Consider the following 72,089-nt stretch of genomic DNA (forward strand, 5'->3'; position numbering starts at 1 on the left):
TCATTTTGAGCTTCAGGTACTCATCTGTAAAATGGGAGTAATGATATTAAGCTATCTACTAGGAGTGTTGTGAGCTCTAACTGAATAATAGCTGTGAAATGCTATGCAAGAGAAAAGTCCCTCTGAGGCTGATGAATTGCAAAGATGGGATTAAAACTGAGGACATTCTAGGTCTGCCCACTATGTTCATTTCTCTTTGACTTCTAGAGGGCTTTAGAGACACACTTCCTCTTGCAGCTCTGGCAGTGAAAATTTATGAAATGTATGAAATTAATGGCTTTCAGAGTTTTTGCACCCTCTCAGGCTATGAAGTTTGGGGAAAAATAGAAGTCTTTTGTGTTTGTGCAAAACCGAAAAATAAACTGGTGAAAATGTTTCACAAAAACATTTTCACCAGCTTCACCTCTATCAGTTATATTGTGAACTCAACTGGATTTCAAATTGAGAACGATGAAATTGTGATAGTATTTGTCATCCTTTACTGTCATATTTTATACAGCTGTATTATGACATGCTGTAAAGGAAAAAAAAAAAGGAAGCTCATGGTAGGTGGAAATTTTACTATAGTAAGGAAAATGCCAGTATGAAAAAAGAATTTGCTTAATATCTATGTAATGTCTTGGGAGAAAATAACAAGATTTCAAAGATTAAAATAAAAACAGGAAAAGTTTAAAACTTTTGAAGAACTGGAGTTCCAAGGAATAGAACATGTATTTTCCATCGACGGTCATGAAGCTTAACTTGTAGTTGACTTGTCTCAAAGAAATGGAGTGGTGAGATTTAAAGAGTATTGCAGTTGATTAATTTAGTACCCCCAAATCCGTGTACTTAGTGAGGTCCATCTAAAAGGGCACTGGCCTGGGAGACCTGAGCTTTGAATTCTGTTCTCAGATCTGCCACTGACGTGCTGTTTGACTTGAGGTAAGTCAAGTAGACTCAAATGTTCAAAAATATCTACCATTCCCTCATTTTTTTTTGGTGACCAATTTAAGGCACCCAAAGTTAGTGGCCATTTTTTAAAATGTTGGCCATAATCCCTCTCTGCCTCAGTTTCCCCTTCTATAAAATGGGGCTAATAGTTTCCAACCATCTTTGCAATGTACTTTTACATCCTGGAAGAAACACAGTATATAGGTGCTAACAAGTAAGAAATTGCATCAAGGCAATCTTCCCTCCACCCAAGGAGGCCATCAGATCTACTCCTTAGTGTGCTTGCACCAGTGCAGCATAAGACACTCCATTCTAGGGGCTGACTGTTCTCCCCACACAGAACTACCTTCTGGCCTGAGAAAGAAGAGCTCAAACCTGGGTCTTTTGTGTGGTTAGTCAGAGCCTGAACCATTCCCCACAGGGCATCCCAAAATGACATGTTTTAATTTTTAGATCCATACATTATCCATTACAGTAAGACACTGAAGAGAGGATACCTCCGCTTCTGGCCGTGTAATAACTGGGGCTTCAGACTTGCTTCCTTGAGGATATGGGACCTCCTTTAAGTAGCCGAAACTTGTACAAAACTTTTTCTTCTACTTATGTATAAATTACTATGGCTAGCTTTTTCCTCCAGTGATGCTGTGCCTGTTAAAAAAGAAAAATCATTATAATGCTGCAGTTACAGAGAGTCTGCCAGGAAGTGAGGTATGTATGTATGTGTGAGGGGGCTTTGATTTACAACAGGAGGCAACACATGTTCTTATTGCCAGGATAATGCTGATTTTATTGAACATGTCTTACAGTTAGGGACTGTCTGCTTTTTTTTTTCTCTTTCAAATACTAGCTTGTGTATTGCAGTGAGTTGGAGGGAGGGAGAGGGGGTAAAGATGGGTTCATATTTATAATTTAGGTGAATTACCACAATGATTAGATGATTAGACATCCACTTTGGGTTTGGAGAACATGCCTGGCCCTAATCTTATCTGATCTCAAAAGTAGAGTAATAAATTAATATTAATAGTAATATTAATTAATAAGAATAGATTAGTAATATTGTAGTATGATTAATAATCATACTATAAATAATGCTCCACAGTAAACCGTCTACCATCACTCTTTTAAAGCTGAACAGGAAATAATTTCCAAATTCAGGTGTAATATGGGGTTTGGGTAAAATCACACTCATGTATTTAGACCCCATTCAGACCAGTCAACCAAATTGCATTAGGCTATTTTAACTGAAATTGAGTTTAAAGCAAGATTGGATGTGGGTTTCAAACTCGGTTATGGCCCAGAGACACAAAGCCTGAGTTTGTAAACTTTACTCGTGATAAACCCTGATTACATAACTATCCTGCATATGAACAAAGAGATGCTCAGATTCTACTGTCAGCTGTTCCATATTAGATGGAACCATCTCTTTTACAAGTCCAGTATTCTGTTACCAAATGAGCAAGCCTCTAAATCTCTCCATTACAGATTCTTATTTAAAAACTGAAATGCGCACTTTGTTACTGTGCTATAGTATAAAGAAGTAGTGGGCTGCAGTGGCTAGCACACTGGCTGGGAGGCAGGAGACACGAATTCTACTCTCATCCCTTCCGCTGATTTGGTGGTTAATATCATGTAAGTCATTTAGCTTCTTTGTGCCTCAGTTTTCCCAACTGTGAAATGGGGTTGGGCTAGAACCATTTTCCACTGAAGCCAGCAGTAGACTCCCATTGACTTCAGTGCATATTGGTTAAGTGCTTTGAGATCTATGAATGAAAAATGCTAAGTATTATTTATAGTACAACATTTTCCCTGGCTGGCATTTATTATGCTTACCTGGCACAATCAGATTTATTGGAAATCTCTCTCCTCTGCCCATATGTATCACCCCTATTATAGAGCTAACTTGTCTTATCAACTTTCTTCATAATCCTCAATTCTGATCACTCTGTATTTCTTATTTGTGTTTGGGCTGTATACATTTCTTTGTAGTATTATAAAGACATAGTGGTTTCCCCCACATGTAGTATAGTACAAACTGAAAAGAAAAGATTAGATTATAAAAAGTACTCTGCATGTGGTTGATGCACTCCAGAGAGATACAACTGACTGGCAGCATTAAATAAATACATAAATAATAAAATAATAATAATTTATAAAAAAATGTAAAAATAAAAAATCATTTAATTAATGCATACCACATTGGACTATATCTGGAGAACTCCACAGAGATTAATTGTTTCTCATCCCTTTCCTCTAAAAGTATAAATAAAAATGCTAATGCCTTGGACACAGGGAGGAGACCAAGTTTTAAAGGTCTGAGAGATGCATATGCAGGCCATAAACGCATAAGGAATGACAATAGTTAGGGATATTTCCAGCTTTGGTATCAACTAAATTTTACATTTTCTTGGGCTTTCTTTGGTCAGCTAAACACTCTGGGTGAAACTTTCCCAATATAGACAACCTAAATTCTGCCAAGAAAACACACGAGCTTAGCAGTAGGTTAAGGCAGAATCATGGATCTGGGCCTTGGGCTTGGAGGGGGCCACAACACCAGAGAGTTCCGATCCAAGGGTCTCTCCTAGATAGTGGTTTAGCCCACCATAGGGCTGTGGAGACATAGGTAGGAGTGGCAGAGTGTGAGTCAATAGTGTTATGAGAACCTTTCCAGGGTGTGGATGGGCTTGATTAGTTGTTTGAGTCCCTTCGATTTGTAGGAGAGCCGTTGATTGGATTGAATCCAGCCTCCTATTTAGTCATAACCTGCTGACGTTAACTTTTTGTTCTCCAATGATCACCTTTCCATGCAAAGCAAATACTGTATTCACAATGCAAAGTGGAAAACAGGTTGATGGCACATGAACCTCTCCACACTAATGCTTGTATTTATGTGCAACTATTTATTTTGCATGCACAATGTATATTTTGCAAATGCAATTACTTGTTTGCATGTGTATCCACCTAGCTTATCGGCACAATTTAGTTGCCTGTGGTTGAAAATGTGGGCCTGTTTGATTTCAGAGGGACAATAAAGCAGTAAAATGATAAAATATAAAGTGTGTATAGGGCAATTGCTTTGAATACGTTTAGGACATTTCTGATTATAAAGTTGTCCTTTAGGTAGGTCTCTGGCTCTTTGATTTTCACTTACTCTCCCTTGACTTTTCCCTTTCTTAGATAAGGCATTGTGAACAGCATGAGGTTTATTGTCATAATCAGTAACACAGACTTGTCTGGACCTCAGTCGATAGGTCTGCACTAAATCAACCAATAGAGAGCAGACAGCAGCTAAGAATGCATTTCAAATAAAGAAGTTTCTTCTATCCGTCAAATGGAGCTTCCTTCTGTTGTCTTTGCAGGAGGTCACATTACTGGTCAACCTCCTCTAGAGCTGGAGAAATTCCTCAGAAGATCCCTTGAATTGCATTTCTGTTATAGATTAGGCTCCATTGGTAGGGCCATGCTATTTACAAGACACCCTGTGGCTTCTGAGAGGTGACATGGCTTTGGAATTCCCAGGTGAAAAGTAAAGTGCTGTCTTGGCTGGAGAATGCAGTGAGGAAGGCACATCTAATTGATTTAGAGAGGATCAAATGCTCTGTGTAAACAGTGTTTTCACAATGCAGTCCCCTCATTAATTAGGCATCCACAGGAATGTGTTAATCAGCAAACAGTTACAGGGCAACATCAATCTTTTGTGGCCAATAAAAACTGCAGATGACAAGACCCTGAGAATAATTTGATATTTAGAGGGATTTAGGCCTATGTTTTCTCTGTCAAAAATCCATATTTGGGATCCCTAATAAATGGCCTGATTTTCCAAAGTGCTCATGGATGCTAGGAATTTGAAAATCAAGCCACTTATTTGGGGGCCTAAGTAAGAATTTCAGAGCTTAACTAGATGCTCACTTTTTACATTAAGCTTCCAAAGCAGAAACAGACAATATTATAAATACCCTGGTGACTTACCTTGTGAGACACCAAGAATGTTTTTTTCCTGTACCAATTATAGTTCACTTCCTTGCAGTAAATTGAGATTTTTTTTGCTGTCTTTGGTAAAAAGACAGTTACCAGAATCTGTTCTTTGGTGGGGTTGAGAAGAAAACCAACTGTATAAGAAAGAAAGATTCTGTCCCTGAAGACAGCCAAAGATTAAAATAGAAAGAAAGACATGAATGAATGGAGATTTTGATGTGTGTTTTATTATCAAACCAATTAATCTTTGTTAAGAGCAATTAAAACATATGGAAGAATAATATCTTTGGTTTCCCATCACATTTTCCATCTGCTATCTGCAAAGCATTAGAATTTCCACTTCCCATGATGTGCACTTCTGTGACATGGGTGTTCACAGGAAATAATAAGGACTTTATGTGGAGTATATAGATTGTATCTATATAAGCATCTGTAATGTATTTTTGGAGCCAACCTGATATAGTCAAAAGAAGCTGTGCTGATGTAGGCCAGCTGACGATATGATGCTCTATCTTGGAGAAGATCTTCCACCAGTGATGAAAATTACTCTTTACTGGTGCTTTTAATCTGTAGATTGCCAAGCACTTGACAAAGCAGTGGTAAATATCTTTATCCACTTTTTACAGGTTGGAAAGCAGAGGCACAGAGAAGTCAGTCATACAGCAAATGAGTAGCTGAGCTGGTAATACAACCCACTGACATGCTGTCTGAGTCAGGTCTCTTGACTTCAAATCCAATGTGCTATGAACATGCTGCTTTCCAATGTAAATGCTAATGTCCTACATAGAGTGAGTGTAGAATATGGCCCTGCTTTCTGAGGATGTGTATGAGGCTGATTACAATTATGGGCCTTGACACAAAGGGGTCTGTGACAGTACTACTTCACATGGACTACTTCACATGGATCTCATTGCCGGATTGGGGCTCAGGGACTTCTTTCCCAGTGAAGCTTTTAGGGGCAGTTACAGTCATTAATTACATGTTTGTCTATAACCTAGCAAAAAGAGGCTCAAGCTGTTTGAGGCCTGTAGGGTTTACCATAATACAAATGTTAAGTAATAAGGTCCTGGATATCTATACAAGGCCACAGAGAAGTTTTGAAATTTTGTTCCTCAGAACAGAATCCAGCTAGAATCTTAAAATGTTATATTTAGAGACGGGAGCCAAACCACCTCTGTTACGAACACTTCCAAACTTCGAAGGGGCTCAAAATCTAAATCTAGACCCGCATTCAATTTTTTGCTAAGGACCTCTGTCTTAATAAGGTGCTGAACCAAAATTCTGGTTCTCAAACTACTCCGCATTTACATTTGAGGTATGTTTACACAGAAGCTGGAAAGTGTAATTCTCATCTTGGCTAAACTTACATACACTAACTAGTGTGCTAAAATTAGCAGTGTGGCTTAAACCCATCCCCATCAAACTGGAGAATGCTATTTTTGTGTCGCCAGCAAAATTTTTATTTTCCAGCAAAATTCTCAGAAATGCAGACTATAGTAGAAGTGAAGACTCAGACTTTGTTGTATTGCAAAGATGAGTCCACAACGTTTTCCCTTTTTTGTTAGATATAACAAGAACCGTCTTGCAAGAAGAGGCTTACAAATTCTATTTCAATAAACATAACCATGTAAGTCTGGCACTTGAACGGTCTCTATTATTTTTATCTGCTTTTGTGTTAGATCACAAAGAGAACAACTAAGTAAAGAACAGGATGTTTTGAACATTGAACTCTGGTGCATTACCTAATACTGTTGCTGCAGATTTCATGTAATTTATCAGCAGGTGTCAAGAGCATCACAAAGAGCATGTCAGACATCATTTAATCTGTTTAAAACTGACACACACATTCATAACTCATTTGTAAACTGCCATAGCAGTCAAAAATTTTAAACTAATACTGTAACACGCTAATATTTCAATCAAATACAGTCTGAATATCCGAGCAAGCCACTTTAGATTAAAACATTATTGTTCAAACAGCTGGAGAAATGATGCATTGGGAATTTTTACTCCTCCACACTTCTTTGGGGATATCAGGAGTGAGCAGTCCTTGTATTTCTAGGTATCTACTATTGTGTGAGACCTTTGCACAATGGTATTGGGTGGGGAAGGATCCATGTGTCCCTCAGTCTTTTGCAGATCTGTTCTGCAGTTTGGCCCCAAGTTTGCTGGTCTTGTCCTATTCCTGAGTGGAAAGTCATTGGTACAAAAATAATCCTTCCAACTTATATAGGTGTTGGGGTCAGTAGCAAGGAGCTTTAGCAGAATTGTAAGGGGAAATTTTGAACAGCATCTGCCTGCACAATGCTTGGTCAATGCTGTTCTTCCTTTTATTTTCAAGAGCAATGAAATGTACGTAATATAAAAATCAGGTAAATAGTAGGCCCATGTTAGTGATACCTGGTTAAGGGGTTAGGCCTAGATTCACAATGGTACTTAGATGCCTAAATGCCAGGTGCCCAAGTCTGTGTTTAGGTGCCCAAATCCTAGTTTTCGGCTCCACTGTAGTTCACAAAACTCTCGTTGAACAAGGCTCCCTAACTCACTTGTCAAATAAGTTTTTGCAGTAAAATGTTCCCTTGATGCCTACGTTTTTGCCTGTGAGCACGCACACTTCTGCCTCACTAAAGGCATCCAGATGCCTGTCTCTCAACTAAGCCCCAGAGCAATTCATGAACTGGAAACAATACGTGTTCACCTGCCTAACTTGTATGCAGGACCTGATCTGGTGGATGTGTGCCGGGGGGTGGGGGAGGAGTTGGGGGAGGAGAGAGAGAGAGAGAACATGAGAATGACTCTGTAGCCTGGTGGTTAGAACACTCACCCAAGATGTGGGAGATCCAGAGGCCCGTCCCTTCCCCTAATGAATCTTTAATTATTTATCCACAGTGGAACAGCTTCAACAGGAAACACTGAGGGAGCCCCACATCAGACTATCCCACAGCCCAGTGGTTAGAGCTGTTAGATTCCTGAGAAATTGTGGATCCTTGTTCAAATACCTGCTCCTCTTCAGGATGGGAGACTTGAACTGGGGGGCTTCCACAGCTGTGGTGAGTACGTTAAGCACTGGGTTAACAGTTCTGAAGGATGTCCTGGTCCTCCCCCCAGCTTCTTGCAAAACAACCCCCTTAGCACCTATCTACAAAGAGGGTCACAGCTGAGAATCACTAGCAGAGCTAGGTATCCCCCTGCAGCCAGGATTTAGGGGCCTAGCTCTCTGAGAGAGTGTCACAGAGTCACAATCTCCATGCTCTGAATGAAGCTCAACTGGGACTCTGGTGCAGTGCGTCTCCCTTCAGGGCACACTCACTAGGGCAAGAAGCCTGCTTGGCTTTGGCACTTCCTGGGTCCCACTTCGGAGTGTTCAGCACCCCTTTTCACACCATGAGCTCCTCGCAAGTCCGCCTTGTTGGGATACCCGGGGAAGACTTGCACACTCCCAAAGCAGAGACTCTCAGGCAGTGTTTTAAAACAGAAGAGCTTATTAGTCATTTGGGAATACACCATAGAACAGATCTTGTTATCACAGAAACCAGGAACATTCTGTAAAATCCCTCACCGCTGAGTCCCCAGCCAGCACACTGACCAGCTTCCTGCAGCCCAGCATCAGACACACCTGTTGCCCCTCCTCCATCCTTTATCTCATTTCCCAGGCAAAAGGGTCACCTGGTCTCCACCTCTCCCCTTGCTCCCACTTGTCGCAACTGGCTGCTGGCTCCTAGTGAGATGCCCCCGACCACCTATTGCCAGGTTATGGAGAGCTTTGGCCATTCTCTATGTGCAGGCAGCTAGAGGCAGCCACATCTGCCCACTAGGGTCTCAGCAAAACTCACACACCCTTGTCCTACCACCTAGGTATTTGTGTAACATGCAGGGGAAACTGAGGCACACACAGTATTTATGCAAAACATTAAGAAAAAACCTCCCATTTCATCACAGAGGGGCAGGACTTAGCAGACATCATGTGGTTGGCATCTCCCATTGGCTAGTTTAGGCACCTCCCCACCTAGCATGTTGGCTTTTGGGAATCGCAGTTTAAGGCACCTATCTCTCTCCATTCATTTTATAGGGAGCCAAAGTTCCTAACACAGGCTTTGTGAATCCCATTGTTGTTCCTAAAACTTAGAAGTTGTGATGTTGAGCATCACATTCCCTAATTACCTTTGTGAATCTTATTGTTGGAGATGTGAAGTGTCCTGTCCTCTAAAGTCCAGATTCTGATACCCTTACTCAGTCTCAGTAGTACCGTACACCTCGAGTAGTCCCATTACTTTCAATGCAACTACTTGAGGAGTAAGGTACTATCGGATAATATTTTCAGTAAGATCTTCAGTTGATCACTGCCCTCGGGGGTGTGGAGGTTCCAGGTTTGGTGTGCTAATTGTTCTGATTGTGAATGTACACTTGACAGGCTGAAATACACACTTGTGCTAAACATGTACAACAAAGTCTTGATTTTTTATGATGTGTTCCTTTTGATTTAAAAATATGAATAAAACCAAGGTGGAAGAAAACCCTTTGTAGTTAGGTAGGAGTGTAATAATCGGGTGGGATCTTTAACCTCCAAAATGAAAAGTTAGATTATAACCATACCAGACAGAGCAGATGCTGGACCTATTGCTCTTATGCTCAGCTCTGTCTCAATGATTCATTTTCAACACCCTCTTCATGCTTTGCGCTCTCTGTTTCCTGGCTACTAGATACGTTCTTCCACGGTCACTTAGCACTGTCTCCTCTCATCTTACCATCACATAATGTTCTCTGTAGACAGTCATTATCAGCTTTATGCTCACTTATTCTCAAACTGGTGCCATTATTTCCATGGATGGCTTAAGAACATGAAGCTCCCTGTCTCTTCCTACATATCATCTTTCTCCAGAATTGATGATTCATGATCAGGAGGGACAAGACAGATTCCTAAAAGAATTGAGCAACTAAGCTAATGCAATGTGTCTGTGTAGCCTCTCTTCAGATAAATGTTAGTGGGTGAAAACACCTGTTAGGGTACCCAGTTCATGTTCCTGCCAATATAAGATTGATTGTACATTTACTAGTGCTTTGGCCCAGTTTAATTTGAAATTTTACAGACAAAAACAGTCTCGCCGTGGTGATGAGGTATCCCCACTTTGCACTTACATTGCAAATGTAAATAACTAAATGAGGTGTAAAGCAAGGGGCATTGAGATCCTACAGAATCAGCACAGGCAACTTCTCTAACAACTGAGACAAAAAGTGTGCCTCCCTCTGGTCAATAAGTAAAAGTGAGCTGTGCTACACTCTTTCTGCAAATAGCTTTTAATGAGTCATCTCCACCCTTTTGCAGGTACTGTCAAGCTGAGTCTCTATTGCCCAGCACCTTATGTAATCATCTAGGGCCCAGTTTTGCAAGGTTTGAGCACTCTGAGCCTCATTCAAAAAAAGAATGAAGGTTGTGATTAACTTTGAGCACATGAATAGTCTCATTGACTTTAAGCACTTGCTTAAGTGTTTTGCTCTGCAGGGGAATGATAGCTCAGTGGTTTCTGCATAAGCCTGCTTAAACCCAGGGTTGGGAGTTCAGTCTTTGAAGGGGCCATTTGGGGCAAAAATGTCTGGGGATGGGTCCTGCTTTAAGCAGGAGGTTGGACTAGATGATCTCCTAAGGTCCCTTCCAACCCTGATGTTCTATGAAGTTGCAGTGTCAGTAGTTTACTCTCATACAAAGTGAGTTTAAAATGTTACCAATGATGGTGCTGGACAAAGGGTGAATCAGTTCCTGTATCATCATTGGTTGCCAACTCTCCCAATTTTATTGAGAGTCTTGTGATATTTGGTGTTTTTCTTAAAGCCTTAGTTCCAGGAATCATATAATTATGAGAATCTGAGCATTCTTTTTTTTTTTTTAAAGGCAAGTCTCTAGCCCTGGTGATTGTAGAGAAAAGCTTAAAAACATGGACACTAAAAGCTCAGAAACCAAACCCAAACCCTAAATTTATTTTTTTAAAAATCTCTTGATTTTTGAGGCAACCTCTTGATTTTTTTGGAGCCTGATTCATGATCCTTGAATGTTTGGAGTTGGCAATTCTGCAGCTGTGCTGTTCACCAATGATGCTGACATTTCATTTGGTGCACTGAGAATACCCAGAGTGTGAAGTCCTTGGGCAGGGACTGTCTTCTTTGTTACTTGTCTGTACAGTGCCTAGTGCAATTGGCACTAATAAAAATAAATTATGAGAGTGAAATTCTACTCTTAGATACCCAGATATGGCTGCCATTAAAGTTCTTATTTGCAAATAAAAGTGAGTCTTAGTTTACTGTTTCAATTTAACATTTATTTACATTCTTAAAATTGGCACCAGGAGAACACCCCCCCCCAAATGTTTTGGTCATTGGAATTGGTATTAAAAAAAACCCCAAACCCTCAATAAGCAATTAGCTAATGCAGCTTCAGTCAACTTGAGGCTGGGTAGCTCATGTGAACTTATTATAAAAATAAATAAATAAAAAGATCCCTTTCTCCTTTCTTATTCTCTGATAACTCAGTTAGTAATGACTGCGTAGGCGGCAGGAGATCAGAAATAAATCTCCAACTTGGATTTAGCACAACTGGGTTCAGCTCCAAAGCAAACTGCCTGCTCAATGAAGCAATTTGTATTTTACAATGACAGCAAATGGTAAATCTGAAAATCAGGAAATCCTACATGCTTTTGAATCAGAGCGCCGGCTGGGTTGTACGTCATACTTCGATGAGAAGACGTCATGGCCTCTGCTTTTTCACACTCTTATTCCAATGACTCAAACAAGAGGGATTCAATTTTCATAGGGTACTTCTCTCTGGTTTTTGAAATCTATGTGGAATGACTAATTGGCTGTGTTTTCCAGGCAATTTTATGTTGCTTTTGCTCCAGTTACAAGTTGTACTAAACCAGTATATCCTCAGGGACCTATAGACAGTCAGCATTTTTAAGTGATATGCAGCATTCCCCTTTCTTTTAAAGTGTAAAACATTTACAAGTAAATTTACAAATGTATTAAGAACATTTCCCTGGTTGGCTATTAATGTTTCTCCCCCTTTCTTTTGGGAACTAACACCTACTGGCCTCTCACCTTTCACACACTGCTTCCCCGTTTTTCCCTTTCCCCCTCCCCTGTTCTCTCCCTCCCTTTCCAGTTTAGCAGCAGAAATTTCTGTTTGTGCCAGTGGGGCGGCCTGGCGAGACCACAATTGCTCTACCCCACAGATTGACGAGCCCTCAGATGCCGTTTTACTGTACATGGCAGCCACACTGGAGCCGAGGCACATCTGGAGTGGAGTAAGCTTACTAAGAAACAGGGGCCAGCTTTAGCTGGAGCCAGTGGAACTGAGAACAGTCGATGAAAGGCAGCCCTCCCGCCTCCCCCTTCCCCTTCCCCTTCCCCTCAGTCCCTGGGTAGATTTCCTAATGTAAACAGAGTTGGTGGGGGAAGAACACTGTAACTCTTTGCTGAACGTTTGTCATTTAATGTTCTTTATCTACTTAAGGTGAAAATAGTGCCTTAGTAAAACAGAAGCTTTGCTTTTAATCAAAATAGCTAAAAGCCGTACACATTACTGTTCAGAAAAAAAGGCTCACTTTTGTGTTATTTGTTCCACTTTATGGTAATTTGGGGGATAATTTCATTATCTGCAGCCAAATTGGAAACAAGCTGTTGTCTATGCTAATGATACCAATGCATTATTTATGTACAGTAGGCGTGGAGTACTTCAAACCACAAGTGGACTGAATTTCTGGTTACAGCTGTACCACTTTAACTGGATGACTGTTTTTATATTTGCAAAATGTGACTCTTCTTTTATTATCTGGAAATGAAAAAGATTATGGATCACTGACTTGTTTTAAAAAATGGTGAATATTTTTTACAGCCCAGCGCCAACCTGCAGCCAAGTGAATGCTGTGCCTTCATTGCTACAAAGAGAGGACATGCTTATTTTGGTACAGATGAACTGATTTTCTAATCAAGTCAACTGGATCTTTGAATTACATTATTTATAAAGGAATGAGAGACTTTTCTTTTTTTGTCAGTTGTCAAATGTCAGAAATCTTGAAGGGGATTTGATATTTCTTTTTTGTTTAATATCATAGTTATTTTAAAATATTTTATAACAATATTTAAGAAATTAAGTTAATTTTTCAGAAGCAATTAAAATAGAAAACATATGAATAAAAACAGCATTTTCCATTTAAAAATATGTTGGTTTTCAGTGGATAGACAAGAGAAAGCCCAATTACTTTTCTTGGATTTTCTACGTGACCACTGATGATAATTAAAATGTAGTGTAGTTGAATGCGCACAATGTTGATTTAATTCTGCTTTCATTGAAATCAATAGTAACATTTCCATTGACAATAGTGGAAGCAGAGTTAGACCAGTGCTGAGGATATTTGCAAATCCCACTCAATAAATATATAAAACTTGTCTTCATACAAGAGCATATGTCAGCCCCCAAACATTTACATTCACAGACTGAGAAAATCTTCCAGTGGCTGCAAAATCTTTGTTGAATGTCAGAGCTTCATCGACTCTCAAATATCCCCAACTGAGTTGTATGTTTAAATATTTAAATATGCCAAACTGACCTCAGATATGAGCTTGTGGCTCCCATTGCATGCTAATGAAGCCCTATCTATGCATCAGAGGGCAGAATTTGATACGTATAGTAACTCACAAAGCAGGCTAGGCAGCAATTGTTGTATGCTAGTGATGCAACAAATCCATAGGGCAGCCCAAATGGAGTTTCTGTAATTGCTGTTTTTTTATGAGACTGTGCTGATATGAAATAATATTTGTAGAATAGCTATCAGGCTAGACTGCATAGGGGTTCCCCTCGCCCACCCACAGAAAATATTAAGGTGGAGTTTAATAATTTCCTTACAGGAATGGTTTTTGTCTTGCTTTTCTGGGAATTGAAGTCCTAGTAACAGAGGACCACAGTCTGCTTGGCTCTTACATGAGTTGCACAGTGGTGATGGGGGGGTGGGGGACAGTGTATGGAGTTTTCTCTCTTGCTCAGCCCTTGCTCAAGGTAGGATTGCAGTTCCTCCTTGCTTCTTTGGGTTAGTAGGCCCCCAAAGGGGATGAGGAGTGGTGAAAAAGTGACTATCCCACCTACGCATTGGGAGCCGGGGAAGAGAGGAGTAAGCTGCACTCTACAAAGTGGTGTAGTAACATCTGTGCACCTGGAGCTCCTGGAGACAGAATGTCCCCAGGTGCTGCTCCTGGGGAAGGTCACCAGACAGCAAGTGTGAAAAATTGGGACAGGGAGTAGGGGGTAATAGGAGCTTATATAAGACAAAGCTCCAAATATCAGGACTGTCCCTATAAAATTGGGACATCTGGTCACCCTATCCTTGGGTGGTGCATCCTTTACTATGGGCTGTGCCTGCATGGCCCAGTTGAGTTCAGGGATGGTTATGACAGTGGCGAGGGTTTGTTTCTGGTCAAATTCTCTGGAAGGAAAAGTCTTCCCTGTATAGAAAAGCCAGTGGAACCAGTTTCATGAGTTGAACTGGTCAGAAAAATTCAGATGAAACATTTTTGCTGTGGAATTTGCTGATTCATCTAAATCTAAACTTTTCACAGAGAAAGTTTGATTTTGATGGCATTCTGATGGAACTGAGGCAAGGGCCTGGTTTCCTGTCCACTCACCTACTCACCTCTGAGTCAAGGCTTCCAGATTCCAAGGCCACAGGGCAGCCTGCCATGTAGAGTCCCTCTGAGTCAGTGACCTTAAGTCTTCTAGGTTTTGAAACTTGCCTGGCATGCTACTGTAGACATTTTGTTGAAATCGAACCATCTCTGTGAAACATTTAGATTTCAATTATTTGGCAAATTCTGACCAACAAAAAAAGAGTTTTGTTGGAATTTTTTTGATCAGCTCTACTCAGGAGTAAGACAAACTGGATTTGACCCTTAGAGAAACAATGGTTTCTTCAAAAATAACATAAAACAAAAACTGCCTTGAGAGTGAGCATGGTGTCTCCAGTCCCTCTAACTGGTCACTCAAAACAATATGGTTACCTCATGGAAACGTGGGTATATTAGTTTGAGTTGGGGTTATATAGCGCTCATCTTCATTTCTGGCATGATTTCATGGTTTTAATTGCAGCAAAGAATCCTGTGGCACCTTATAGACTAACAGACGTTTTGGAGCATGAGCTTTCGTGGGTGAATACCCACTTCCTCAGATGCATGTAGTGGAAATTTCCAGGGGCAGGTATATATATGTGTGCTAGCAAGCAAGCTAGAGATAACGAGGTCAGTTCAATCAGGGAGGATGAGGCCCTGTTCTAGCAGTTGAGGTGTGAAAACCAAGAGAGGAGAAACTGGTTCTGTAATTGGCAAGCCATTCACAGTCTTTGTTCAATCCTGAGCTGATGGTGTCAAATTTGCAGATGAACTGAAGCTCAGCAGTTTCTCTTTGAAGTCTGGTCCTGAAGTTTTTTTGCTGCAGGATGGCCACCTTAAGGTCTGCTATAGTGTGGCCAGGGAGGTTGAAGTGCTCTCCTACAGGTTTTTGTATATTGCCGTTCCTAATGTCTGATTTGTGTCCATTTATCCTTTTCCGTAGAGACTGTCCAGTTTGGCCGATGTACATAGCAGAGGGGCATTGCTGGCATATGATGGCGTATATTACATTGCTGGATGTGCAGGTGAATGAACCAGTGATGGTGTGGCTGATCTGGTTAGGTCCTGTGATGGTGTCGCTGGTGTAGATATGTGGGCAGAGTTGGCATCGAGGTTTGTTGCATGGATTGGTTCCTGAGCAAGAGTTATTATGGTGTGGTGTGCAGTTACTGGTGAGAATATGTTTCAGGTTGGCAGGTTGTCTGTGGGCAAGGATTGGCCTGCCACCCAAGGCCTGTGAAAGTGTGGGATCATTGTCCAGGATGGGTTGTAGATCCTTGATGATGCGTTGGAGGGGTTTTAGCTGGGGGCTGTATGTGATGGCCAGTGGAGTCCTGTTGGTTTCTCTCTTGGGTTTGTCTTGCAGTAGGAGGCTTCTGGGTACACGTCTGGCTCTGTTGATCTGTTTCTTTATTTCCTCGTGCGGGTATTGTAGTTTTGAGAATGCTTGGTGGAGATTTTGTAGGTGTTGGTCTCTGTCTGAGGGGTTAGAGCAGATGCGGTTGTACCTCAATGCTTGGCTGTAGACAATGGATCGTGTGATGTGCCCGGGATGGAAGCTGGAGGCATGAAGGTAGGCATAGCGGTCGGTGGGTTTTCGATATAGAGTGGTGTTAATGTGACCATCGCTGATTTGCACCGTGGTGTCAAGAAAGTGGACCTCCCGTGTAGATTGGTCCAGGCTGAGGTTGATGGTGGGGTGGAAGCTGTTGAAATCATGGTGGAATTTTTCCAGAGTCTCCTTCCCATGGGTCCAGATGATGAAGATGTCATCAATGTAGCGTAGATAGAGAAGGGGTGTGAGTGGACGAGAGCTGAGGAAGCGTTGTTCCAGGTCGGCCATGAAGATATTGGCATATTGTGGGGCCATGCGGGTGCCCATAGCAGTGCCACTGATCTGGAGATATATATTGTCATCAAATTTGAAATAGTTGTGTGTAAGTATAAAGGCACAGAGCTCGGCAGCCAGTTGTGCTGTGGCATCATCAGGGATAGTGTTCCTGACAGCTTGTATTCCATCTGTGTGTGGGACGTTTGTGTAGAGAGCCTCTACATCCATGGTGGCTAGGATGGTGTTTTCTGGGAGGTCACCAATGCATTGTAGTTTCCTCAGGAAATCAGTGGTGTCGCGGAGATAGCTGGGAGTGCTGGTGGCATAGGGTCTGAGTAGAGAGTCCATATATCCAGATAGTCCTTCAGTGAGAGTGCCAATGCCCGAGATGATGGGGCGTCCAGGATTTCCGGGTTTGTGGATCTTGGGTAGTAGATAGAATAACCCTGGTCGGGGCTCTAGGGGTATGTTGATTTCTTCTGGTGTTAGTGTAGGGAGTGTCCTGAGTAGATGCTGTAGTTTCTTAGTGTATTCCTCAGTGGGATCTGAGGGAAGTGGCCTGTAGAATTTGGTATTGGAGAGTTGTCTGGCTGCCTCCTTTTGATAGTCAGACCTGTTCATGATGACAACGGCACCTCCTTTATCAGCCTCTTTGATGATAATGTCAGGGTGGTTTCTGAGGCTGTGGATGGCATTGCGTTCTGCACGACTTAGGTTGTGAGGCAAGCGATGTTGTTGTTCCACGATTTCTGCCTGTGCACGCCGGCGGAAGCATTCAATGTATAGGTCCAGGTTGTCATTTCGACCCTCAGGAGGAGTCCATGTGGAGTTCTTTTTCTTGTGCTGTTGGTGGGAGGGCACCCGTGTATCAGTGCACTGTCCAGTGTTGTCCTGGAAGTATTCTTTGAGTCGGAGACGGCGAAAGTAGGCTTCCAGATCGCCACAGAACTGTATCATGTTGGTGGGGGTGGCAGGGCAGAAAGAGAGTCCCCGAGATAGGACAGACTTTTCTTCTGGGCTGAGTGTGTAGTTGGATAGATTGACGATATTGCTGGGTGGGCTAGGGGTACTACTGTTGTGGCCCCATGTGGCAGGTAGGAGTTTAGACAGCTTACAGTCCTTTTTCCTTTGAATAGCGGTGAAGTGAGTAATGTAGATCTCCTGTCTTATTCTAGTGAAGTCCGTTTGTATAGAAGTTTGGTTATTAATGAGAGTCTCCAGGAGAGTGACATCTTCATCATCTGGACCCATGGGAAGGAGACTCTGGAAAAATTCCACCATGATTTCAACAGCTTCCACCCCACCATCAACCTCAGCCTGGACCAATCTACACGGGAGGTCCACTTTCTTGACACCACGGTGCAAATCAGTGATGGTCACATTAACACCACTCTATATCGAAAACCCACCGACCGCTATGCCTACCTTCATGCCTCCAGCTTCCATCCCGGGCACATCACACGATCCATTGTCTACAGCCAAGCATTGAGGTACAACCGCATCTGCTCTAACCCCTCAGACAGAGACCAACACCTACAAAATCTCCACCAAGCATTCTCAAAACTACAATACCCGCACGAGGAAATAAAGAAACAGATCAACAGAGCCAGACGTGTACCCAGAAGCCTCCTACTGCAAGACAAACCCAAGAGAGAAACCAACAGGACTCCACTGGCCATCACATACAGCCCCCAGCTAAAACCCCTCCAACGCATCATCAAGGATCTACAACCCATCCTGGACAATGATCCCACACTTTCACAGGCCTTGGGTGGCAGGCCAATCCTTGCCCACAGACAACCTGCCAACCTGAAACATATTCTCACCAGTAACTGCACACCACACCATAATAACTCTTGCTCAGGAACCAATCCATGCAACAAACCTCGATGCCAACTCTGCCCACATATCTACACCAGCGACACCATCACAGGACCTAACCAGATCAGCCACACCATCACTGGTTCATTCACCTGCACATCCAGCAATGTAATATACGCCATCATATGCCAGCAATGCCCCTCTGCTATGTACATCGGCCAAACTGGACAGTCTCTACGGAAAAGGATAAATGGACACAAATCAGACATTAGGAACGGCAATATACAAAAACCTGTAGGAGAGCACTTCAACCTCCCTGGCCACACTATAGCAGACCTTAAGGTGGCCATCCTGCAGCAAAAAAACTTCAGGACCAGACTTCAAAGAGAAACTGCTGAGCTTCAGTTCATCTGCAAATTTGACACCATCAGCTCAGGATTGAACAAAGACTGTGAATGGCTTGCCAATTACAGAACCAGTTTCTCCTCTCTTGGTTTTCACACCTCAACTGCTAGAACAGGGCCTCATCCTCCCTGATTGAACTGACCTCGTTATCTCTAGCTTGCTTGCTAGCACACATATATATACCTGCCCCTGGATATTTCCATTACATGCATCTGAGGAAGTGGGTATTCACCCACGAAAGCTCATGCTCCAAAACGTCTGTTAGTCTATAAGGTGCCACAGGATTCTTTGCTGCTTTTACAGATCCAGACTAACACGGCTACCCTCTGATACATGGTTTTAATTGATTCACAGATTTCATGTTCCTTTTACTTAGTGCCCATGTGGTATGGTTTCAAGTTCAGGCTTCACAGTATGGTTAACACAGTGTTCATGGTGTCTAAACCAAAACAGGAACACACTCTTGGTAAATTACTGCCCATTTAGTCCGTTGCTCTATTAAAGTCATATTAATAACATATCCTCAAACTTGAACAATGAAGGTTTTGCAAAACCACTTTTCAGCAGCCAATAGTTCTTTTACCTGCAATTTCTTGCCAGTAGATTTCCTGTCCATATGGATGATTCTTGTGAAATTTCTGGAGAATGGTTTCTGGAGTTCTGCCATGTGTAGAAACTCTTTATTTCTTGGAGTTTAGAACAGATATGCTACATGTAATACAAAAGAACAATCACGAAAAAAATTGTAGAAAAATATGGCAGAGATATAAGAAAAAAATTATAGTAGAATTTCACTGGAACAATTGTGTCCCCAAAGCACAGAACCATATGTACCAAGAGTTACTTCTCTACCCCATTGGGGAGGCTATAGTTATTTCCTGTTCTAAAGGTAGTGGTATCTCAGATTCTGCAGAGTTGTTGATAATGACCACTTTTTAATAGTGGACATTGTATGGAGTTGGCTTAAGGTCTCAATTCAGCATAGCACTTAAGCATGTGCCTAACTTTAAGTACATGCCTACATTCTTCCCTATTCAGCAAATCAATCTGTAATGATTCTCTTTATTCTAATGCAGCTATTCTGGATTTATACCAGGGTAAAAGACAGTAGAATAAGGTAAATTGGATTTCATTTTTAAAGGAACCTTCACCTGATCTCTCCTTTTGTGCTTGTATGACGTCACAACCAATAATTGTGCACACAAATTATGGAACATACATGCACAAATCACATTTGTGCAAGTAGTTTTATGTGAATAAATTTCATCACCCAGCGGTGCAGAGGTTAGAATTTTCAATTATGAATGCAGATGTTGGTTCTTGAAATGTGTGCATGCAGGTGTTAGTGTGCAAAATGTGTGTGCACAGAATGAGATCACTTAAATCAGGTTAACAAGTTTAATACATTGCTTTAAAAACCTATTAATATTTTTTTTGCATCTAAATGAACTGGAATCTGCCTAAAAATAGAAGGTATTTCAGTGTTCAAATGTGCTTTTCCCTTTCAAAATTTCTATATCAAATATTTCTGTTCTAGATAAAATATACATCAGTGCTATTTGAATGATATTTCAGGGTAAGATTATACCATCTGCAATATGGTTACACATGTACATTTAAAATGTTTTGGACCCCAAGATAAACTGTTACACTTTTCAAATAAATTCTGCTCAGAATCATATTGTATTTCCTTTTTCTGATTATAGCGGGGTTTTTCTTTTTAGCAATGGAAGATTCATTGAACTGGTGTCTGCCGTTTATATATTGGCATTTCTCAGAAGAACAAGAATGGTCATCCATTTTATATATCTCCAACAAAAATGTATACTCATTGTATAAATGTTCAGAATATAATTCTTCCCTAAATATATATGTATCCTAAAAACAAACCACAAAAAATGTTAGAATAAGCAAAAACTAAAGAAAGGCAAAAGAAAGAATCAAGAGGAAAGAAGGATAAAATAAAATATGGGAAAGAAAACCACAAGAATAAAAATGCAGGCATAAAGTAGTGTAACATATTAAAAAAATGTTAAAAAGCACAATTAGAGAAGGACGAACAAAAGAAAAAAAAAAGAAAAACTTACAGCATCATTGGCTGGGAACAGCGAACCATGGCCACTGGGAGCTGTGGGCAGCCATGCAAATGTAAACATACTGTCTTGCAGCCCGCCAGTGGATTACCCAGATGGTCTGGCCGTAGGTTGTCCACCCCTGCTATAGTGCATTGATTTTAATTATTTATAGAAGTGAATTAGGTCAGATATAGCAATGGAAGACCAAATCAATATTTTGCAATTGAAACAAACCAAATAAATGAATAGCCATTGGACTCGGGGTCTGCTCTTAAATATGCAGGCATAGCTCCTATAAATCAGAGTGAGGATGCATGAATGCAACTGAGGACAGAGTTTTACCCATTGTTTCTAGTTAATTTTATTAAAGTCAAACCCAGTTGAAGAAATAATGTGTTTTCCATTAGTAATAACACCAACACATTATTCTTCCAACAATATGTTCAAAATATTACATTACTTTTTGGCCCGGTGAACTGCTGAACTGCCACTTACCACTGCAAAGAGAAGAGAGGTAACTAAATCTATAATAAAAGGGGCAGGAAATTAACTAAAAGGGTAACACAAATTTCACATGCCGTATTGCAGACGTGTTACTTTATATATCCCTTTAAATAAACAATCCAAATCTTCAATAGTTCACTCCCTCCTTTATTGACATGTTGCACTAAATCCAATTAAAGCATTGCTTCATCCTTATGTATGTCAAGTGGAGCAGATAGTAACCATAGTCTTGGTGCATGTGATCAAAAACCACAGCAAGGAGTCTTTAAGTCCTAATCCACAGGATGGAAGGAGCCATGCCACTTAAAAAAAATGCTTGGTGCTAGCGTGATTACAGCATGGTTTCCGTGTGCACTGTAGGCAGGGATATTTTTCCCTATAACTATGTAGTCAAATATTCTTTAGTGGGCAATTTACAGCATGATCTGGCTATACTGCTTGGAAAACCATGCTATGAACAGCATTTTCAAAACATGGTATCAACTAAAGAGTATACAAGGACACTATAAATTGTTATATTTTACATTTTAGACTTTTTAAGCCTCTAGTGCTATTACTACAAATAATTGACAAGAGAAGCCATGAGACACTATAGACTATATGTATACACAATATATTTGTAAGACACAGCAAGAGTGAAGCAACCTTTGCATAAGAAGTATAATTTTTTAATACAGTCCAGCATATACTGCGTTAAAAGAAGGAGTGGTCATATTTTCCCGTTGTTCTTAATTCCATCAATAATTCTGTCTTTAGACTATTTGTCAGCCATTTAATTTATTTTCAAAAACCTTAAAAAAATAAACCACAGATTGGTTTAGAAGAGCTGGATTGAATTAGAAAATTTTTACACAATGAACCCATTTAAGTTTTCTTGCTGTTGCTTGCACCAAAGTAGTAACAAAGGAATAGTTCATGGCACTTACTTAGCTACTGAATTCTGATTATGCTGCTGCCACTTATGGTTTTGGAGCTCAAACCCCAATGCAATAGGAGTGTCTTTTTTTTTGTGGTTCACTAGCAGTTTCCTCCTTAGTACAGTGGTGAGCAGCTGCACCTGGTGTGTTTGAGTAACGTGGGCAGAATGGCTTTATTATAGTAAATAATCCTTCATTGGCAGAGAGAGGGACTGGTTGTTCTAATGGTTCTTTTAACACCCCATACAACATTCTTATACACAGGGTCTTTGTCCTAGTGTCTAGATTTTTGGAGGCTCTTTTATATCACCATAAGATTCCACTCAAAATGCAAAGTTCCTTGTATCCACATCATAAAATCCCCACACTGACATTTGACACAAATTGGCATCCTTGTGCTGCAATGTTAGCTTAGAGTCCAAAGACAGAATGGGCAAGGGTATCACTAAAGGATTTATTTCCTCCTCCATTATTACTATTTCATATTTGTATGACAGGAGTAACCAGGAGCTCTAACAGGATTGGGGGCTCTCTGAACTTGGCTCTGTACAACCATATATGCAGATGCAGCATCTGCCCTGAAGATCTTCAGGTAAAACTACTATGGATGCCAATATGACCTATGCAAGTAGAGCCATAGTGGTAGTCATTATACAGTCAACATTTGCCAATAGCTACCACATAGTTATGGAACAATTGTGTGCTAGTAATTAGAACAGGAAATAAGCATCTGATCAGAGATAAACTTCTCAGGTACCTGTTGGGAAATTTTGCTTTTAATTTGCAACCACTGCACATATGGTCTTATGACTGTATGTGCCGCCAAAAACTGTTGACACTAAGTTATTCTGAATTGGTACTGTTATGAGCTCCGGAACAGCTGTGGCAGTAAGACAGTTGCAAGCTGTTAAAAATACTGTAGTATTCTTCAGTAAGAAACAAAACACTCTAGCTATTGCAATGCAAATTAAAGTGTTTGGATCTATTGCTAAGAGTACTGGTATTTGTATTAGGGTTAAATTTTAGGTTGAATAAAGCACCATTTGGTCTTTATCTTATATATTTTTAATACATATTTTTCAGTTAATATCTAATGACACATACATGCTGGGGTAATTAGTGTTTCATTAGCAAAGAGTGAAGCTGAATGAAAATTAAGCTGAACTAGTGAAACTTTATTAAGCCCTTTGCACTGCTCTGTCCGTGTGGTTGAGCTGCTTCCAGCCTAACTTCACCCATTCCCTGTTCTATTGTTGTCATCTCAATAACAGCCCCTCTAGGGAACATGGTCCCTCTGACTCTAGTTCCAATGACTATGATACAACCAGGACTTCTCGGTCACTTTCCCTCTCTCTTTTACACACATCAGTAAGTTCTATCCATCCTTATGTCATTCACTACAAGCAGGGCCGGTGCTTCCATTGAGGGCACCAGGATTTGAGGGGGCAGCATTTTGCTGCCCTCGGCGGCAATTCGACCGCAGGGGGTCCTTCCACGCTCCGGGTCTTTGGCGGCAATTCTGCGGTGAGTCCTTCACTTGCTTTGGGACCAGTCGCTGAAGTGCCCCGAAGACTGGGAGCACGGAAGGATCCCTCCGCCGCAGAATTGCTGCCGACCGGGAGCGTGGAAGGACCCCCACCTAGGGCGCCAAAAACCCTGGCGCCGCTCCTGACTACAAGACTAAGGCTATACTTTAGTGTCACCAAGTAGGTCCAGAAAATTCTTCAGTTCACTTCCATCTTTTCCATTAATATTTCTTGTTTTACCTACTTTTAATTGATCTCCATGTGGTTATAACTGTAATCTATCTTCCCAGGGCCCCTCAATCCATATTTCATGTGACATGACCAACCTGTTCCATTACCACCTTCTCGGTCTTCAAGATATTCTTCACCTTGGCTTGCAACTGTAGTCCTTTGTTTGTTCTCCTGTCTCTAAAGGAGCAATCAATAGGTAGACAAGGCAGCAGGAAGGCAATCCCAAACTGCTTACAAGTAGAAAGTTCAGCAAGGGACAATCTTTTTTGAATCAGGGTCTTGTTGATTAGTAGAGTATTTAGGACTATATGAATGGAACTGGCTGCCGAAATCAGACATTGTGAAGTAAAGCTAGCTTATCTCATTAGGTCAGTATATCATTGTGTGTTCGTCTATGTGAGTTTGAAATTTGCTTTCTGGGTTAAATAACCCCCCTGTGCAGAAGGCTAGCATAAGGTCTGTATATCTTATGGATCCAGGGGCCTTGGCCTGTTCCTCTTCACAGGGGCAAATATCACCCTATGTGCATGTGATACTAAACCCAATTATCTGAATGTTGGTGCAAAGTGAACTCTACAAGGATATGAAGACAGGTCATGTGATTTAATTTAAAAATTCAAGTGAACATTCTTGGAAATTTTTTGCAGTGTTCTCTCATTTCTAGTTGTTGGCACTCTCTATATCATCAGTTTTGAACAGGAGATGTCTTAAACTGGCATGATAAATAATCTGTTGTCACTGAATTTGGGTTGTCACCATGAACAGCTTACTTGGTGTTTTCAGTATTTGGAAATGGTATTTCTTGCCTCCTCCACACTAGTCTTTTCACCCTCCTGCCAAGTTCTTGAAAGGAAAAATAACTTCATTCTGATTTGAGGTGTTTTAAAAGTTATTTAAGGAGAAGCCTAGCTGGTTTTTTGTAGGAATGTTAGCTCAGCTATGCAGATCATTTCTAAATAAGCTACATCCCAGGAAACATTTATGCTATCTTTCTGGAACAGAAAAGTTATGAAAATACACACTTTACAATGCTCTTGCACGAGGAAATCTCAGTGCCACTGTACTTCACACTGAGTGTTATGTTGGTGAAAAAAAAAATCAAAACTGCTTATATATATCTACATATCACTGCTTGTGCTACAAAGTTTTAGGTTTTGATTCAATTTGTTGTTTGTACATTGGAAAATCAGTGTGCTCTGTGGGCCAACACTTCTAATCCTTAAATATAAACTGCCCTTATTTTCAAAGGGCCCTACCTTGAAGTCCATATAAAGTCCTTATTTGGGCAAAACTCCCACTGGAGTTCCATAAGGAATCCAGGAATGGGCCCAATGAAATTAAGAGTAATACTTGCATGGCTTTATTGACATAAGGTACTTTGTAAAACCAGTCAGTATAAATAATAGTCAGCTAAAATGGCTGCAAGACTAAAGGACCCAGAGTAAATGTATTCTATAATTGTTTGCCTATTCTGTTAGCCAGTGTTAGTAACATCCATGTTAACGTTAAGAACCATTGTAATTTCAGCGTGGAATAATATATTTCAATGTAAAAATAGTAGAATAAGAACTAAAGGAGTTTTAAAAAAGCAGTGGAAATAATTCAGTATTTAGAAACTCTCTGACTGTATATAATTATTACAGTTCTTGTCCTCCTTTTCCCTCTTATTATTGTATTACATTAGTGCCCAGAGTTCCCAATCAGGGTTGGGGCACTATTGTACAAGCAATACAGTAAGAGACACTCCACACTCCAAAGAACTTACCTTTTCAGGTTCCAAAGCTTCCAAACCTTTGGAGATTCTCCAATTACTATAATAAGATAGAGAATCCTAGAATCATAGGACTTGAGAGGTCTTCTAGTCCAGTCCCCAGATGATCTCTATGAGAACCTAATGTTGTGAAAATGCTGAGCATCTGCTTAGAAGGCCCTGAGTGCCCTCATTTCTCTTTGAAGCCAATGCTTAGGACTAGGCCCAATGTAGGGTGACCAGATGTCCCGATTTTATAGGGACAGTCCTGATATTTGGGGCTTTTTTTTATATGGGCTCCTATTACCACTCCCCACACACACACACCTCCATCCCAATTTTTCATACTTGCTATCTGGTCACTCCTAGCCCAATGTTTGGTTAAAGCATTTTAAGATCTTGAGATGTAAGGAACTATAGAAATGCTTAATATATTTTTGCATTTATTTGCAAATGTGGAAGTTTGCAATATAAAAATTTGACACCTTAAGCTAGTCATGAAGTTTTTCCAGGAAAATAAAAACTTGTTAACAATTTGCTGAAATTCACCAAAATCCCTAAACGCTTCCAAATCCGCTTCCAGGTATGCATATGCAAGAATTTGAAGTCTTTTGCATTGCAAATATTAGCAAATGTATTTTAAGTGATGCTCGCTTTTCACACACCATTTATAGAAGAGCTTTCCAAGTAGCTGCAAATTCTAATCCTATTAAATTTCATTTCACCTTCTCTTTAGGTGGTTGTGCCAAAAATGAAATTTATAGCCCAAATCCAACAGTATATTTTACCAGTACTGACTTGAAAACAATAAACGTATGAGTAAGAAAATATATAGTTGATAATTCGTTGGCCAAATCCTGTGTGCCTTACTCATGTGAGTAATATCATTGGTTTCCCTGGGATTTTGCCCTTCCCCTTTAGTTCTGATTACTGTAGAAGTAGCTTTTGAATTTCTGTATTTGCATGTGTGACTCAGAAAATGGAATGACAATAAATTTCCTTTGGGCTCTTGGGTGATTACCAAATATTCTTTTGGATATCATACTGTTTTAGGGCAGCTATTGCATTTTTATGGAGCAATTTTTTTAGATCAGCAGTTTTTACTTCATAAACTTAATCGTTCATTATGGATTTATTTATGGTCTGTTCAGTGTGGGTTAAATTCAGTCCTGTGCAGAGAGAGTTAGCACAAGGGACAAGTGGTGCGCAGAAGTGAATTTTCACACCATCTCCCCCTCCCCAACGTAGTGAGTCTGTAGTATCCATTATGGTTATGTGTGTCTCACAGTTTTATTTACTTGTTCTCATTACTCATCAATTCACTGAAAATGATGAAGTTTCTTGAGCACTTTAACAAGTATTGAAATGGTTTTTCTTGCTATCCTAATTCTAAATTAGAGTGTGGTACTTCCTCATGTAGGACTCACACAGGCTGGGGAGCGGGAACACTACAGATCTGCAGTTAGGTAGTTTCCTACAAATTCTTCAGAGTGACTGATGGGTGGGTTGTTTCTCCTTACCTTCTCCCTGCCCCTGCCCCATGGAAGTAGCAGGGGCTTATGCCCAAATTTCAGACTATCCAGGAGTTTTGGGGCTAATCTTGGGGATCCACTGAAGACAATGGGCAGCCATGTTTTAGCCTGCCTGAAGACCATGACAGCATAGCTGATACAGGACCCATGCTTCTAGGGGCTCCCTGAATCACAACTGTCCCTGGAATTCTTTTCATGGATGGCAAAGTCTGCAATCCAAGAGATGGAGGCTATGTAAGTATTGCATATTCCTCGGGAACTGCTCTAATTTATGGCTGTTGCCCATGGCTGCCTGTGGAATCTTTCCAAAGTCCAAAATAGTCTGAGTGTAAAGGGCCTAGTCACACCATTTCCACCCCTGCTGGGGAATTCACAGCAGAGATGCATGGGGGAATTCTCAGGAGGTGTGCGGTAGGGGGTAGGTAGGTGTGCCTACATTCCAGTCCTCCTCTGCCACTATAGGGGCTGGCCCGAAGCCCAGAATTGGAGCCTCTGTCTGCTTTAGTTTGCAATTTTTTCTCTTCCAGTGAGGGTCAGGTCTGGTAGGACCTAGTACAGTCTTGTGAGAGATGTTTATGTACACATTTTAACCTGTTTTAAAAAAGCTGATCATTTGGAGCAATGCCATTGTGCAAAGCAATTTTCCCAAAATACTCCCCTTGCCCCCCGAATTTCTATAAACAGCTTTAAATTAGAAAAGTGGGTATTCTATGTGGAGATCTGGGAAGAAACACAGGGCTGGAGGAGGTGAAGAACACCAGAAAGTGCAATAGCTTGGGAGGAGAGTGAATGAACTGGAATCTAAGAAAGAATAACCCTGGAAAATTAAAGAGAGCTTTTGGGACCCCTTATATAAAACTTACTGTGGCTGGGAGAGGACATCATTGCTACCAATTATCTTGGTGGCCCAGGCCGCCTTCCTAAATCAGAAGCTCACAGCTGCACTTGGAACACAGTTAAATCAATCTTACTATTTTCTTTACTTATATTAAGTATCATGTTTATTCTTCATATTTCATCATCAAGGAGCTCTTCTACTCATGCACTGAGGTAGGACACCTTAAATAACTACCACAATAATTGAAGGCAATGATACAGTGACGTGCATCACCTTTCATGATCCACTGTTTCTTCAGTGAGGAAGTCACTTGTTTTCTTTCACTGTTCTCTCTCCTCCTCCCTTTGTAGAGGGCTGGTGGTGGTGCTGATAGTAGCTGTGGTGGCTATCGCGAGGAGGGATTGGAGGGAAAGCGGAGGGGAATAAAATAAGTGTCAAGGAATTCATTGTCTGTTCTCCACCTGTTGTTATTCTGGTCCCAATCAACCTGCTAGCCAGGCTGGAGCCAGTGGCCATCTGGAAACACTGCTCTGTTTATAAACTTGGCATGAAGCAGCACTCCCGGGCCCTGACCTCCCACACAAATCTGGAAACAATTAGAGCAAGATGATAGGCAGGCAAGGCGAGAGGAGAGAGAGAGGAAACTGCAGAGGAGGAAAGAACAGATAGACAGAAAGCAGGGGAACTCAGAGAAGATTGCAAATGTTTTTGAGATACAAATATTTATGCACCCTAAAACCACTGCTGTCCTATTAATTAACATTGCTGCCAAAAAGGGACCTTGTGAGTTAAGGATAACACTGCCTCTTCACCTCCTGCTGTAACACAGCTTTTTCAATTGTATTTCATATTTACTGCTACAAAAGTTATCTTTTATTATACCTAAGAAATAAAGATAGGCCCAAACCACAGCACTAGATCCACACACATCCAAGCTTTAGTAGTGTTCAAAGGCTGAATTCAAATACTGCTTCCACCCATCTTTGCTACAAGTAATGTCTTTCTCTGCCACCCACACATCCCAGCACCCAGAGTGTATGGCTTTCAGCTTCTAGTTTTTCCATAGTGTAGGAATCTCCCAGTCCTTCCTTTGCATCTCCCCAGGGCCCACCCCCCCTCCAACTCTCACTGCAACACACCAGCATCTTTACTGTGGAGCCTGTGCCTTTCCCAATCAAACCAGACCTTCAGTCACCAGCTGATCCCCCAGCTCCTCCATCAGTCATGGATCTGGTTCTGTTCCTGCTCTCACTGAACACATAGGCAGCCTGCCAGTTCTGAACTTGCTACAGTGGAGCCTTATGAAAAGGAGGAAAAAGATCAACAGCACATTAAAGAAGAAAACCATGCATTTCCCTTTCTAGAGACATTGGACAGGCAATCCTGTTCTTTCTTACTCTGGGTAATTTTATCATAGCTAATGCAGATGCCAGCGGGTTACTTCATTTCTCACAATGTATCCTTTCAGTTTTAAGATATGCAAGAACGACTCCCATATGAGACAAGCTTAACACGACTTCTATTGGCTTGACTAAAGGGAGGTTCCCTTTTGGCTCACCTGATAGAGTTGCTGCCCACACATTGTCAAGAGTCCAGGCATTGTGTGTCAGCTGCAATACAGTGATGGTCGTAGCTAATTGGTTAAGTTAGTATTCAGCCACATGGCAAAATTCAGTTTTCCCTCAAAGTGAGGGTGAATATACTTACACATACTGGACCAAATTCTGCCCTCAGATGGGCAGCTTCCACTGTAGAAAGAAAGCCTTAAGTAGGTGTATCTGAGAGCACAGTATGGCCTTCAGCTGTTAGTTGTACTGGTCTTCTTCGCCCACCTTCCACGGGAACAGGAAAATGGGACCATGCTTATGAAGCATATGAAGGATGTTCCTTTATCTGCCCTTGTACATAATTTAGAGATAAAACTAATTCAAAATACTGTAGGTAAAATTCTACCTATGCATCATGCAACCCTGTTGAGCTCAATGGGGGTTGTATAAAGTAAATGTCTAATTAAACTTAAGCAAATGCTGTAGTTCCGAGTCAGTTTGAGCTGACTATGATACTGGCATGGTCAATATGAGAGCATGATAATGGATAATGTTTCAGTACCAGTAGTCATGTAAAAGATGAAATCTCAACTACAAAATTACAGCTGTTTGAGAAATCCTAGAGGAGCATACAGATATTTTACAGAGAGATGTGTTATGGCCAGAGATTGGTTTGGATAGTAAGTATCTTGAATATTAGATATGTCACGAGGGAAGGAATCTGCTATCAGGTTATGGAATCTAGTCCTTACAGTCTCTCAGGTGGTCAGCCATCACTGTTGAGATATAAATTAAATATATAAGGCCCAGTTCTGTGAGGTGCTGAAGACTCTTTCAGAGGTATTCAATGGGAATAGGCACTTGGCACCTCTCAGTGGGAGCCCAACACTTCCTAGAAGAAGACTCAATCTGTAGGAATGAAACAGGGGTGCTGGAACAATTTGTGTAGTGCGGGTGCTGAGAGCAATTGAACCAAACTGTAAACCCTGTCTATGGTGGAAGTCACTTTAAGTCAGGGGGTGTAGCAGCACCCCGAGCACTCCTAGTTCCAGCACCTATGAAATGAAATGTTGCTACCACAGCTGACACTACGTGGTAGCTTTTTTACCAGCCTTCGCAGAGATTGAATAGGCATGGAGCCTGGAGCTAGTAAAAAAAATGTGTCAATATTTATTCTGCCAAAAAATGGCTTTTTGACTGAATGCAAATTTTCACATGACAATTTCTGGTTTTATCAAAATTTTGTTAGGTTTATGGTGAAAAACCAAAACCTGAAAATGTTTTGGATTGGGCTTTTTTGATGAAAGCCTGAAAAATTCAGTGAAAAATTTCAATGAAAGCCGTTTTTTGCAGAAAATGAAATAATGGAGACTGAACTGCCCTCTCACTCCTGAGGAAGTCTCTCTAGGTCAAAATTTAGGTTCATTAGCATGAAATTCTCCCGTGTGCAGAGAGCCAGCAATGTGCCTACATCTCTCTTCTGATTCACTTAAGCCTTCAAAAAGCTTTTACAGATCCAGACTAACATGGCTACCTCTCTGATATTTTAAGCCTTGAAGTTTCTTGCAAGCCGGCAAGGATAAACCAAGTACTTTGTTGCATTCATCCTCCTTGAATTAGAAAGAATAAACCAAATTCAGCGATGAGGATATCAATGGAGTTGAATGGAGTGTAAATCAGGGAAGAGTTTGATCCAGCGGGTTGTTTGACTAAACTAAGGGGGAAGTAAGTGGTGCATAAGGCTTGTATTGGCCCTCTGCACAGAGGCAAATTTCACCCGTTAGAGGGAAGTGGGTATTCACCCACGAAAGCTCATGCTTCAAAACATCTGTTAGTCTATAAGTTGCCACAGGACTCTTTGCTGCTTTTACCATTAGAGGGATGGTGAGGGATTGCCTCTTCTAGGGGTGTATCTGTTCTGTAGACAAGTAAAAGACTTCAGGTTCCACTGCACTTAATCTAGCACCTTTCTTAAGCACTAAATTTACATATTGCCTCCTTTCCTTACCAGAAATTTGTGTTTCATAAATAGCTGGTTAATTTTCTCAGATTTGCTGTAAGCATCGAATTGTCATGTTGATGTTTGCTGTTGCTATTTATGCCCTCGCCATGCTGACCGATTCAGGAACGCATGATGATTGGCTACAATCCTAGAAACTTAAAGGAATACAAAATGTACAATGTATATTAGCTTACAGATAAATATAGCGTGCCTACCAGATGTGCGAACAGCAAAGAGGCTAGAAGCAATTTGACCATGGGGCTAAGAAACAAACGGTTTCTTTATGTGGCTCTAGCTCTTCAGTAGCCATACTTCAGAGCATGGTAATGGGTTTTAACATTCATAAAAATGTTCAGTCCGGTAAATCAATTTTTGGACTCTTACATAGTCTTTTTGAAATTGGATGCATTTGAATTATAATATAAAATACTGTGTTTACTTAACCCTTGTAAACTGATCTCCTTTGTCTTTGTGAACTTGCTGGGCAGTTAAGGACCCACATTCCTTCCACAGTTAATAAAACGTATTTTTCTCTGTATTCATAAACTTAATTACACTCAGACCTGGTTCATCTACATCAAACTTTTTTTTAAACTCTGTTCTTTTTTAAAAAAACCTTTTGATTAAGAACATGTATTAAGGCTCTCTGTTCTATTAAGGTTTCTATAAATCTGCTTACAGTTTTTCTATTCCCAGTCCTACTGATAATACAGGAATATACTGACTGGGGCCTGATTGTACCCATGATGCAAGGTTTAAATCATCTCAGAGTTTTCAGAATTTGTAAGAGGTGCCAATCCATTTCTGTCCTCATTTTTGAGTAAAAGTTTCACTGATATAAATGCCAGTTCCATGTTCAAAGTGAAGAGAGAACATTCTACTCCTCCCTCTATCCCTTTCCTGAATTTTCATCAGTTTAGTGCAGTACCCCCAGGAGTCATCTGTTATGCAGGCATTTCCATGGTTACTTGCAAGTGGGCAAGGATAAGCTATGTACCATATTCCATAGGTCCAATTAGGTGGCCCCTTTCATACACAGGCATTGTGTGTCTCAAGACACTGAAGGCGTAGTTGATGTCCATCCCATATCACCAAATTCCTGTATTTTTGGAGAATGCTTTTCAAACTTGCAGTCTGAATGTTTGTAAGGGGTAGAGTTTAAATCTGTTAAAGTTTTCCTAAATGAGGCCTGATTTTAGAGGTGGAATCCATATCCAGCCGTAGAACATATTATATTCAGCGGTGTAGTTTTTTGCTAATTAATTTAACAATGCATGCTTCACACTTCATTTGTTATGCATGGATTTTCAAGATCCTGTAACTACTCCCCGGCCACCTCCAAATCCCCCTTGCAATGGAATGTGAAATTATGTGCAAGACTTTTATTTTAACCAAAAATGAGCTGTGCATGGACATAGTGTACTGTAATTTCAACCTTCTTCTCAGAAATGAATAATGATTACAGCAGATAAGTGTAAAGTCTTCAAACCCCACAGTTTAGCTCTCCATGCTACTTTAAGTTCTGCTTGCCATTTCTTATATTGATCAGTGTTCTTCATGCAACTGACATTTCAGAGCTGTTTTTAAATAAGAATTTGATTTCAGCTGGTCATGCATGTAAAGGTAAAATTCACCCCTGTGCAAAGACTGCACAAATCCTACCAGCCACTAATTTGAGGGCTTAAGGAGCATATAGATTCACTGGTGTGAATTTTATCTAGATTGATTTATCTGTTGTGAATCTGATATGCTTTCGTATAAATAACATAAGAACATAAGAACGGCTGTCCTGGGTCAGACCAAAGGTCCATCTAGCCCAGTATCTATCTACTGCCAGTGGCCAATGCCAAGTGCCCCAGAGGGAGTGAACCTAACAGGCAATGATCAAGTGATCATTCTCCTGCCATCCATCTCCATCCTCTAACAAACAGAGGCTAGGGGCACCATTCCTTACCCATCCGGCTAATAACCATTTATGGACTTAACCACCATGAATTTATCCAGTTCCCTTTTAAACGCTATTATAGTCCTAGCCTTCACAACCTCCTCAGGTAAGGAGTTCCACAAGTTGACTGTGCGCTGCGTGAAGAAGAACTTCCTTTTATTTGTTTTAAACCTGCTGCCTATTAATTTCATTTGGTAACCCCTAGTTCTTGTATTATGGGAATAAGTAAATAACTTTTCCTTATCCACTTTCTCCACATCACTCATGATTTTATAGACCTCTAACATATCCCCCCTTAGTCTCCTCTTTTCCAAGCTGAAGAGTCCTAGCCTCTTTAATCTTTCCTCATATGGGACCCATTCCAAACCCCTAATCATTTTAGTTACCGTTCTCTGAACCTTTTCTAGTGCCAGTATATCTTTTTTGAGGTGAGGAGACCATATCTGTATACAGTATTCGAGATGTGGGCATACCATGGATTTATATAAGGGCACTAATATATTCTCAGTCTTATTCTCTATCTCCTTTTTAATGATTCCTAACATCCTGTTTGCTTTTTTGACTGCCTCTGCACACTGCGTGGACATCTTCAGAGAACTGTCCACGATGACTCCAAGATCTTTTTCCTGACTTGTTGTAGCTAAATTAGCCCTCATCATATTGTATGTATAGTTGGGGTTATTTTTCCAATGTGCATTACTTTACATTTATCCACATTAAATTTCATTTGCCATTTTGTTGCCCAATCACTTAGTTTTGTGAGATCTTTTTGAAGTTCTTCACAGTCTGCTTTGGTCTTAACTGTCTTGAGCAGTTTAGTATCATTTGCAAACTTTGCCACCTCACTGTTTACCCCTTTCTCCAGATCATTTATGAATAAATGGAATAGGATTGGTCCTAGCACTGACCCTTGAGGAACACCACTAGTTACCCCTCTCCATTCTGAGAATTTACCATTAATTCCTACCCTTTGTTCCCTGTCTTTTTTAACCAGTTCTCAATCCATGAAAGGACCTTCCCTTTTATCCCTTTTATTCCTTTTATATGTATCTGCATTGTAGAAACTTGAATAATTGCCCCAGTTGGGACAATTATGTGGCTATTCAAGGTTATGGCTGAATGGCTACCAAAATATTAGTATAGAAGTGGAGGGGGGCAGAGTGCAGAAATGTTGTGTGTGTGTGTGTAATTTATTTATGCAGAATACCTCACCTCAAAGGCAGCATCTGTTTTTCATTGGGGTGCTGCTTTTTAGTCAGTTTTATGGCTGGGCTAATTGAAGCACCAAGAGGTCAAGTGCCTTGCCACGGTCACACAGCAAATTGGTGACTTGGACTGCAGTCAAACCTGCCTTTAAAAGTGGTTCTGACTAGCAGATAGCTCAGCCTCTCCAAACTTCAGAATTAAAATGCAATGTAAAATTACCATATATTCTGTAACTGATATGACAACATGTGGTCACCTGAGGTTCTACTTTAAATGCACACAATACATGGAGATAGGTGGTTAAAGGAGGCAATATAAGAAAGCATTATTTTGCAGAGAACAGTAACACGTTGAACTACATTCATGTCTTGATTTTTGACTACACAGCCCGTATATTGCAGAAAACCTTGTACACACAGCGCCTTGCAATAATTATTCTCAGCATCCTGTTTAAGAGCCAGTATTAACCACTTGCAGTACTTTCCTTCTATTTTTCAGCAACATAATATGAGGCAAAGGCCAAGAGTTAATTTCAGAATCTGTCCAAAGCATTTTTTTTAAGAGGTCAGTTAGTCGATATTTTTGAAGTGGCAGAAAGGAAGCACCGGGGCAGTGTCCTTCCTGGCTCTGCATAGCTTCCTGTATGCTTCCCTGCTGGAATGTTAGTCAGAAGGCCTGTTACAATTCATGTTCAGCCTCCCACGCCATCGTCTGCCTGGCTTTGATTTTCTGAACTTGTACTATCGTCAGCCAGTCTGTTATCTGACTAAATGATGAGTGTACAGGTGGCAGAGGAAAGAGCCAACTGTGCACCAGAAACACCACAGTGATTCAGATCATGCGAATAATCACTGTATTCTCAACTCTGAATACACCTGTCTTAAAAAAGTTGTAGGAGACATGATTGCATAATATAGCTAGGGTACAGAGTCTGCAAGAATTCTTGAATAAAACCATTGTGGTTAAAAAAAATCTAGAGGCAACTGTTTGTTTCATGACTAAAGTGTTTCCACACACACATTTCATATTTTTGAAGTCTCTTCAAACAGAGGAAGAGGGAAGCACCCTGTCATAGGGGCAGCCCTGCCTGGAGCACACTCTACCAGCAGGCCACTGTGATAGCCTCAGTTTCCCTCCTTCTGAGTTCTCAGAAACAGCCCAAACAGTCTTTCTTACTGCAAATGGCCCTTGTGAGGTTTGTTTATTACAGAAGTCCTATTCACATAAATCAGAACAAAACATGATTCAGCACCATACTACAGATTTTCCCCAGCATAGGCCAAACAGTACATGCAAAATACAGCCCTGGCATCCTTCACCATGCTCCCAGTCACCAGAACAGCCTTGACATTCCTCACCATGCCCTGACTCGTAAGCATGGCCTTCTCCTGTTCTTGTATCAGAACAGCTTCACAGTTCTTCCAGCTGTACTGCAACCACACTCTTCCCAGTGGGACACCCCCCACCTCTGCTTGGAGCAGGTCCTTGCCACTGGAGCATCCCTGACTCCTTCTGGACCTCTCAGAGTTCCTCTGGGTACAACTCTCCATTGCTGAATGTCAGCAGGTGAGCCCCTCCACTGGTCCCCTGCCTTCAGCACTCTCCAGTCTTGGCTTGGGGACATCAGCCAGCAAACCCCTTTTGCTGCTCCCCTTGCATTCAGCCTTGTGCCAGGAAACACCTTCTGCTTCTTTCTGGAAGCGGGACCAGGACTAGGAGCAGGATCTCCACCTCCCCCAGTCTTAGCCTCAGCCTCGTCCCCAGCCCCCCTGATCTCTGCCATCACTCACTTGGCCCCAACTCACTTCCTGAGCTTTCATAATCCCCAGGTGCTGCCTGCTCTTTTTATTGGCTAAAAGGGAGCACTTGCTGTGGCACAGGGGTGCAGGACCTGCTTCATTTACAGGGGCAAGTCACCCTGTGACACTACCACACAGCAAAGATAGAAAAATTAGATTTAGCTTTGGCTAAACTTTCATACCCGAAACCAACGGAACTTCTGATGCTTTTGGGGCCACCCATTTACATTGTTTGCTACATCTCATACAAGTGTAGAGGGTTTTTTTATACAGAACTCAGCTTTATCAGTGATATTATTGCTACTCCTGTGGGGTTTAACCATTTGTTTACAATCCTACTAGTTTTATCCTGCAGAGCCCTGCAGGATTAATAACTTCAACAGTAACTCCAGGACAAAAACTGCCTTCTGTTTGGTGCATTGGGTTTCTTTCTCTAATTGTCATAACAATGAAAGTCACATCTTTAGACAGCAGCCAGTAGAGGCTGGGAAAGGCTACCAGAGATCTTTTCAACAGCTCAGTGTCTTCCCTCCTGGGGAAGTGGACTGAAAAGCTACAGGGAAGCAGCATGGGAGTCTGGGAAAGTCAGATAGGGAGCTCCAGTCAGAACTGAGGACTTAGCTAGAGCTCTCCGTTCCTCCACTGTAGGCTTCAATACCTGCTGCTGACATGAGGGACTCATAATACTTTGCAATGTTGTGAGAATTTCAGGGAAAATTCTATGCCAGGCAGTGGTGGATTAATGCACGAGGCCCTGGCAAATTTGGGGACCCCCGCAGGAACACTGGAACCTGTGTAGAAGTGTGTGTGTGGTGGCCCCAATGCCAGAACAGTAGACCTGTCCCTGCTCCTCCTCTTCCCCTCCAGTGCCCCACCCTGGCTCCTCCTCTTCTTCCTGGGGCTCTGCCCCCCGGTCAGGCCAGAAGTTGGAGCCAGGCTGTGGTAAGAGCTGCCCAGGGAGCCCAGGACGCTGTGGGGAGCTGCAGACTCTCCACCTGCCCTGGGCAGGGGGCCTGAGAGCAGCCTCACCCCACTGCCCGGAGCATGCCACCCAGGGCAGGTGGAGGTCCAGGGCTTCCCATAGTGACCCAGACTCCTTGGGTGGCTCTTACCATGGCCTGGCTCTGGCTTCCAGCCTGGCCAGGGGGTGGGGTCTTGGGGGAAAAAGAACAAGCAAGGGGCAGGGCCCCATGGCAATGGGGGGCTAAGTCCCACCTCAGCCAGCCATTGGGAAGATGCTGACAATGCTAACGGGCTGAGCTTTGTGGCAAGGGAGCTGATCACCTTATCAACTCCCCTTCTGCGAAGCATAGCCCCTGCCACTGCTGCTCCGTGCCTGCTGGAGGCTACTGTCCATGTTAAAAAGTGGGTGGGCATGCCCCTTATCTGAAGCAATATTCCTTGCTGTTTACAAGTCAGCCAATATTTGTGAGCTTAAGCCTGATTGTTTTGTAACTGGACAGTCTGTAGTTCTAGTTAACCCATAATGTGCAGTGAGAGTTAGCCCTGCAGTGAGGGGGATCCATTCAGTAGAGGGAAGAGTGTATTGTGGGATTTTCTATTACTTGTGTCTTTGCAGTGGAGTTCTTTAATCAGACTTTTTACTCCATTTTCAGTTTATTATTCCCCATTAGTTTTAATAAAGCCATCAGGATGGACTCCTTTTTACTGATCGTGGCATGCTGTACATTTAGCTCACTCCTGCTGCAGTCTAAAAGACTGTACAGCATTTTATGCTCTCAGCTACATGCTTCCAAATTCATTAACTAGGGTTCGATGAACATTATCAATGTAATCCAAACCTGACCTACATAAAGAGGTTTCTTTCCATTCAGCCGTCTCAGACACTAAACTTTTCTCTGCTGCAGTGCCATGCTTGTATGCTCAGCAGCTGTTTTAAGAGCACTGACATTAATACGTGGAATGGAATGTGTCTCAATAAATTAAAGTGAGGTTACATCCTGGTTTTACTTGGACAGTCTGAGTTTTTATATCATGCCCCAAAGTCCTGGAAATCTCTTTTTATCACAAGAAATGTCCTGTTTTTATATTTCATCTGTCAGAATATATGTTCTGAAAAAAAATTGTTCCAGACACATGCCTCTACCAAATAAAATTTCCTCTATGTTGAACAGGAACAAACATTCATTGGAATCTGTGGTCCGTGAGAAGAACAATGTTTAGAATGAAGACACTATCAAAGCTGTCTTTTCCTCAAAGTGAATATTAATTACAATCGTTTAGTGTTTCCTGATAAACTCGTTCAGTTACTGGGAAATATGCTTCACTCCGAGAAAGCTACACCTGTTTCTGTTGAGTCAGATGCTGGCAGAAGTGACATCCTACCCATTTTTTTCAAAGGTGTGCTTTTCTATCACTATTTCATAACCCTAACAATGTTACCACAACTTTGTGTTGGGCTTTGATTTGAAAAAGATGATCACATGACAATAATATTTATGATGTACGACAAGGGACTTTCCTTGTACAAAGAGATATACTAAAACCGTTGGGGTGATTTGGGGAGAACCCACTGGATTTTGCACACTTTTATTTCCTTGCTACTCGTCTGATTAAATTCCACTCACGGGTAAGCAAGAGACAGTTTGAACATTTCTCGCCATTAACATGGATTCAGTTCCACTGGGAGCCCTAGTTGGCTTCCAGTTGCTATCAACATTTTAAGTACTCTGTTAATTAAAACTTATCCAAGCAGTATTTACATGATACGCTGCTTATGGTGGCAGCAGCCAGCAGCCTGTCTAAATCACTGCTCACAATACTGCCTACACCAATGGAGCAGAACAGATGTTATCAATGGTAAAAATATTTTGAAAGTTTATTGTTTCCCCAGCTTATCAGGCCATAATCCTTGCCTGGCGCATTCCTACACCTTTTAAGAAAACAGAAACAAGCGCACTCATGCAGCATCTTCACCCAAGACTAAGAGCATGCTTTGCATAAAGTCTATAGGACACAGTATTATGGTCTCCTGTCTAGTAACTGTTCCTGCAATAGTATGAGTGATAATTTTCTTTAAAAAAAAATAGTAAAAACCTACAGGTTGTCATGCTTGAACATCAGAATAATAAATCATGAAGCTTTTTTGGTGGGCTACTTCTGCATAAACGTTGCATTCCCTGTGCGGGAGAAAGAACATGTTTCCTGACCACTAAAAACTTTTTCCGCTTCATGTAAGGTGACACTCTGCTGGCGCGTGCAACGCCAGAAAAAGTGAAATCAACCAAAAAAGTAAGGTTTTGTTTTTTAAAGGGTCTGTAGGGCACAGATAATTTATGCATCTTCATCAGGTTACATAGGAGTTTTGTTCTGAGTGCAACCCAATTTCTTGAATACTGACATTAAATTCTCCTTTCTAGCAATTTTACATATACTGCATCAGAAAATCCTCCTACCTAAAAGAGGCTATTTTCATGGAAAACTTATTGCAAGAAATGCACATTTTCCTTGCACTTTCTGCTCCCTTATGCTGGTTTCATACACAATTCTTTGCCATTTGTTTGTCCTTTGGATACAGACAACAAAAGGCTCAGCTTCCAGGGCAGGAGTCTCAGATGAAGTGTGTAGCGTGGGAGGTTGCCTTTTATTTCACTGTTTAAGCAAACTAACAAACAAATGAACAAAAAAGGACTATGTTCTTATATTCTCAAGAATGAGGATGAATGTAATTCCACACCTTGACCATATTATCCTAAACTGAATTCCCCCTTGGTTTTGGTAAGGCAGGTCAGGATTAAAGGCTGAGAGGGGGATTCTCCTACTAGAGCAAGCTTGACAAGATAGAAAATATATGCAAAAAGAAGTGTACTTGGCCAGAAACATACTGCGGAGTTCTCCTTACTGTTACTGTTTGTGTTTTACTAAGAGCTTGCTCCTTTATAGCCCAGCTTCTCCTTTGGCTTGGTGCTGCAGTGAAGTCATAATTCTGGGTTTATGACATTACAGCCTCTTGCCAGCATGGAAACGATTGTGATATCACAAATCCACTAGGGATGGGCAAACCACTTTAGTAAAAATAGCAACTGCCATGAACCTCAGCCCAAATTTTGAACTTTGTTGTTGCTAAGATGAGTTCAGATAAGTACCTCCCTGAAATCAATCTTGTAGACTCCAAAGTCTTGGCTGTCTCTGCTGAACCAGCTGCTGTCCTCAAATCTCACGAGTTCCAAGGCTTCCCTGGGGTTAGAGGGAGCCAGTACATTCTATCTATGGTACCTTTGACCCAAGGAATGCATGGGATTTGAATACATCAGCCAATTGAGCCCAGGAGAAAGTGTGACAAAATTGAGATCCCCTGATAAAATATAGCTTGGACAGGAAAACTTGGGGAGCAGGAAAAAGAAAACCTTGGGTGGAGGAACAGGAATAATCTAGTTGGATTTGGAAGGTGAATGAATATGAAAAATAGAGCAGGAGTGAGAAAGGAGACCTCAAAAAATATTATCCAAGCATTGGAACTATAAGAAGGACTTCTCTGACCGTTGGGACAGATTGTCATTGGGCTATGTGTGAGTGCCTGGAAGTGAGAGGGAACAGGATATATCTCCACTACAGGTGGGGGACTGACTGGCTAAGCAGCAGTTCTGCAGAAAAAGGCCTGGGGATTACAGTGGCTAAGAAGCTGGATATCAGTCAGCAGTGTGCCCTTGTTGCCAAGAAGGCTAACATCATATTGGGCTGCATTAGTAGAAGCATTGCCAGCAGATTGAGAGAAGTGATTATTCCCCCCTATTCGGCCACAACTGGAGTATTGCATCCAGTTTTGGCTCCTCCACTACAAAAAGGGTGTGGACAAATTAGAGAGAGTCCAGTGGAGGGCAACAAAAATGATCAGGGGACTGGGGCACATGAATTACGAGGAGAGGCTGAGGGAACTGGGCTCGTTTAGTCTGCAGAAGAGAAGAGTGAGGGGGATTTGATAGCAGCCTTCAACAACCTGAAGCGGGATTCCAAAGAGGATGGAGGTTGGCTGTTCTCAGTGGTTGCATGTGACAGAATAAGGAGCAATTGTCTCAAGATGCAGTGGGAGAGGTCTAGGTTTGATATTAGGAAACACTATTTCACTAGGAGGATGGTGAAGCACTGGAATAGGTTACCTAGAGACGTGGTGGAATCTCCATCCTTAGAGGTTTTTAAGGCCTGACTTGACAAAGCCCTGGCTGGGATGACTTAGTTGTTGTTGGTCCTGCTTTGAGCAGGTGGTTGGACTAGATGATCTCCTAAGATCTCTTCCAACTCTAATCTTCTATGATTCCTCCCCTTGCATGCTTGATACTAGGGTAAAGGAAAGTCGCATTCCCTGCACTTAGGATGGTTCAGTGTATGCTCCTTTGCAGCAACTGCAAAATACCCCAAAGGGGATATGAACAGGTGGATGAGCATAGCTCATCCTGTTAGAGGACCTTGCCAAAACCCCATGCCAGCCCACTCAGTAGGCTCGGCACTCAAGGGGACAAAAGACTCATCATGCTAAAGGATAGTGCAGCAGGTGCAGCCCCATAAATCAGGGATCAAGAGGAGATCTTTACACTACCCCCTACTCATCATTGTGTGAAAAGGGCCTCAATCTCCAAGTCAATATAGCCTTCAATCTCCAAACCTTCAGTGAAAGATCGGACAGGAGGAGAAAACAGACTTTCACGGGTCAACAACTTGTTTTTAAATATGTTTAGCTTGGATAGTTAGCAAATTCTAGTGAGAATCATGAAGAAAAACATGTGAAAGGTAAATGGATTTGTATTTAAGTTTGATAAACTGGGTAGCTTTCCAGAACATGGACGTTCCTCTTTAAGACATGCACATGCTGCAAAGCAGGCGTGTGGGAAAGGTTACAGTGAATTTGCCCTTACTTTAGAGCAAATAACAGTTCCAACATGAGAAAATTATTTCAAGGCATGAGAAGCTGAAACGTTGTTCAAGGACTTGTCAGCTCTGTTTTCTGCATTTTTTTCTTCATGTATTTAGCTTAGGTAATATTTACAGTTTTAGGATTCAGTTTGTTGGCTGTGGTGTTCACTTTAATCAAACTATCACATGCCCTTGCTGTGATCTCTACTGCATGTAATTAGAGGGTAATTGTACCATGCTCTCCCAGCATAAAATATGCCGGGTTTTAGAAATTGTGCTTGTTCATAATTGTTGAATTTAATTGTGTGCCAAATGTGAAAAAGAATCTGCTCCTTATAAAAACAATGGTTAATTAGTGATACCATTGAGCTCTCATTGAAAAATATGGTTACAAGAAAAAGTGAATAAACCAGTAACAAATACATCTGAATGGTTCCTTCTGGCTAACATAGGGCTCAGTTGTGCCTGATAGGCTCAGGCCTGAGTAAGAGGAACTGCAGAGCTGCCCAATTCTTACGGGGAGCTTCAGAGAACATAGCCTCTCCCATGTTTGTATTGTTGGGAACACTAAGGGTGTGTCTACACTGCAGCTGGGAGCAAGTGTCCCAGCCGGGGTAGACAGACACGCACTAGCAGGATTTGAGATAGAACACTAAAAATAGAAACGTGGATGTGCCCACTAGAGCAGAAGCTTGGGCTCTCAAGCCTACCTGACCCCCTAGGCTTCAGTACCTGAAGTCCAGCCAGAGCAGGAACATCCACATTGCTATTTTAGCCAGCTAGCTTCAGCCCCGCTAGTGCTAACTTGAGCCCTGCTAGTGCAAATCTCTCTACCCAGGCTAGGAGGCTCGTTCCCACCTGCAGTGTAGACACACCCAAAGGATATGTTTACGCTACAAAAAAAAAGTGCATTCTCAGCGTGGGTTAGCAAAGCAGTGTTAGCAAACTTGGGTTAAAATAGCAGTAAAGACAAGACAACTCAGCTTTTAATTGGGGTTAGTGGCATGAGTTAAAGCCTGTAGGGGAGCCTGGAGTTGCACTTCAGCTGTCAATCCAAGTTAGAAGCTGAGTTGCTTTGTCTTCATTGCTTTTTTTTAACCCAACGTGACTAGTGGGTGTTAGCTAACCCGAGTTAAGACAAACCTGAACAGAGAGCTGGTCTCTGCTTTTAGGGAGTGTTGGGACTGCAATTGTGCCTGGTTCCTGTGAAAAAGTGGGATGGAAAGACTAGTGGTTCTCACTTTTATGAACCCTCCCGGGATCACCCATGATCTAACCCGAAGTAAGTGCAATGATCATTTGGTACAGACAATTTTTGAAGAGTTCAGGGAAAGCAACTTTGCTTAGAAAGATTTGATCAGTGCTTGCTTTTCTTTGTTTGGTTTCTGAGTTATTAACATACATTTATCTTCTGAGGGGTGCCTTTTTATGAGTTTATGTGTCTAGAGAATGCACTCTTTAGACTCTTATGAAATGATAAATGGAATTAATTTCTGGTTTGTAAAACTAATACCTTAGTCACCTTTTCGTTACATATTCATTTCTCTTGTTAAGTGGGATGCTTTGTGTCAGATTCAGCTGATCTGAAATTACTTGAAGAGCTGGGAAGAACAGACTTTGCTTTTCACTGATCCTAACTTCAATACTAACAATTGTATATGAAATACATGGACCCCAAGATGTGGGAAATTTATTTTCAGTCAATTATACCTACTTGAAGTGGAAGAGTTTAAGTTTCTAGTTGCAGTTTAACTTCACTTGTAGGTGCTACCATGCAGCCAGAAGTCATGCATTTTAAAAACAGGCTCTTTTGTGTTACTGTGAGTGATATGGGTGATTTCAAATTTAAGACACAGTTGGATGGATTGGAATGCAAGATTGATTCCTCTCTCTCTCCCCTGCTCTTTACAGTTGCTCAAGTAATTACTTAATTAACGCTTATGCTCAGAACTTTTTGTTCTGGTCATATCATCAGTACAGTTATATAACGGCTATTTCTGTGCTGACATATGAGTGATTTTTCAGGAAGACAATGGTACAGCTGCATTATGCTAAATGGATGCTCCATAAGAGGATAGATATACTATACATCACAGTGAAGAAACATAGCACTGTGGGATGTACACCTGCTGTATGCACATCATATATTGTTTAATACAATAGTATGGCAGGCATATTAAGGGCGAATCAGTGTATCCTGGGCTGATGAATTTGATCAGGCATAAACATGGTTGCATATTGCTTCCAATTATGGGTTTTACTCTGAAAAACCCTGGTTTGAAACACACAAAGTAATTCCTCTTTCTTGAGCCTCATCCTCACAGGAATTTCTACTCCATACGCTAGCTGCCTTAGGCAGTAGTGCCTAGATGACTGGGCATTTGCTGTGGTGGATATGGAGCTCAAATTCCCCTTTATATCTGCTTCAGGCCCTCTCTCCATTTCTCCACAGATAGTTCACACAGCAACTGTTGGCTCAGTACAGTATTTTTAACTCGCTCGCCCATCCCATTTCACTTTTACTAGACTTTCTCACTTAGTTTTTTTTTTCAAATGTTGCGAGTATAGATTTTGAAATAACAGGATTTTTGTGTGTGTTCTGTTGTATAGAGCTCAGGGTGCTGCAGCAAACTAACTGGATCACTGTAAGGATTTGGCACCTTATAGTCACCATAAATCTTGGTAAAGCCATTTCTCACTGGATAGAGAGGAAGAGAAGACGTGAATAGGAGAGTGCATAAATTAGCATAGAAGGTTGGATCCTGGGGTTGGCTTAACTGCACCTGATACTATTCAGGGGAAAGAGGAGCAAAGAGGGTGTAAAACTCACCTTTGAGCTCTTTCAGGTCTGAGCCCATTTTGCACTGAGTCTCTCCCCTGCTCCAAGGCTGCTCTAACTTATGCAGGGTACTAGAGTCCACAAATGGCCAAGAAGGCAGCACACAGTGAAGCTTAGTCCATGCCTCCTTTCTCCGGTCATGTCCCCTACTCTGACACAAAGGAAGGGAGTTATGTAGGAGCCAATTCACCATCACTGGAACAATCCTCTTTAAGATGGCATTATGGGCAAAATCTTCTGGCAGTACAGTGCAAAGTAGCCACTCCCCAGGATCTGTCCCACAGTTGCTAAAAGTGGGGATGAAATGAAAAAAAATGTTTTAAAATATTTTGATATCACTATAATGCTGATTTCAGACACCATAGAATCAATTAGCTCTCTAATAAACACTCAGTAAAAGTCTAAAAGAGGAGAAACATCCTCCACTCTGAAAGAGTTGTAACCCCAGGACTCCAATAAATGGGATACTATGGCACTGTCTTCTGCTATTGTGTATCACCCAAAACTATTACGGGAATTATCTTGGTAAGTTTCAATTACTTCCACATTGCTTGGATAAAGACCAAGACTACTTTTCTTCCAACTTGTCTTCCGTCATGCTATTATTTTTATATCCTAATCTCTCTGGGGTTCTGAGAATCTCCAATAACCTGAATAGATACAAGATCTGGAATAAAAAATCGTTCTGTAATGATACCTTGCTCACATAATATACCTTGTCTGCTCACGTGATGGGTCTTATTTTTTTTACCAAGGCCACACTCTGCCACCATTATGCTGAGTAGAACTACATGAGTTGTCAAATTTATTTCAATGGGATACTAACATAGCACTGCATTGTGCCACAATTACTCATGTGATATACTCCTTATTCCACAAGGATTTAAATGGGACTAGTTGAGGAGACAGGCACTACTCTCCATGAGTAAGGATGGCAAAATGTGACACATATTAATGTACTATTTAGGGTGAGTATGGCTGTGGCTATGCTTTCTGTTTTGCCCATTGCTTTGCCCATTCCTTCATTTGCAAATCAGTTACCGATGCAAGTAGCAAAGATTTTCAGAAGATAGTCTTGGATTTATTCCAATTTAGTAGTTTGTTAAATTGCTAGAGTTGCTAACTCACTCCTTTCGTTGTCTTTCTGATTCTGTGTCATATACTGTAGGCCCTTCAAAGTTTCCTATCTCACTTAAGAACCAATTGTTCTCTTTTCCATTTTCCCTGATTTCTTCTAAACAGAGAGAACTCTTTGAATTGTATCCCACAGCCTTCACTTCCTCTTGTGTTTATCTTAGATGTTTTTTCCCTTTCTGCTTGTTTATTTTCAGACCTCCCCGTACTTCTGCATTGTACATTTTCTCTCACAGCTCCGTTCCTCCTCTCAGCAGTATATCAATGTTCCTTCTCTTCATACCTCCATTCCATCCATAAAGGCTCCATACTGTATGCTCTAAAGAGAGCACTCATGGCCCATAAACCTGCACCAAATTATTAGTTACGTATTTATAGTCTTAATCTGCCATGGTGTACCTGGCCCATTACATGGTGCCAGTATTATATCAGAGAAACCTATCTTTGAAATTCATTTGTTCCACCTCTGATATATTTTGATTCCTCAACCCTGATTTTCAGAACTTGTAATCAACCCTGACTATGCCATTGCTTTCAGTAAGGCTCAGGAGGACTGAATGTTGCCCACCTTGTCCAAGAGGATGGTCTGTTTTCAGTCCACAAATCCCATTTGCCATCAGAGGACCATGGAGTCTTTAAAATGGATTTTAAAGTTTGTCATTACAATCCCAGTTTAAATTATTTCCCATACTTTCAGGGAACACTGATTACCCTCATCACTCCCAAAGGAGACTTGGAGATTCACCTCTAGTGTACCATTTTACTATCCTTCCTCTCCATGTTCTTACTGTGCTTCAGTCAATAGCAGGGCACAACAGTGGCCCAATATGGTGACTTGAATCTGAGTTAACTACAATTTCTAGGCAACCACTGAAGCAAATTTCAGCAGTTTAGCTTTCAAAGAATGACTCAGCTATAATTGTATTCTCACATGGGGCCAAAACTGAGATATTTAGCCATAGGCCTGAGTGCATGTGTGTGTGTGTTTGTGGAGGGAATGAAGGACAGAGGAAGGAGCAGTGTAAAATTGCATTTTCCCATGAGAACTTAGGGAGGGATTGTACATCAGAGGTCCCTTTGTCATTCAGGAGCTATTAAGCCTGCCTGAGAAAGAATGCCTCCAGGAGCTCCACCTGTGGTGGTGCACTTCTGCACTGCCTTGCTTCAGGCTATGGCTGAAAGGCCTAGGTTAGTCCCAGCTATGTACTGATCAGATATGGCACAAGGAAGCAACTTCTTCACACTGCCCAGCCCGTGTTCCCCAGCCCCATCCTGGATAGATTGTCTCCAGAGACTGATAGGGTTGTTTCAGTTTCTGTGCCCAACCAATCCTTTGCCTGTTTGGTGAGAATTGATAACCAGGTTTTTTTCTTTGTGCTAGTTGGTTTTTGTGGTGTGGTTATTTGTCCACTGGGAGCCAGACTGAAAATGCCAAAGCCATTCTACAATGGGCCATCGCATAGCAATTACACAGTCCAGGTTTCACATTTCAGTCAATACTAACCTGAATTGGGTTTGAACCCAGCAGTCTATAGGGGAAAAGACTATAGAGCAGTACCAATCTCCTGAGCCATCCATCACTCCAATGACTTACGTTTCATGCCTCTACTATAAAGTTATTTATTGCTTTTATTGGTTTCTTCTACCTGTAACAGCTCAGGAATTCCACTACTCTTGCTCTCCCTTTGCAGTTGGGACACGTGAACTGGCTCAGCTAAAATAACCACTGGTCCAAATCTTTGCCCCAAAATGTATTTGAAGTATGACATTTGTTTTTATTTAATTGACATTTCTTTAGTTTCCACCTCAGCAGTGCTTGCTTTTGACCAAGAGTGGAAGCTGCAGCACTGCAGCAAACTACCATTCATGTATTATTTGTGGCCAACCCATGAGCAGGAACTATTGGAGATATCAGAGGAAAACCTGATCTCATGCAACTAGAACCCGAATGGGGTTTAGAGAAGTTTGAACAAGCATTTGTACCTTTTGATGCTCATTTGTTTCAAACTATGGCTTGAAATCCTCTTAATGTATTATAGTGTCCTGAAAATGACAAAACTGTGCTCTAGGTCACTGAGTACTAGGTTCTGGATCCCATTGCACAACTAAACTTAATGCTGGGGGAAAACAATTCCATAATAATAGGCATAGATCAAAACATTCCGCAATTGGTAGGAATAGTGGGAAAAATTGCAGCAGTGAATTGATTTTCTGCAGTTTCCAGAGAGCTAATAACTGACAAGAAGAGTCACAAAATGAACTAAGCAGCATTCAGAAGACAAGATTTATAGTGTGAACTCAATCTTGTCTGGGAAACATTTATTGAACATGTAAAAAACCCTCTCCAGAGAAATATAAGAACGTGACTATAGGTATATGTGGTCACTATCTTCTGGTTCATGTTAAGTTAAGCATATTGTGGAAATATGTGAATTGTCAATGCCTTAAAAGACCTCCTTCCTCCACCCACAGTTTCACGTGTAATCACGTGTAATTATGAAAAAGCCATAAACCAGGCCCAAAGAAGCATGCAAGCAAAACACCAAAAATTCTGTAGACAGAACCGCTGTAATCAAAGAGCAGTGGGGGATTAGCCACTGGGCCAATGGAGCCTGAACCCAGGGGTCCCAGCCAATAGAGGGGCCATGGAAAAATGGGTGCCTCCACACCCCTGACCCGCTCTACCTACCTAGTGCTCCTGCCAGGGAGTGGGGCTGGGGCGCTGGGGGTTTCCCTCGTTCTGCCTGCCGGGTACTCCTGCCAGGGAGTGGGGTTGGGGCACTGGGGTCTTCCCCTGCTCCCCAGCAGGAGTGCTGGGGGAGGGGGACTGCAGGTGGAAGGGGTAGGATAAGGCCCCACCTGCTCTGGCCCAGGGCCCCACAAAAAGGTAATCTGCCTCTGTCAGAGAGAGAGACAAAATTCTATCTATCATAAGTACTTGCGGTCCTATTGCCACGGAATCTGAATACCTCACAAAGTCTAATGTGTTTGTCCTTGCAACATCTCAGAAAGGCAGGGAAATACTGTACTATTGTTTTACAGATGGGGAGCTAAGGCACAGAAAACCCAAGTGACTTGTCTATGACGGAGCTGGGAATTGAATGGGGTCTTCTAGTTCCCAGGCCTAGGTCCTAACTGCTGGGTCATTCTTCATTCTTAAGAGTCTCAGCTGGTATAAGTTGGTGTAACTCCATTGATTTCAATGAAGTAATGGAGATCTATACTACCTGAGAATTTGGTCCCATAAATTTAGCAGTAGACACAATGTCCATTACACATCACTTTCATAACCAATAAATTAGGAGGGTGCTCTGTCAGTTTCTCGTAAGTTTGGTTGAGGGAGCTGTAACTATTATTTGAAAAAAAAAACTAGAAATAAGGTTTCCCCACCCCGAAAAGGTATTCAAGTCCTTCTTTTACACATATGATGAAGTTGATGTCAAAGGAAGAGCAAACTACATTATGGACTGACTTTCCTCTTGTTCTTCCTTAAAAATAGCTAAAGTATAGCCAATGTTAACAAACAACTTTAGCAGCTCAGAGCTAATTTGATAAGGTCTAGGCTATTTTATCTTATTTGCTGGTTTCGTTAGCTATTGTAGAGGCATAACACACAGCTTTGGTGTCTGTCTTGTTTTAGGCTATAGTATGAAGAGGTACAGACACAATCTCCTCCCTACAGAAGCTTGACAAATTATTAATCATATTTTGATCTGGTGGATGTAGAGGTACAATAGTGGTGGGAAGAGAGAATATATCAAAGTAAAATGACATTTCATTTGTGACACTTTATGCTTAGTCACCCAGGAGCTTAACTCTGTATTGCAATACTACAATAGGAACTCACTGGAGATAGGCAGAGTCATTTACTCATTAATTCACTGTTGTCACCGACTGCATCTTGCCAGCCAGAAATTGCCACATCTTCATTCCAGAGAGGGACAAAAGAGAACATGGGAAAGTGCTCTGTATTAAGAAACACAACAACATTATTTCCAAACCTGCTAAACTGGCATTATGTTCCCTTCGTTATTATATTTGGCCAGTGTCTAGGGATGGAAGAAACAAGAACCTATAATTTAAAACCTTGTAATATACCAAGGTTTTTTAGTACTAAAAACCTTTTAGAGGATTTTAAAGTTTTGTTCCATTTTGGAAAGTGCTAGGCAAAGACAGAATTATTTTCCGTTGAGAACTTCTTATGGTTAAAAGAGATACATGAAGTCAAAAGTTTCCATAGTTTCTGGGAAACTCCAGATATCCTCTGTTTCCCCTTCCTTTGTTTGACTTCCTAATGGGGAAAAATTGATCTCAGTGCAGATGGTCCCCCTTAATGTCAGGTATCAATAGGACTTAGGTAGTGTACAGAGCCCTGTGCAATACCAAGGATGAATTTCACCTCTCAAGCTTAAATTATAAGGCAGCACTAGATGATTGGCAATATCAGCCACAGGAGGAGACATCAGAGCTTGGCCAAAGCAGACAGATTCAATAATAGCCATTGAAAATGTCAGCTTGATTCTGCAGTGGGCTGCTAATATACACTTGAAAGAAAATTGCTTAGCATTGGTCTAATTCTCCTTCCATGGAGTTCAATTGCCATTGTCTTAAATGGGAGCTGAGTTGGGCCAATGCTGTGTGCTTTTGAAAATCCTACCTTTAATTCTTTGTCTTCATTCTGCAATTAGTCTAGTTCTTTTCAATGGTACTACTTGTGAAGTAAAGTACTACTGAATAGAAGTAAGTAAATCTGGCAGAATAGGGCCCTTAATGTCATATGAAGAACAATTTCCAGGAATATATTGTTTGTTAGATAATATATTTTGATAAATATTTGGCCATAAAGACAAGGACTCTAGAAATATGATGAGCATTATTATTAACTAAGATAATTGCAAGTGTTCATAGCCAGATGTGTTCTGGAAGTGGCATAGCTGAGGCTATGCAGAAGATCTGAGTTTGGAACCTCACTGACCTCAGAATCTCATTTCTATGCAAGCAAGCCATTGGAGAGCTGTGCAGGTTGTACACTCAGCCCTGACAGGAGAAGGCGTCTGTCATAAACAAATAAGAAAAGTTAATAGCACAGAAGTACTTTATATCTCTTTGACCATAAAGGGTTAACAAGTTCAGTAAGCCTGGCTGTCACCTGACCAGAGGACCAATCAGAGGACAGGATACTTTCAAATCTTGAGGGAGGGAAGTTTTTGTGCTGTGCTGTTAGTTTTGGTTGTTGTTCACTCTGGGGGTTCAGAGGGATCAGACGTGCAACCAAGTTTCTCTCCAGTCTCTCCAATACAGGCTCTTATAAGTTCAGACTAATGAGTACTAGGTAGATAAGGCGAGTTAGGCTTATGTTTGTTTTCTTTATTTGCAAATGTGTATTTGGTTGAAAGAAGTTCAAATTGGTATTTTGCTGAAAAGATTTTAATTTGTACTTGTATACTTAGGCTGGGAGGGTGTTCCCAGTGCCTATAGCTAAAAAACCCTGTACCTATTCCATCTTAAATTTACAAGATCATTTTTACTTTGTTCTTTCTTTAATTAAAAGCTTTTCTTGTTTAAGAACCTAATTGTTTTTTATTCTGGTGAGACCCCAGGGGACTGGGTCTGGATTCACCAGGGACTTGGTGGGGAGAAAGGAGGGAAGAGGGAGAAAGAGGCTGATTTCTCTCTGTGCCAGGACTATCTTCTCTCAGGAAGAGTCTGGGAGGGGGAAAGAGAAGGAGAGAGGAAGGTGAATTGTCCTCTCTGTTTTGTGATTCAAGGAGTTTGAATCACACAGTGATCTTCCAGGGTAACCCAGGGAGGGGAAGCCTGGGAGAGGCAACGGTGAGGGAAAGGGTTTACTTTCCTTGTGTTAAGATCCAGATGGTCTGGGTCTTGGGGGTCCCCAGGCAAGGTTTTGTGGGGACCAGAGTGTACCAGGCAATGGAATTCCTGGTTGGTGGCAGCGCTACAGGTTCTAAGCTGGTAATTGAGCTTAGAGGAATTCATGCTGGTACCCCATCTTTTGGACGCTAAGGTTCAGAGTGGGGGTTTATACCATGACAGCGTCAGTGCCCATCATGGACCTGTAGTGATTCTTCTGACTGACTCAAAGAGCAGCAATTATAGGGTTTGAAGGGAGCTTGGTACAGACCTCTTTTGTTTGACAAAGGTTGCCAAAAGGTGGAAGGCTTCTTAGAGCTCCACAGGGGCTCAGAGGATCCTCCTCTTTACACAATGCACAGTCAACCTGTAGAACTCTTTGCCAGAGGATGTTGTGAAGGCTAAGACTATAACAGGTTTCCAAAAAAGAACTAAATAAGTTCATGGAGAATAGGTCCATCAATGGCTATTAGCCAGGATGGGCAGGAATGGTCTCCCTAGCCTCTGTTTTCCACAAGCTGGGAAATGGCGATAAAATAGATCACTTGATGATTACCTGTTCTGTTCTTTCCCTCTGTAGCACCTGGCGTTGGCCACTGTTGGAAGACAGGATACTTGGCTAGATGGACCTTTGGTCTGACCCAGTATGGCCATTCTTATGTTCTCCTGGAGAAGAAATAAAGGTTAAAAGAAAGCAAATATATGTTGTTCTTGATGGGCAAGAAATCAGTGTGACATTACTCATTCAAACAATGGTGAAGGTATCTCTTTACTGGAGAAAATAAATTGAGTATAGTTCTTTCTGTCTACTATTGATTTGCTTAGCCTAATGTTGGCTGGATCATGCCATTCAGTGTTTGTGGTGATGGGGTTCCTGCTCCACATTGGAATCTAAGGGATTAATAGAGCCCTACGGAGGCTGTGCAGGAGGCAGCCAATTAATAAGAACATAAGAACGGCTGTACTGGGTCAGACCAAAGGTCCATCTAGCCCAGTATCTGTCTACTGACAGCGGCCCATGCCAGGTGCCCCAGAGGGAGTGAACCTAACAGGCAATGATCAAGTGATCTCTCTCCTGCCATCCATTTCCATCCTCTGACGAACAGAGGCTAGGGACGCCATTCTTTACCCATCCTGGCTAATAGCCATTTATGGACTTCACCACCATGAATTTATCTAGTTCTCTTTTAAACCCTGTTATAGTCCTAGCCTTCACAACCTCCTCAGGTAAGGAGTTCCACAAGTTGACTGTGCGCTGTGTGAAGAAGAACTTCCTTTTATTTGTTTTAAACCTGCTGCCTATTAATTTCATTTGGTGACCCCTAGTTCTTGTATTATGGGAATAAGTAAATAACTTCTCCTTATCCACTCTCTCCACATCACTCATGATTTTATAGACCTCTATCATATCCCCCCTTAGTCTCCTCTTTTCCAAGCTGAAGAGACCTAGCCTCTTTAAACTTTCCTTATATGGAACCCTCTCCAAACCCCTAATCATTTTAATTGCCCTTTTCTGAACCTTTTCTAGTGCTAGAATATCTTTTTTGAGGTGAGGAGACCATATATGTACACAGTATTCAAGATGTGGGCGTACCATGGATTTATATAAGGGCAATTATATACTCTCAGTCTGATTCTCTATCCCCTTTTTAATGATTCCTAACATCTTGTTTGCTTTTTTGATCGTCTCTGCACACTGCGTGGACATCTTCAGAGAACTATCCATGATGACTCCAAGATCTTTTTCCTGACTCGTTGTAGCTAAATTAGCCCCCATCATATTGTATGTATAGTTGGGGTTATTTTTTCCAATATGTGTTACTTTACATTTATCCACATTAAATTTCATTTGCCATTTTGTTGTCCAATCACTTAGTTTTGTGAGATCTCTTTGAAGTTCTTCACAATCTGCTTTGGTCTTAACTATCTTGAGTAGTTTAGTATCATCTGCAAACTTTGCCATCTCACTGTTTACCCCTTTCTCCAGATCATTTATGAATAAATTGAATAGGATTGGTCCTAGGACTGACCCTTGGGGAACACCACTAGTTACCCCTCTCCATTCTGAGAATTTACCATTGAGTCCTACCCTTTGTTCCCTGTCTTTTAACCAGTTCTCAATCCGTGAAAGGACCTTCTCTCTTATCCCATGACAGCTTAATTTACGTAAGAGCCTTTGGTGAGGGACCTTGTCAAAGGCTTTCTGGAAATTTAAGTACACTATGTCTACTGGATCCCCCTTGTCCACATGTTTGTTGACCCCTTCAAATAACTCTAATAGATTAGTAAGACATGATTTCCCTTTACAGAAACCATGTTGACTATTGCTCAACAATTTATGTTTTTCTATGTTTCAACTAATTTGCCCAGTACCGATGTTAGACTTACCAGTCTGTAACTGCCGGAATCACCTCTAGAGCCCTTTTTAAATATTGGCATTACATTAGCTAACTTCCAGTCATTGGGTACCGAAGCCGATTTAAAGGACAGGTTAGAAACCTTAGTTAATAGTTCCGCAACTTCACATTTGAGTTCTTTCAGAACTCTTGGGTGAATGCCATCGGGTCCCAGTGACTTGTTAATGTTGAGTTTATCAATTAATTCCAAAACCTCCTCTAGTGACACTTCAATCTGTGATAGTTCCTCAGATTTGTCACCTACAAAAGCCGGTTCAGGTTTGGGAATCTCCCTAACATCCTCAGCCATGAAGACTGAAGCAAAGAATCCATTTAGTTTCTCCGCAATGACTTTATCGTCTTTAAGCGCTCCTTTTGTATTTCGATCATCAAGGGACCCCACTGGTTGTTTAGCAGGCTTTCTGCTTCTGATGTACTAAAAATCATTTTATTACCTTTGGAGTTTTTGGCTAGCCGTTCTTCAAACTCCTCTTTGGCTTTTCTTATTGCAGTCTTGCACTTAATTTGGCAGCGTTTATGCTTCTTTCTATTTGCCTCACTAGGATTTGACTTCCACTTTTTAAAGGAAGTCTTTTTCTCTCTCATTGCTTCTTTTACATGGTTGTTAAGCCACGGTGGCTCTTTTTTAGTTCTTTCACTGTGCTTCTTAATTTGGGGTATACATTGAAGTTGGGTCCCTATTATGGTGTTTTTAAAAAGCGCCCATGCAGCTTGCAGGGATTTCAGTTTAGTCATTGTACCTTGTAACTTTTGTTTAATTAATCCTCTCATTTTTTTATAGTTCCCCCTTTTGAAATTAAATGCTACAGTGTTGGGCTGTTGAGATGTTCTTCCCACCACAGGGATGTTAAATATTATTATATTATGGTCACTATTTGCAAGCGGTCCTGCTATAGTTACCTCTTGGACCAGCTCCTGCACTCCACTCTGGATTAAATCTAGGGTTGCCTCTCCCCTTGTGGGTTCCTGTACCAGCTGCTCCATGAAGCAGTCATTTAAAGTATCGAGAAATGTTATCTCTGCATTTCGTCCTGAAGTGAAATGTTTCCAGTCAATATGGGGATAATTGAAATCCCCCACTATTATTGGGTTCTTAATTTTGATAGCCTCTCTAATTTCCCTTAGCATTTCATCATCACTATTACTGTCCTGGTCAGGTGACCGATAATAGATCCCTAATGTTATATTTTTATTAGAGCATGAAATTTCTATCCATAGAGATTCTATGGAACATGTGGATTCTCTTAAGATTTTTACTTCATTTGAATCTACATTTTCTTTCACGAATAGTGCCACTCCTCCCCCTGCATGACCTGTTCTGTCCTTCCGATATATTTTGTATCCCGGAATGATTGTGTCCCATTGATTGCTCTTAGTCCACCAGTGATGCCTGTTATACCAATATCCTCCTTTATCACAAGGCACTCTAGTTCACCCATCTTATTATTTAGACTTCTAGCATTTGTGTACAAGCACTTTAAAAACTTGTCCCTGTTTATTTGTCTGCCCTTTTCTGATGTGCTAGATTCTGTTTTATGTGACTTTTTATCACTGATCTGGCCCTTACATTATCCTCTTCCGTCCTCTACTCCTGACTATAACCTGGAGATTCTCTATCATCAGACTCTCCCCTAAGAGAAGTCTGTGTCCGATCCACTTGCTCCTCTGCAGCAGTCGGCTTTCCCCCATCTCCTAGTTTAAAAACTGCTCTACAACCTCTTTAATGTTTAGTGCCAGCAGTCTGGTTCCACTTTGGTTTAGGTGGAGCCCATCTCTCCTGTATAGGCTCCCCCCATCCCAAAAGTTTCCCTAGTTCCTAATGAACATAAACCCCTCCTCTCTACACCATCGTCTCATCCACGCATTGAGACTCTGTAGCTCTGCCTGCCTACCTGGCCCTGCGCTTGGAACTGGGAGCATTTCTGAGAATGCCACCATAGAGGTCCTGGATTTCAGTCTCTTCACAAGCAGCCTAAATTTGGCCTCCAGGACATCTCTCCTACCCTTCCCTATGTCATTGGTACCAACATGTACCACGACTACCAGCTCCTCCTCAGCACTACACATAAGTCTGTCTAGATGCCTCGAGAGATCCGCAACCTTCGCTCCAGGCAGGCAAGTCACCATACAGTTCTCCCAGTCATCACAAACCCAGCTATCTACGTTTCTAATGATCAAATCTTCTATTATTAACACCTGCCTTTTCCTAAAAAACAGGAGTTCCTTCCCCCAGAGAGGTAACCTCAGTGCGAGAGGCAACCCCAGCACCCTCTGGAAGGAGGGTCCCAACTATGGGAAGGTTTCCCTCTGCTCCCCTTGACTGCTCTGCTTCCCTGGGCCTTTCCTCCTCCTCAACAGCACAGAGGCTGTCTGAGCGGAGGTGGGACAATTCTACAGTGTCCCGGAAAGCCTCAACATACCTCTCTGCCTCCCTTAGCTCCTCCAGTTCCGCCACCCTGGCCTCCAAAGTCCGTACGTGGTCTCTGAGGGCCAGGAGCTCCTTGCACCGACTGCACACATACCCCACCTGCCCACAGGGCAGGTAATCATACATGCTGCACTCAGTGCAATAAACTGGATAGCCCCCACTCTGCTGCTGGGCTTCTGCCTGCATTGTCTCCTGGTTACTGAAAGGATGGTTTAAAGAAAAAGGCTTTGAATGTAGTTCGGTTTATAGGTTTTAAGGGGACTAAAGGGGCACAGATAGGACCGACAAGGAACCCCCGCTCCCTTCCCATTCCCCTTCTGAACTCCCTTGCGAAACTCCCTGTTAGCAGCCCCTGTTCGCGAGAAGGGCTGCTAACAGAGAAGGGCTGAAGGGAGCAGCCAATCAGGGCCAAGCAGGCCCATATAAAAACGGAGCTGCAGGGCACAGAAAGGCAGTTCTCTGCTGGGAGCCCAGGAAGGAAGCACTGTGTCTCTGGAGGGCTGAGAGAACTGCCAGCACCCTGAAGAGAGAAGTTCTGCTAGCAGGGACAGGGGGAGTGAGAGACAGCTCCTGGCTGGCTGCTGCAGTTTGCAGGCTGAGGCCCTGAGGCAAGGGCAAAAGAATGCTGGGGCCATGAGGAAGTGGCCAAATACTTTTCTGTCGTAGCAACTAAGGGAAGTGACTGAACAGCAGACTGCAGGTCCCTCAGAAGGGAAGAGCACAGTGTGTGGCATGACTGGAGGGCTATGTTGCTGAAGTGGATGTCCTTGGAGAGATGTGGCTCCTGGAGCAGGAGTGATGGTGGCGAGGCACCACCCAAAGAGGGCACACTACAATGCAGAGCTAATTCCCAAGACAAACAGCAGGAGGTGCCAGAGTGATGAATGAACCTCATTACATATCCCAACAGAAGGGACCTATATTCATTGCTATTCTGTTTTGTGAACTTATAGATCACATATTGCATCAGATGATGAATCTCAGTGCCTAAAATCAGACACCTAAATTCATGTTTGGCATCTAAGAGCTTTTTTCATTGGGTGTTAATGCACATCATTGGGGTGTAAATTCTAGTGCACACCAGCATGCTATGCACTAATTGTCCTGTGTGGACCCTGCTGGTGTGCAGTAAAAGTTTCCTAGTGCATGCTGATGTAATACTGTTTGAAATGGGAAGCTGAGAGCATAAATGTTTCTGAGGATCTGGGCCTTTATTCCTTGAAATCAATGTAAGTCCCTGAAATCAGCTGGAGCTGCATTTGCTCAGCACCTTTGAAAAGTAGGCCACTAACTTATTTGTCGAAATATTGATTTAGATAACTAAATTTAAACATCATAGTTAACTAATGTTGGCCAAATCAGTTTGATTAGACATGGTGCTCCTTTTTGTTGAAACGTGGTAGATTAACAATATGATAGTAATTGAATATGAACTGAATTTTTGGCAGATGTTTGGTTTATATGATTTATTTCTATTTGGAATGATTAATGAAATGTGTAGGATGTTTTTCTTCTTTTTAAATTTAATTAAGTTTTAAAAGTATATTCATTATCTGAAACCCAAACTAAGCTGCTAATTAGATACCTCAACATTTGGATATGTGTACATTGAGCTATTGTATTTAAAAATACCTCTGCCTGAGATTTTGTTGAATTTTTTAAACTACATAGAAGATAGCCTAAGGCAGTGCTTCTCAAAGTCGGGCTGCTGCTTGTTCAGGGAAAGCCCCTGGCAGTTCGGGCCAGTTTGTTTACCTGCTGCATCCCCAGGTTCGGTAAATCGTGGCTCCCACTGGCCGCGGTTCGCCAATGGGGGCTTCAGGAAGTGGCACGGGCTGAGGGAAGTGCTGGCCGCCATTCCCACAGCCCCCACTGGCCTGAAGCAGTGAACCGTGGCCAGTGGGAACCGCGATCGGCCGAACCTGCGGAAGCGGCAGGTAAACAAACTGGCCCAGAGTGCCAGGGGCTTTCCCTGAACAAATGGCGACCCGACTTTGAGAAGCACTGGCCTACGGGGACTCGGAAAAATAGTCTATTTTCTCAAGACCCCTTATGTATTGTTAAGTTTTAATAAAATATTAAAATGAGTATTGTTGAGTTACTTCACTTCTCATCCCTCCTGAACTGGAAATACACTTTAGATCAAACCCTTTGCAATGATTCCTCAAGTTCTACATGAAAGTAATGTAAGTCAATTGAACTCTCACTGGCAAGGCAAGGAAGGAAACTGAGAGGTAAGTCCATCCTTGATTCACCACACTTTGTGTAGGTCCTGGTAATAAAGTATGTGAAAACCTCAAAAACATGGCAGGAGGAATTATTTGGGGTGGTCCAAGAGGGAAGAGCTAGGTGCAATGGAACAAAAATATTTCCTATCTGTGTGGTCTGTTTTTAAAATAATTACAGTTATTAACTGACTCTGGAGAGAGAGATAAAACAAAACCCGGTATGTGTCATATTATGCTCTGAAACATACACCTCATAAAGAAAGAAAATCCTCTAGGAAATCAAACTGGGGAACAATGATCATTTGGTAACTTTAGGGTTGTTTTTCATTGAAATTAACAACTACTGTACTGAGAACCAGACACATTGAGAAACCTTCTCAACCCACATCCTGTTCCAGATACTGTGCAAGAAGAAACTTGGAATATACCAAAGCTGTAAACCTTTAAGAGGTCCCCAGTGAAGCAGGATTAATAGGCTTTTTGTTGTGCTTCTGGTTAATTTGTTCTGAACTTCATTAAACTCTTTTAAAACACAAGTTGTTTTAATCTCCATATACAGACATCCAAGCATTCACCAGACTATTCTTTAAAGACTAGGTAAAAGACTAGGACAAGGAATTTATTACAAGAACTAAACATGATATTGTGCTGTGACCTATGCTGTTTGCATTTGTCTCCTCTTAAAAAAACTGCCATGGATTTCATCTTAGAGAGCTACGTGCTGAAGTTATTTCATTCATGGGTGTTGAGATAACATGCATGTCGGTGCTTCTTGAATACTAGTACACAACAGAAAATCCTTTCTCATTACCAGCATCTCATGTATTTTAAATAAGTGCTTTTATATGTCCCAGAAGGAAGCTTGGGACCTGATTACACAATGATGGGACAATCAAAACTCCCCCTGAAGCCCTGGGGCTGCAGAATTGGGCTGTAGACCTTTGATACATTGCAGAGTACTCATGTTTTAAATGGCTTTCCTCTTGAGTGCCGTCATTTAGTTTCTAATATATATTCCATTAAAGTCCATGGAAAGATATCCATTGACTTCAAGGAAAATTAGATCAGGCCTTTAGTGAAAGATCATGCATGCTACTGTATCTCTGATAATCTCTTCCAGGTTATAGATACCAGCTCTGGTGGCTCTAAGTCTGATATTTGTTGCACTTTGTACAAGCCACCTTGGCCAGTAAGCACTTATTGTGTCCAGGAATACCAAGCATTCGCTGCCCCCTGCCGCAAGCCATGCACTTGCTTTGCATACCCTGCCCTAAGAAGGGAGCCTGGTGGAAGGGAAGAGCAGTAGTTCAGATCTACAGGGGAAGCCTACAAACGCCTCCCATGATCAGCTGTGGGCAGAGCCAGCGAGAGTTTTAGCTCCAGCACCTAGAAGGGCCAAGAGCAGGCTAAGGCCAATCAGGGCCCAGCAAGTCAGATAAAAGGCTTACTGCTTCTAATACATGCCAGTTCTGGGTGAAGTTAGGTCAGAGAAGGAAGGCTGTCACTGCCCTAACTCAAGGAACCTGGCCCAGTGAGGGGCATAACTTCGGCAACATTGGTCATGGCTTTCCATGCAGGCCTAGTGTTTATATTATGGACTTCAACACCCCAAGTGGCTATTTTGAGTTGATATGTAATTTGTTTCCTGTTAGCCCCAAAACAGAACTGGACTAAGAGCTGATTTGGCCAGAAGGTGAGACTGCAGAGGCAGCAGAAAATTGTGGAACCAGGACACAAGGGGGTGCTAGAGAGGAAAAGTGCTGGCAGTACTGACATGAGGGGGAGCTCTGGTAGGGAGTGTATGCTATAGAGCCAGACCCAAACAATAAAGGTGATTGAATTGTTTCTGCATTTGTTCCTCCATCAGAGTTGGAGTGTGTACCATATGTGAGATTCAGAAGGAAAAAATTGTCTTTCTCCATGAGCAGCCCTGACATGTGGCACTCATTTAGACAAAGAATTTAAGTACAGACATGGAGAGTTCTTTTTAATTTTTGCTATGATATATACCATTTTTGTTGAGCAATTTCATGCTGGGAGCTTCTTTTTATTTGTCTGACTCAGCTTTTTCCAGTTAGACATCTTTTTCCAGCATACGTTAAGAAAGGAAACATTTGGTTCAGGATGATGCGTAAAGAACACCGGACAAATGTATTCTACCCAGGAAAGAAAAAAAATCATATTCTATTTTACTGAACTGGCCCACCCTATCAGATATTAAGTGTGAAATTATTTTTCCTCTCTCCCATTTTCTTCCCCTCTAGCCCTCCAACCTCCGGTTCCAGATCATTGAAAGAACAGTTCATGCTTCACAGAAATCCAAAGCTGGGGGCTGGAGGAGGGAGTGCTAGGGAGCTCACTTACATACTTCTCTGTTATCCATAAAAAAGTGCATGCAAAGGGAAACATTCTGCTCTATAATCCAATCATTTCTGTAAGACCCTCTTTAGAATGAATTGTGATTTTTTTTTAAATGGAAGAAATCCTAAAGCAAATGCTTATAAGGTTGGTGTGGTTGTTCAGCTCATTTTAGGACTATACCAAAAATAATACAGAACCACCTCATCATGGAATAATGACATCCAATTGAAACTGTTACTTTTGGCATTTCACTTAATCTCTTATGCATACAGCTGATGTCAAAGTTTCTGGATTAAAATAACCCCCGATTTTATATTTTTTACCTTTTTGAGAACAGAAACTGTGTTCTAGTGTTCATGTTTGTGCATTGTGTCCTTAAGTCTTTCTGATTTTATTTTAGGAGCAAGTACTGCATATTGATCACTAATCACAAAAATGCAAAACTGTGTTTTGCAATATCAGAAATTGAGGGAAACAGTTTCCCCATCTTTCAAAAACCCTCCACCAGTGTCTTTTGGATTCGAGCCTAATTTTTAGTGTCTTCCCTGCTGAGGACCAAGCAGTTGTCTGAGTTTAAATTAAAAAAAGAAGAAGAAAGCGAAGAACGTGCAGTCCATAAATTGGTGAGTGTGTTGCCAGCTGCAGGCCTTATTCCCCAAGGAAGCCTGAGCAGGTGGTTTGAATTCTACTGACAGGTGTTATCTACTTCCTGTGTCAAGGACACCAGGCTTTCTACCTCTTGCACAAACACTGGAACCAAAATATTTCTTTTTAAGGAAACATTTCAAAGCCAAGCAGATTAATTTCTGTCACAATCTGTATGCTAATTCCCACCGTAATGCTAGTTATGGCCTTAATTACACAATACCAAAAGTGCTAGCACGGCTCCTCACGTTGTGCCTGTGGAATAACCAGATTTATTTTGGCTTCTCTCTTTTTGCTTGCTCAATATTCTGAGTCTTGGCATTCAAAAGACAGCCTGACTTCAGGCATATCTGATCTGGAGTTCAGAATGCAGGGATATGTGAGATTTGCATTTAGCGTATTTGTTTTTAATTCTATTAAAACAATCCAGGCAGTTAACTTTAGGAAAATAGTTCCTTTTTACTGCTTGAAAAGGTGGACATGGCAACCCCCCCAGCAGTATACAACTGGCCTTCAAAGAATACTGACTAAAGCATGCCGTTAATAATGTTCATTTGAACTGTCTTAATTGGACCGAAGAAGGTGACTAATGGCCTGATCCTGCATCATTCTTGCTATTGTTGTTAGTCTGATTGAAGTCAAGCAGGCTTCTCCCAGTATAAATATTATGGCCAAGATTCTGTGCTGCACCTTTCAGGAAAACAAAGGAGACAGAGAATGTATCTTCATTACAGTCCCTGCATACCCACTTGAATCTAGCCAGCTCAGGTACAAGAGCAGCTGTGGCAGCACAAGCTTCAGTGCAGGCTGTACAAGCACACCGGAAACCTGGGTGATTACTTAGGCAGCTGGCCTGCACTGAAGTCCATGCTGCTGCAGCTTTGCTACTCTGGTATGCAAACTGGCTAATTTAAAGCTACCTCTATATGTATTACATACCCAAAATGTGGCTCTAAGCTCAGTAGCTTTACAGCAGTCTTGCATGACTGTCTATGGGCTGCTCCACAGTCTGGAGTGGCTGGAACAAAGAGTATTCTTATTGCTCTCGCTTCTACTTCCAGTCATACCCCCAGTCATGCTCGCATCTATGTCCCTATACTGGTGGTGGGGTGGGGTGGGATAGGGGAGATACAGGATTACATGAATCAGCCTTATGCTTTTCTTATTCTAGGGGGCTGTTCTCGGCACTTCACTCTGCTGGAGTGATATGTGTGAACTAGAATCTGTCCCTAAGATCAGAGTCACTGTTTGCAAGATCAGGCACTAAAGGCATGTCTACTGTGGCAGAGTTACAGTGCCCGGAGTTACAGCGCCGCTCAGAGAGCACTAAAGGGAAACCGCTGTTGTGTGTTCACACTGTCAGCTGCCTGTGCAATAGTGTGTTCACACTTGCAGCGGTATTCGGAGCGTTGCACTCTGGGGAGCTGTTCCACAGAGCATTTTTTCCTCTTCCACTGCTAAGAGTTGTGGGAAGGTGGAGGGGGTTACGGGACACCCTGGGTTCTATGCATTGCTTCACATCCCAGCAATTCCTATGCTTCCGTCCACATTTGGTGCCATATTTCAATGGTTTGTGTACTGCGCATGTTGCCTCTTCAGGCTGCAGGAATGGATTCCGAACTGCTGACCAGTATGCTGCTCTCTCTAACCAACACATCACGAGTGGCCATGGAGTTATTCCCTAAACTACAAAGGCAATAGGAGTGCAACATTGATCTCGCCATGCGTGCTAGTTACGACATGAGATTGCTTGTGGCATTCACGGAGGTACTGACCACAGTGGAATGCCGCTTTTGGGCTCGGGAAACAAGCATTGACTGGTGGGATCAACATCATGATGCACATTGGGATGATGAGCTGTGGCTGCAGAACTTTCGGATGAGGAAAGCCACATTCATGGAACTGTGTGATAAGCTCGCTCCAGCCCTGTGGCGCAAGGACATGAGAATGAGAGCTGCCCTGCCATTGGAGAAGCGCATGGTAATTGCACTGTGGAAGCTGGCTACTCCAGATTGCTACCGATCGGTCACCAACCAGTTCGGAGTGGGAAAGTTGACGGTTGGACTAGTGTTGATGGAAGTGTGCAGGGCCATTGATCGCATCCTGCTCCGAAAGACTGTGACTCTGGGCAACGTGCGTGACATTGTGGATGGCTTTGCACAAATGGGCTTCCCTAACTGCAGAGGGGCGATAGATGGCACACATATTTCAATTCTGGCACCAGACCACCTAGCTCCTGAGTACATTAATTGCAAGGAGTATTTCTCAATGGATCACCGAGGTCGTTTCACAGACATTAACGCAGGTGAGTCCAGAAAGGTGCATGACGCATGCATCTTTTGGAATACTGGCCTGTTCAGGAAGCTGCAAGCAGGGATTTTCTTCCTGGACCAGAAGATCACCTTAGGGGAAGTCGAAATGCCCATTGTGGTCCTGGGAGACCCTGCCTACCCCTTAATGCAGTGGATTATGAAGTCATACACTGGGCAACTTGACAGCAGCAAGGAGCAGTTCAACAAGAGGCTGAGTAAGTGGAGAATGACTGTTAAGTGTGCTTTTGGCCATTTAAAGTCCTGCTGGCACTGCTTCTATGGGAAGTTGTACCTGGCCGATGACAATATTTCTGTGCTTATAGTCACCTGCTGTACGCTCCATAATATTTGTGAAGGGAAGGGTGAAAGCTTCACTCAGGGATGGACCATAGAGGCTCAGGACATGGAGGCTGAGTTTGAATAGACAGAGACCAAGGCTATTAGAGGGTCGCAGCGTGGGGCCGTAAGGATCAGGGATGCCTTGAGGCAGCAATTTGAAGCTGAAAGACATTAATATTTGTTGCTATGCTCGGTAGTGCAGTGCTTGCAGTGCTAGGAGGTGATTGTGATTGGTGCAGATGGTGCAATATGAAGGTTTAACATAATTGTCTGTTGCTTTGCAGGGCTCTGTCTGCTTTCAATTAATAGAATAAAGGTTGCTTTCAAACCAGCACAATTATTTTATTATAAAACAACAACCGGAGGAGAGAGTCAAACAAACAAACAAACAAACAAAACCATCAGCAGTGAGGGGGATAGGGGTAGTGAAGGTCCCAGGAGGAGATGGCTAAAGATTTGTGTATGTCCAGGGATCATATCAGGTACTGTACTTCAGCAGGACCAAACTGCAGAGGGATGGGTGTTGAGTGCAGTGCATACTGGGAGTCCGCAGTGCTGGACTGTGAGGGGAGAGGAATGGAATGCTGCAGGTATAGACTGGAGCCAGGAGATTGATAGGAATATGTTGGCGGTGTCTGAGGGGAGCATGGGAAAGAGTTTTACGACAGCAGCTGAAGGGAAGGGTGGGCGCAGAGCTGCTCAGTTTGCAGAGCTAGTGTCACCTGGAGCATGTCTGCTTGTTGCTCCATAACATTTAAGAGCCATTCTTTGGCTTCATTCTGGTGTGCCGCGTTCTCCTTTCAGTCTCTCTTCTCGATGTCCCACCATCCTGTTTCTCGGCCAAAGAGTGCATCATAACATCATGCAGAAAGTCTTCCTTAGTTCTTGTTGGCTGCTTTTTAATTCTGTGTAGCTGTTCAGCCACCGATAACAAGGAGGGAGGCTGGGCTCCCAAGGTCATATCTGTGAAGTTTAAATGCAGCATTTTAGAGAAGCAGTATTGTTTGCAGCACCCAGAACACTGATTCAGTGATTTAAAACACAGCCAGTACGCACAAACCTGTCACTAACTGGCTGACCTCAGACAAGCACATATGAAATTTGTCTATATGTGTCATAATTCCTATGTCTGGAGTGCAACTGGGACTGGACAGCCTCCTTTCCCCAAATGCTGATGAGGTCCAGCAGCTCAGCATTGCTCCAAGTGAGGGATCGCCTGGTGCGTGGAACAGGCATGGCCACCTGGAAAGATGTGCTAAGACCACTGCACACATCACCGAGCAAACAGGAAGGGGACTTTCAAAATTCCAAAGGAATGTACAGGGTGGGGATGACGGTTGGTCACCTGAGAGCAGTGCACTAGAGTTCAAAATGATGACCAGGAAGGCAAGAACAGGCATTATGGGACACCTCCTGGAGGCCAATCACAGCTCTGTAATTGACCACGGTGTCTACACTGAGACTGCAGCACTGTAACCCTGGTGCAGAAAGCTGTACACCTCTCGTCAGGGTGGTTTATTTACAGCGCTGCAACTGTACAGTTTCTGCGCACTAAGTGGCTTGGCAGCGTGTACACCTCGGGAGTTACAGCGCAGAAAGCTGCTTTACTGCTCACAAGCTTGCCAGTGTAGACAAGGCCTAAGATTTATTAGTCTAGCTTTCTGCTTTGATACCAGATTATCACAGGTCTGTTTTATCAGAAGCAAGTTGCATAGTCCCTAAACTACTGAACAGATCTGGTTTCATGCTATTAGTCATTTATACATATCCGGCAAACTTTGTCTATAATCTAAAAGTTCTTCCTAAGTGGAGAGAATTAGTAATGCTTGCATTAAATGGTTTCAGATACAGCTTCCACCACAGCATTGCAGCTTCAGTAGCAGCTCTAAAATGAGTCACAATGTGTGGTGAGCTTATAATTCAAGTATGTGATAAAGACTTGTCTTGTTTTCCATCTCAAAGATGATTACATGAACTGTAGCCTATCACGTAGTTTCTCATGCAGACTTTATACATTGTGTTGAGTCATTTAAATTGCCTTTATCTCATATTTTGTTTTACAAGACCATGCCATGTCTGTGAGAAATAAGGATTGTATCATCCCAAGCTTTTCTCTGTTGGGCTACTTCCTGGTGTCATGTTTTCAGAGATACTGGCAATTAAGATTTAAGACAAAATAGTGGGAAATTGAAATAAAACCTAGAAATAGCAATTCACCATTCCATAGCAACAAGAAAGGATTATAACATAGACATGATTATGCTATAGACAGAAATCAGTCTATAGCCCAATCAGTGAAGACAGAAATACATAAGACCACCAGTAAGCATTGGCCTGCTGAACCCAGGGTTGTGAGTTCAATCCTTAAGGGGGCCACTTAGGGATCTGGAGCAAAATCAGTATTTGGTCCTGCTAGTGAAGGCAGGAGGCTGGACTTGATGATCTTTCAGGGTCCCTTCCTGCTCTATGAGATAGGTGTATCTCCATAGATTTAAAAGAATCATCATCAAGAAATACATATACATAGGTCTAGTACACACAAGTATTCATGGCCACTGTGTCAATGGGAATTTTCATGTAAACAAAATTATACACATGGTTAAAGGTTTGCCAAGAGACAAATTCTGCTGTCAGTTACTCTGGTATAAATATAGAATAACTCCAATGCAATGATTTTACTCTGGCTTTACACTGGTGTAACTAAGAGCAGAATTCGACTCTAGAGGAGTGGCTTAGGCAAATGCTCCTGCAAAACAGTAAAGCTTCTTCCCTTTCTAAAACAAAGGTGGTTTTAGCTGAAACGATTTCAGTGGTATGAGGCAATCACTGGTTCCTTTTGATTTCCTGTTCTGACCATGGCCCCAGTCCTGCAGCTGCCTCCGGGCAGGTGAAGCCATGCTGCTGCATAGAGCCCTATTACGTTTGAGGCTTTGCACAGGTGCAATTGCAGGATCAGGGCTCAAAGTAAAACCAGGGTTTGTATGGAGATGAAGGTTATTTCAAAGAAGTGATAGTAGTTATATAAAGTACTGTGTGATACAGCGAGTGAACTGACATTGTACATCATCTTGGTTCCAATTGCTGCCCGTTGTCTAAGCTACCCATGTCTGCAAAAGAGGCAATGTGAGAAAGTTTTTTTGTGTAGTTCAGAACTTACCGTTCTAGTTCTGTCCAGAAGCAGAAAGTTCAGGGAGGCACAAAAAAAAAAAAAAAAAGAACAACTCCTCCCACCTCCAAAACCTCTCTTTTCCATAAATCCTGAAAAATTTGGATTTGATTAGCTTTTTGGCCCAAATTCTAGACTATTTCTTATTTTATTTGCCAGATCTTATTTTAGAAGTAGCAATATGACAAGCTCTAATGACAACATAATGATACAGCCCGGTTCTGTAGCTATTCATAGGAAAAATCTTTAAATAATGTGAAGGTTGTGACACAAGCTGAAAGAGCGAGGAAATCCATACTTAAGGCTGTCACTAATGCTCATGTGGAAAATAAAAGACACAGTGACTAGAGTTCAGCATGAGATGCCAACCATAACTCTGAATTTCCAGGCTTTGTGTCAGGTTCTGTCAGTATAACATTATTTAAATGGAGTTGTATGTCTGTGAATTCACTTGTGTTTTCATGGTATGATTATTTGAAGAGGAATATTCATAAAAATCTTGTCAGGAAAGGTTACTTAGAAAATGTGTTCCTTGACTTGAGAGACCAGAATAGGTAAATTCACATCAGAAGAGGCTTGTGTAAATACAGGTTTAGAGCAGCATCATGGTTCAATAACCAGGGGGTGGCTTTGATTCCAGGAGACCTGGCTTCAAGTCCTGATTCTACCAGTAGTTTGCTAAGTGATCTTAGGGAAGTTACTTTACTGCTCTGTCTCTGAGTTTCCCCATCCAGGGAATAATGCTACTGACATCTTTTGTAAAGTGCTTTGAGATCTACAGATGAAAAGTGCTATACAAGAGATAGGTATTATTTTAAATATTGGCTTAATATATAATACTTATATATTGTTAAACATATAGTTTAGTATATCTTTTATACCTCCTTTTTTAGGTCCCGTTCTGACACTGTTGCATTTCTTGCACCCACATAGAGCTCCATTGACTTCAATGGGGCTCCAAGGGGGTTTGTGGTATTGGTAACGGTACTTCAAGTATGTTAGTTTCCCAGACAGGAAGTCTGGGAAAGGGCCTCTGCAGAAGCCCATGTTCTGTTATATAGAGGCTGCTGAGACCTGCATCACTGAGTACAAAGGATCTCTTTCAAGCCCCTTGGGCCCAGAATGATTATTGAACAAGAGCTGGGCGAATTTTTTTTCCAGGCAAACAATTTATTCGCTGAAAAATTGCAGTTTCAGCCAAGTATGTATTCATTGGAGCAGAATGCCACCCTGCTGCCAGGTGAATGACTTAACTATCAGGCTATAGAGTCATTCTCACACTCACTGCCACATGGAGGCCTTACCATGCCATTTATCATTTAGGTCATGATCCTAAAAGCCACAGTAATGGACCACTGCACCTGGGCAGAGTCCTAGTGAAGTCTACAAGCAGCCAGCACATAAGTAAATGGCTGGATTGAGGCCTTTGACTTTACCAGCTGTTCTTACATGCTCCCTCTCCTTCTTTTTCTTTTTTCTTTCCTTTCATTGCTTCCATTTTCCTTTCAGCTGCTTCACTTTCGGCCTTTTAGCTAACAGACATATAAGCCCTGATTTCAAATATAACCACAGAGATTCCTGTTTTCTTGATTGCACTGTAGAACTGTCTATGCACTTTTCACAGTAGTGATTCAGCTTCTGTCAGTGTTTGATCTGTTGGTTAGTTTGGCAGTCCAGCTGGGAAATTGCCTAAATACAGTTTGCTTATGCTGAAGCTCTTTCCATTTGTAATACTGTAAACACTGTAGTCTCCACATCTTCTGCTTGTGATGCAAGGGTTGATAGGACGTGGGCATACACTGATCCTAACATGCTGAGATGCATGAAATAATGTCTAAGGATCACTAAGAAAGCAGAAGGGTGCTGAAAACTACTAATTAAGCTGTGGCACTGGAGGTTTTGAAGAAAGAATAAAACAGGGGGATAGCAAATAGTGGCCATAAAATATTTGCAGGTGTTCTGCAAAGCTGCTCTTGTCACAATGGTGAAGCAAGTGCCAGTATCCAAGTTGTGACACTCCTGCTAGTTGTGGCTTGGTCCAGGAGTTTTTTAGAGCTTTCAGGGGCTTCTCCACATGTAAACCGTAGAAGCAAGCCTCTCCCTACATGCTGTATTGCGGAATGTGTCTCTCTCTTGAGAATTCCTTCAGGGGGGATCATATTCACAGAGGACACCCAAATGGAAGGGGTTGAAAACATATAGGAAGGCAGAACAAAACTATCAAGAGGACTGGGTGGTGCAACCTCTGATGGGAATTAGAAGAGACTCAAACACAGACACAAAATGAGAAAGGTAAGCAAGCATCTGCCCCATCCCATGAAACCAAGCTGATTTCCATCTTGTCTCTAGTACTGCCCTAATGTTGCCTTAGAGTGGAGGTACCCAGTGGAAACGCTTGTCCTGTGTGGCTGCTCTGAAAGGCTGATTGCTGTCCATCTTATGGGATGCAACTGGGGAGCCCATACTTCCTAAGACTGTAAAAATGAGTCATGATCCTTTACTGAGGACCTGAAATAGGGCAAGTGTTGTATTGAGCGAGAGTAGTGTTAGAAAGATAAGGTAGGGGCAAGCTCTGTGCTGAGAGAAAGTTGTCAGGGAAGCAAGTACCCCAAATGTTTTAATAACAATACGTATGCAGTGCTGTTGTAGCTGTGTTGGACTCAGGCTGTGAGAGAGAGAAGGTGGGTGAAGTAATCTCTTTTTATTATGAGGGTTAGCTAGAGTCACCTAGCCCACTTGCACTGCAAGTGACCTACTCAAACAGGAAAATCTCCACATTAAGAGAGAACTATCAGAAAAGCCCTTGACTCAGAGGCTGTATACAGGTTAGCCCTGAATCCCCAAGACTCTGCTCATGACACCAGGCTTTGATTTCTACAGCAGCTGGTAACTTGGCATGTGGCTGGTAGAACACTATGGTAAACCTGGCCTTATTTTCAGGCTTTTAACAAAACCTCACCTCATAGTACTTTACCTGAATATTGAATGGGAGGCAGAAAGGAATTCAAAGAGAATAAGAGATGACACTTCCTTTGTTATCAACAGTTAAAATACTTCAGACAAGAAGACTTCAGCCTTGACATGAGGCCGTACAGCCCCTATTGACTTCAATGAAAGTTACAACTCTATATCCCAGGGTCAATTTGGCTTGTGGAGCCGATATGTGAAAAGACAATTTGGCCTGATAAAACAGTCCAAACTTTTGTGGAGAGGACCTTGAAATGTCATTGCTTGCTTGATTATATCAGCCAGCTGCTGTATCACTAATGCCAACTGGACCACACCACATAAAGCAAACTCTTCCCCTGTATATGGGAGCATTAGCTCTAAGCACCCAACATGTACCAAATGAGTTTTGCATTCGTACGTCAGCATTCTTTACTCACTTAGGAAGGATTCTTCTGTCTGTTCCTTGTTTCTTGCCTGTACTGGGCTTGCAGCCACCCTCAGGACTGAAGTATGCCACAGCAGGCTCAGCAAGCATAAAGTTATGTCCTTCATGAGTCTCCTCAATTAATGACATCAAAATAAACTTTATGTGGGGTTTACTGTATATCCTGTCTGCTGAAAGGCTTTTTTCCTGTCTGTAGGAAGGCATTTTATATCCAAGGGGACAGGCATGCCCTGCCAGACAATGCAAAGCAGCCACTCACCTTCCCCTCCATCTGGAGAAAGGAAGTAGGAGAGCTGCCAGCTAGAGAAGAGAATGATAAACAAGACACATTATTTTAGCCCTAATGCTTCTAAAAAACTAACGATGGATGCAATACATTATGGGCTTTATCCAGCAGTTTTACAAGAAAAGGTCAATATTGTTGTCAATATGTTGCACTTTTTATCCATTTAGTTTAATTTGATATTTCTGTTAGCTAAAGTTCTCAACAAATCGTTCAAAAACATGAGACTTTCATAATAATGAGGATTAAACAGGGTCACCTAGTCCACTTGTGGTAGGCATGAAGACCCTTTTCAGGTTGCGACCAATAATTTACGCCCTTAATTTAA

Source organism: Gopherus evgoodei, chromosome 2, assembly GCF_007399415.2.
Source record: "Gopherus evgoodei ecotype Sinaloan lineage chromosome 2, rGopEvg1_v1.p, whole genome shotgun sequence".
Classification (NCBI taxonomy): domain Eukaryota; kingdom Metazoa; phylum Chordata; order Testudines; family Testudinidae; genus Gopherus; species Gopherus evgoodei.